Source organism: Apium graveolens, chromosome 6 (assembly GCF_009905375.1).
Source record: "Apium graveolens cultivar Ventura chromosome 6, ASM990537v1, whole genome shotgun sequence".
Taxonomy (NCBI): Eukaryota; Viridiplantae; Streptophyta; class Magnoliopsida; order Apiales; family Apiaceae; genus Apium; species Apium graveolens.
In genome coordinates this window covers 60,701,225-60,773,313 of record NC_133652.1, presented here as the reverse complement: position 1 = coordinate 60,773,313, position 72,089 = coordinate 60,701,225, and the positions used below count along the sequence as shown (strand labels likewise).

At 33.8% G+C, this 72,089-nt stretch overlaps 5 protein-coding genes across 5 annotated transcripts; 2 read left to right on the top strand and 3 right to left on the bottom strand.

Annotated features, from left to right (window-relative positions):
* Nucleotides 1-13,194: 13,194 nt before the first annotated feature.
* On the bottom strand, nt 13,195-14,232 carry LOC141665158 (uncharacterized). Its single transcript, XM_074471141.1, has one exon. It carries the CDS (start codon nt 14,230-14,232, stop codon nt 13,195-13,197), a length of 1,038 nt encoding a protein of 345 aa, XP_074327242.1.
* A 24,005-nt stretch (nt 14,233-38,237) lies between these two features.
* LOC141667839 (uncharacterized) lies at nt 38,238-41,895 on the top strand. Its single transcript, XM_074474472.1, has 3 exons — nt 38,238-38,390; nt 38,654-41,248; nt 41,322-41,895. Exons 2-3 carry the CDS (start codon nt 38,716-38,718, stop codon nt 41,672-41,674), a joined length of 2,886 nt encoding a protein of 961 aa, XP_074330573.1. The 5' UTR covers nt 38,238-38,390; nt 38,654-38,715; the 3' UTR covers nt 41,675-41,895.
* Nucleotides 41,896-51,111: 9,216 nt separating this feature from the next.
* Nucleotides 51,112-56,913, top strand: LOC141666708 (uncharacterized). The gene is made up of 7 exons (XM_074472862.1): nt 51,112-51,606; nt 54,284-54,322; nt 54,431-54,501; nt 54,897-54,961; nt 55,217-55,306; nt 55,396-55,488; nt 56,315-56,913. The coding sequence occupies exons 1-7, from the start codon at nt 51,194-51,196 to the stop codon at nt 56,750-56,752; spliced, it is 1,209 nt and encodes a 402-aa protein (XP_074328963.1). The 5' UTR covers nt 51,112-51,193; the 3' UTR covers nt 56,753-56,913.
* An 831-nt stretch (nt 56,914-57,744) lies between these two features.
* LOC141666975 (lachrymatory-factor synthase) lies at nt 57,745-58,485 on the bottom strand. Its single transcript, XM_074473243.1, has one exon. The coding sequence runs from the start codon at nt 58,399-58,401 to the stop codon at nt 57,892-57,894; it is 510 nt and encodes a 169-aa protein (XP_074329344.1). The 5' UTR covers nt 58,402-58,485; the 3' UTR covers nt 57,745-57,891.
* Nucleotides 58,486-65,825: 7,340 nt separating this feature from the next.
* On the bottom strand, nt 65,826-66,295 carry LOC141665157 (uncharacterized). Its single transcript, XM_074471140.1, has 2 exons — nt 66,014-66,295; nt 65,826-65,948 (listed from the first exon to the last, which is right to left on the bottom strand). Exons 1-2 carry the CDS (start codon nt 66,293-66,295, stop codon nt 65,826-65,828), a joined length of 405 nt encoding a protein of 134 aa, XP_074327241.1.
* Nucleotides 66,296-72,089: the final 5,794 nt, after the last annotated feature.

Genomic DNA, 72,089 nt, shown 5'->3' with positions numbered 1-72,089 from the left:
CTTGGTTGCTCCAGAATCAAATAGGACATTTGCATGTTCGGAATTTAACAAAAGGGTACCTGCTATCACGTCAGTATTTCGGACAGCATCCTGAACAGTCATGTTGAAGCTCCTAGCGGCTGGAGGTCGGTTAGATGCAGCTCTACTCATTCCTGAGGCTGGGGGCTTCAACTTTGGGCAATCCCGCTTCATGTGTCCTACCTTCCCATATTGGAAACACGTTACTTTGGGCCGGGTACAACTGTTGGCAAGGTGCCCGATCTGGTCACACAGGTAACATCTCAGAGGGGCTCTTGTCTGGTTACACACTCCAAGGTGCCTCTTCTTACAGGTTTGACATTCTGGTATTGGGGCACGTGGTTGGCTATGAAATGTTGCCCTAGATTGTCCGCCGCCCTGGCCAACGCTCTCACTTGGGGCCTTTCTGAATCCGGGGCCTCTTGCAGGTTGGGACACCGCTCCCCTGACAAACCTACTTGGAAGGCTCCTGTTTCCGGTTCCTATTCCTTGGCTTCCTATCTTCCTCTTCATATTCTCCTTTTCTTTCACAGTCTGCTCACTGCCAGCTTCAACAATCGAGGCTTTCTGTACTAAGGTGGCATAGTCTGTTAGCTCTAACACTGATACTCGGTTCTGTATCCATTATTTCAGACCAAGCTGAAACCTTCGCGCTTTCTTTTCTTCGGTATTCAGAAACTCAAGCATAAATCTAGACAACTCAGTAAATTTGGCCTCATATTCTGCCACAGTCATCTTATCATGTTTCAACTCCAGAAACATAATCTCCATTTGGGTTTCCATAAACCTAGGGAAGTACTTGTCTAAGAACAGTCGGGTAAATCTATCCCATGGGATCACAGCATCAGTTTCTAGGTTTCGTTTGGACTCCCACCAATAGTTAGCTTCTCCTTTCAGCATGTAAGAAGCGAAAATGGTCTTATATCGTTCCTCAACTCCTAGTATCTCGAAGGACTTTTCTATCTCTTTGAGCCAGGCCCGTGCTTCAACGGGGTCAGCAGATCCTAGAAACTCTGGGGGTTTGAGGGACTTGAAGGCTTTAAAGACAGTAGCTACAGTCTGTTGGGCAGCAGGGGGCTGTGGTGGAATAGGCTGTTGGTTCAGATTTGCTCTCAGCAGTTCCATAAATTCATTTACGGGGTTCCCTCCCTGATGGGTATCCTCAGCCTCTTCTTCTACATATTCTTCATCATCATATTCATTATAGTCTATGTCTTCTTCACTTTCCTCATTTACTACTGGGTCACCTCGTTGTTGGTTAACAGACTCTGCGGGCTGTGCCCTGGTTCCTCTTCTACGGGGTGGCATTATTCTGATAAGGAAAATTGGTCACATGATTATAACAGTTAGGCTATTTTATTCATATATAAGCATGTCATTTATTACTTAACAGGTTTTATAAAGTGCATTAATATAGACATCAATTCTTTAATAACTGCTTAGATATATATTCATAAGATCTCCCAGTTATATCCTGGGGATGAAACAACTAGCCGAGTTCATACATGCCTGGTTACAATCTATCACTGCTAGTTCTAAATACTGAAATGAAAATATATAAGCCATGTACCCTGAAAGGCTAGGAACGCTATCTACTACTAGCAATCCTATCAAAATTGGTGACAAGTCACTCAGCCTTCTTCAAGGTCTATATCTAGTCACTAATCTCTCAGTCACTATCACTGCGAGTGAGGTCACGCACCCTCCTCATCGCTCCTGCAATCATCATCTCTGCATCGACTACCGGGATGTATCCTCCCACTGATGTCATCCTCATCTGAACCCTGGTACGGAGCTCGATCCCATCGATCTCTCTACGGGCTATGGCTGGGGAAGCAGCTCTGAAATCTCCGGGGTATCCTAGTTGGGTGGCTCTCTCAGCTGTCAGTGCCTGACGTAACTCAGCAATATGGGCAGACGTCGCAGTGATCTCAGCATTAAGCTGACTCACTACCCAGTCGTGTACGGCTACATGCATGGTCGCCGGTGGTGGTAGAGGTGAGTCTGGGTCGCTAGAGGATATGTCATGGACCTCATGGAACTGTGCGCGTATCGCCTCCTCATCATCGTTATCAGTATAGGACATAGGGCTCTGGATCCCTGGGGGTAGTGTAGGAGAGCGAATAGCCTGCTGTGGGTACATCTCTACATCTCTCCATACTATGCCATTAGCTACGGGGACAGGAAGCTCAGTCTCCTCCTCTAGGACATCCTCAGTACGGTCATCGTCTGAATCATCAATGGGCGGGCTCTCTGGCTCGGGAATAGGGTTATGCTCAGGAATCATGACATCATCAACAGGGTCAACCTCCCTCCTAGGCTCCACTGGTACCTGACACAATAGGCAAGGTGTTACTAACTTAGAGTTGGAATTCCCTTGAGGGTAAAACAGTCAAGACTACCCGTGTAGCCCGACAACGAACTCGACTTGAGCTCTAATTGATTGTCTTATTATTCTTAGGTCTACATATTTTATATCATATCATTTCCAAGACTTGATAACCTAAGGCTCTAATACCATTTTTGTGGCGCCCCAAAACCCGGGGTCAGGAGTCTCGGAAGCCACGCTATCTAAACTTACACAACTCACACTACGATATGTAAATACTCACGCTTCACGACCCCACACTTAACACACACACACTACAGGTTATTATCTTGGAAACGAACCATCATTACTAGAGAAATTTTATTACAACCCAAATATAATTAGTCTTATCGGGGGTGACCTTTAAGTAAGGTTAATCCGCCGGCCGAATATACGTTTCTTATTTCTTATCTTACATAAACCATACTTATAAATAAGCCGAACTATAAACAACTGAAAACTAATCCAGCTTATTCCGACTACCTGAGTACTGCACCAAATAATCTACGGAACAGCTGGCCATTTCCTACCCATTTCCTGGCTGTGGTTCTCATGGCAGGCATCTTGATTCACTGTTGTGTTGTGTCAATTTAAGAAAACAAGTGCAAGCTAAGATGCTCAGCATAATAATGTACAGTATGAAAATGACTGTATAATAACATCATATATTATATATATGTTTTATTTAAAAGTAGATTTCTTGGTGTCCCACACCTTCTAATGAAAACAATTCTTTTAAGGGGGTTTTATAACCTGCGAATACCTTAATAGTAATCCCAGCACCTAGGCTTGGGTTACGGTATTGCATATCCATTCCAACTGGAAGATTTTGGACATCTCACAGGAGCCACCATATACGATGATCAGTCGTCCTACGGAAAGTAACCTTCTTTACTTGTAAAAGGACGAATACCGTCATCTCTCGGGTATCACCCTGACCGCATTCGGGCTACGTGTCCCATTTTCGGGTATACACATACTTCACAAGTTCCTGAGTACACAAAGTACCTTCGCCTGCGGTACCTTTGGTAGCCCATCCAGCACACGTAGTACCAGAGTCTACCCCTCCATTGTCCTTCAACAGAATTCTATCAATCTCGGGAACTTGAACCATATCGAAGTTCCCCAAGCGTTTTGCTTGTTGATAGAGATAGTTTATCTTTTTAAAATATAAGTGTATATATATGTATATACGTACTTCCGAGAATTTCGGAGGAAGTAATAGGGATGTGTGTTGACCGTTGTCAACAGATAATTAATAAGGGGGAAAGTTTCTTCTTGAAACTATATTCAATATAATAATAAGTCGGGATAATATTCACCGACGATCTGAAATTATTCGTATGATACTTCTAAATCAAAAGGTATATCAGGATCTATGATCTTTAAATCAATAACAATCCTTAAATAAATAATCATTAATTAAATAGTATTCTATAAATAATTAAATGATAATTGATATTAATCATACCTCGAATGAGTTATTCTTTTTTAAGATTTATTTAAATAGTATTCCTTAACTAGTTTGTGTTTACATAATTAATAATCTATAATGATTAATTGGGTTTGAAATAAATAAACGTTGAAGTATACTACTCCTATAATAAAGGAATACGTATATAATATTTAATATCCGAATCAATAAAATATAGTTGAGCGAATATGCTCATTGGGAAATCGTTTTAAAAGTTCGAGGTGTTTTAATGTTTCGTAAGTGGACGATGAGTCCCTTTAAAACGTACCACTATGGACGTATAACCGTCCTATAATATCTCCGGAATGATTCCCGGGTTTTATCTTAATCCCCGACCGACCCTCGGTCTTATACAATACAGCACGCTTAAAGTGAAATAATCATTTCACGATATATACTTATCGTACAACATCGCTATATTATGCGAAAATTCAACAACTACGTATCATGGCAAACATGGTATTTATGCGATGATAGTAAAACAATCCTTTCACAACACAACAGTAAAATGGAGTTGGGTTTGTAAACTTGCCTGGGTATCTCGAGGTGGAGGATGCTCTAGGTTCCGCTCGGAAATCTATAACCATAAACACATTTCATTTCGTTAGGTTCCGTCCTAATTCACGGTAACTCGCACTCATGCGCTACTCATTATACACCCTCTCAACTCATACTACCCTTAACGTTTCTTTTAAGTCATAAACACTTTATGGTCACTTCATTTTCCTAAGTATCTTGAGTTCATTCTCATTATCGTTGTCGGCTCCGCTTAAGGATTCTTACGGTTTCTACTCGCGCGGTCTCGGCTCCGACATTTTTATAAAATTGATAAATCATTATTTTCACTTAAAATTTTTATGACAGTTAGGGAACTCCACATGTTACTCTCTGTAAAAATTTCATGATTTATGAATACTTTTAAGTCTATCCTTTATATTTTCAAAGTTCGTGATTCGTAGCAGTTTTTGTCGCGTTAAACACTTTTACTAAAACGATCATAACTTTTGATCCGTAAATCGGAATTAAGCGATTCAAGCGCCTAAACGATCCTTATAACATTTTCTATCTTAAAAAAAGGTTATTTCTCAAGAATCTATAGTTTACAACTTAAAGACTTTCTGCAGAAACTTAAAGTTACGGTTTGTTGGTTTTAACGAAGTTACGTTTACGATCGGGGTTTCGTTTATGCCTTAACTATCAACACAACCACCAACAATCATAATATCATCATCAACACACAAACTCCTCTCAAGAACATCATGTTATTGAGGCAACAACAGCCAACCTTAAATCTACTCAACTTAATCATCAAGATTTCATCAACAACACTTAGTAAGCTAGGTTTACTAACACCCACTAAATGGATCTTAAACATGAACCTTAAATAAAGTTAGGCCAAAGATTTTTACCTTTCTTGAAAGCTTGAGATGTGTTCTTGAGGATGGTGGAGGCTTGGAAGTGCTTGGTATGATTTTTGGAACCTAAAACCACCATTAAAATCAAGAAACCAAAGAGAGGTTACTATTCACACTATTCACTAGTGAGTTTCTTGAATTTATTCCACCCATCAAACCTTGGTAAAAAGAGATAAAAGATTTTTCTTACCTTAGTTTAGTTGCTAAGAGGCTTGGGAAATAATTGTGTGATTTTACAAGAACTAGAGCTTGGAGTTTTGAATTGCAATTCCCCTTTTTTCTTCAAAATAGCCGAATGGACCTAAATGGGGGTGGGGGGTATTTATAGCACTTGGTTGCTTCTCTTGGATGATTTCTAGGTTGCTTCTTGGAAGGTGACTTGATATCTTTGCAAGTTGATCTTTATTCTTCCTAGGATAGCTTAGGTTTATTCCTTGTCTCCAAATCCATGGACAAATCTTTGTAGCTTGCTAGCTTACAAGCTAAACTACAAGGTTAGCTCCTTAGCACACTATTTGCTAGCTAGCTTGGTCATTCTAGGGTTAGCTCACTATTTGATGAAGTAACCATGGTTACTTCCTTACCATGGTTTAGTTAGTGTGTTACGTTTAATTAATCGCTTACGCGTTCGCGCGGTTACTTAAATGTTCTCCGCAATACTTATTCGTAAATGGTTCGCAATGTAATTCTTTTCGTTTCTAGTCCTTATATTTTTATTTATCCTAATTGAATATAAATCCGTAGGATTTTAATCTCGTAATTATATTGTGATTCCCGTAGTCCTTGATAAGTCGTAATTACGGTCATTTTTCAAAGTTCATTTTCTTCGAAAACTAATAGCGTTTACATACACTTATTTGGTACGTATAGTCATAATATCGATTCCGAAACTCATTTTTTTATGCACTATATAGTGTGGGCTCAAAAGTTTTTCCCGTCTGTCGTGGTTGCTATTTATTAAACGTTTTACAGGTTCTCAAAAATTCGAGTTATTACATCAACCCTCCCTCAAACATATCTCAAATCATATCTCACACCTTCACAGAAAGCTCAACCTTCATCCTCAGCACCTACTGTGAAGCCTTCATCTTCCAAGCCCAAGAGGACAAAGACTGTTCCTCAAGCACCACAGAAGAGAAGGAGGATTGTTCTGAGAGATGAGTCTGATAGTGAGGAACAGGTTTCTGCATCAGAACCTGTTGTTACAGAAGCTGAGAAGGTTCCTTCTCAGAAGGATTCTGAAATTGGGGGATCTAAGCTTCTCAAAAGGCTTAGAAGAATAACTTCTGCTGAACCTCCCAAGGAATCCCCACCTTTAAAGAGATACAAGAAACAGAGAGCTAAAAGGCCAGCTTCAGATGATGAGGAAGCAGCAGCTAAGGAGATCAGGAATCTCTTATCTCACAAGAACTAGAATTTGCTGAAGCTACTGCATCTCCTTCTTCATTGACCCCAACTCAGGAAGCAGCTACAGACAAGGCAAACACACCATCTGTGTCTCCTATACATGAAACTGTATCTCCTGTAGACCCAGGTACAAGTGCTGAAATTGATATTCACAACCTGGTTGTGCCTGAGGTTCTCTACTTAGAAGCTCCAACAGCAATTCATCCATCAACAACACATGTTAGTGATGCTACTCAAACTCCATAATTGTCTACCAAACCTTCTTTGCATCTAGATGTTGATGATCAGAATATAGGTGAGCATCAGGATATGGCTGTTGATCAGAACTTGGAACCAGATCAGCACTTAGAGGATGATGCTGAAGCCTCAATTGCTTCTCATACTGTTATTTTATCAGAAGATGCTGATTCTATTAGTTCTGATGCTTCAAATGATGATCCTACTGGTGATGCTGTTATTAATGCAGATGCTGATGCAGCTGGTCCTTCAGGACATGCACCCCGACAAACTGTTCATAAATCTGAACTAGTTAAGAAGTTTTTTACAAGAGAAGCACCAGTACCTTGGAGTGAAACTCCTAGAGGACAGGAGTGGACTAAGGAATGGAACTCAGTTACCTTCGTTCCATCTGAAAAGATTCTTGCTGAGCACTTGGCAAAAGCTGATGAAATGTTAATTACTGATGATTTCAAGACACAGCTTCGAGTCACTGCATTGAGTACTAGACATCTTCAAGGTCTCCATTCAAAAACTCATGTAGAGTTACATAAGATTCAGGAAGAATTGCTCAAGCAAGAAACAGTTAAGAAACTTGAAAAGAAAAGTTTCTTTAAACCTACCTTTGACAGAGTTGCTTACATTGAGAAGACCCAAGAGAAGCAACAGTCTCAGATTGATGATATTTTGAAAAATCAAGCTTCTCAGCAATCTCAACTCGATGAAATCCAAGCCTCAGTGGAATTGCTTATCTCTTTTCTCTTACCTGCTGATGCCAAAAAGGGGAGAAAGTAATTAAGTCCAAATGCAAAACTGATTAGACACTGAAGGAGAAGGATGATGAAAAAGATGACCAGGGAAACTCTGGAATGGGTGGAGGTCATGGTCAAGGTAGAAATTTCTCATCAAGAAGAGCTGAAATTACAAGTCACAGGACAAGTTCTGATGCTGGAAAAAGAATTACTTCTGCTACTGGTAAAAGGATAAGTTCTGATGAACTTTTGGATCTTGATGAAGAAATGTCAAGACAGTTATTTCTTAAGGAAAATCTGGTAATGGACTTGGAGAGTCTGATGGAAGAAGAAGCTAGACTTAAGTCAGAAAAAGTCAAATCTAAATCTGAAGCTTTTGTTGGTAAAAAGAAACTTCCAAAAGTCAAAGGCATTGTGATAAAAGAAAGAACAAATCATGAAGCAACCAAAGCTAAATCACAATTGCAGATAGATCCAAGGTTCAAGGGCAAAGAGAAAGTTGGTGAACCTATCAAGGTTTATGTGCCTCCTGTGGATGAAGAAATTACTGTTGAAGATGCTGATCTTGCTCTGACTTCAAGAAAAATTTCTAAGACAACCTCTGACATGGCTCAAGTTGTTCAGAGTCAAGAGATAGTTAGTTCTGATATCTCAAAGAAGCAAGTAACCTCTGGCATAGCTCAAGTTAACTTGATATCAGAAGATAAATCAAAGGAAACCTCTGACACTGCTCATATTAAACCTTCAAAGATACTCCTACCAGGATTCACCAAAGCCAAACAGACTCAACCTTTGAAGACTGCTGCAAGTGGTTTTGAAGCAAGAGTGGTTACTGGAAAGGAAGCAAGAGATAAAACTGGATTGGGAAGTGCTGATGAAAGAAGAATACAGAACACAACCAATGATCCAACTTCCTTAAGTGAACCAGGTATTGGAGCAACTCCTGAAAGATTGAATCAACTAGAATCTGTACAGATGGTTTACCATACCTACTTAAAATAACACATCTTGTTGTACTTCATGACAGATGGTAGGGTGTATCATATAAGGGAAAATGCCATTCCACTGAAGTATTTTGAAGAACTGGAACATGTATTATTCTTACTTCAAGTGAATGACAAAATAACAGAAAGTGCTGCAAACTTTTTGAAGAGTCAAATTCAGAAACAGAAAAGGCTTTATTCTGTTAAGTCTGACAGCACATATCTTCCAAAGTACAGAGATCACAAGGGTGATATTGTTGAGATGAAGCCCAACTCTGCTAAGATTATAACTACCTTTCTGGGTTACAAGGCTGTGGAATTCAATCTTGAGTCTGACAAGGCGTATTTGATCAGACTGGATCAGGACATAAAGAAAGCTAAAATTAATGATCTCAGGGCTGCAATCTTTCAAACTGGTGAAGATTCTGCAGAACTTAAAGATGTTAAAAGGAGGATGGTTGATGAACTCAGATATGCTGAGAGATGTTTGTTGAAGAACTATCTCAGAACAACTCCTGACACCAGAGAGATCAGAAGATGAAACCGAGTCAACATCTACAACTGCTCAAATTCATATATGAATACAGACTGAAGTTGTTATCAGAAGTTAAAGTTGGTAAAGCTTTAAGGACTGTAAGTTGTAGTTATCTAGTCAAATTTTCATGCATTTGTACTTAATGTTTTTGACATCATCAAATATCTGTTAACTTGTATATTATGCTAATTTACAAGTTGGGGGAGATTGTTAGATATATTTGATAATGTCATGACTAATGTGATTTATGTTTAGTTTACAGATCTTACTTAAACAGGACAAATCAGTACTTAACTGAAATCAGCACTTATACTGAAGTCAGAACTTAAGTCATCAGTACTTAAGGTTCAGAAGATATCTATCAGAAGATAATATCAGGACTTAAAGAAAACGTTCAGATAAGGAAAGCAGTTGATTTACAGGAAGAGAAGATCGAGATAAAACATACGAAGAGATATGCATGAAGAAGGAATTCTATGAAGAATAGAATACTTGGAAGAAAAGATATCTGATTGATATATTTTAGGAAGCAGAATTATATTCCATATCAATTAGCGATTATCTTGTAACTGTGTAGTATATAAACACAGACATAGGGTTTACACTACAAGTGTTATCATTATCGAGAAGATTATTCATTGTAACCCTAGCAGCTCTCGTGATATTTGTTCATCACTGAGAGAGGACAGTTCCATATTGTAACAGAGTTTATTGTTTTGAATAAAGTTTGTTTTCTGTTACTTGAGTTATTAATGTTGGATTTGATTGTGCTATACACTGTATTCACCCCCCCCCCCTCTACAGTGTGTGTGACCTAACACTACGTGATTGAGACATAAGCACCGCATCAATTAAATTTTGGTTTTTTGGATAAGCAGGACTAGTTCATCGTTTTAAACTCTAGCAGGCCAAACTCTAACATTGTCTAGAACAGGGCCACAAATATGACCGCAACTGTTAGTCTTTGTGTGATAATATGCACTAAAAAATGTGATCCTTGTTCTATCTGATATAGCCTGGAAGCGCAGACTAGCAGATTTAAATCCCCCATTTCCCAGTGATATAAAAAGGTTTGACAATCTTTTATGTCATGTAATTTATGTAAAAAAAAGTTAATATAGTATTTAAATAAAGGAATTATTTGTAGTATAATTGTGACACACTAGAAGGTGATACATTTTCTGGATTTAATTAACTCCATGAAGAAAGAATCGAGATTGCGAGTAGAGTGATGTTAAATGAATGCGAAACTAAATACTTGAAGCTAGCCGAGACACATTACTTGAGTGATGTTTAATAAATATTTAATTAACCCAGTCGGCAATCCCAAATCCCTAGCAGGAGTAGCAAACTCAACACACATTACTTGAAGCTAGCAAATCCAAATACTCAAAGGCTTCCCCTCCCAAATACACTTTCTACCAAAGCCTTGTCGTCATCTTTCACCCAAAACTTCTTCCCCATCTTACAACAGCTAAAAATTCCTTGCTTTCAATTTTTTAAAAAAATAGAGGACTATTTTTTTCAAACAACCTTTAAAAAAATCCCAATTTTCTCAACTACTTAGTGCACAATTCCCAGATATTACCTTAAAAACTTGACTTTACACGAAAGGTTTCACTAATACCAAAATCAAATTCAAGAAATATTACAAAAACTTGAAAATAATTGAATATTTGCCATTAGGGCTCGACTCTTATTAACAAAATCTTGCACTAAAAAAACCAAATTCAAGAACCATAAAAACACTTATAAAGATTGAAACTTTACATACCTGCCAGAAAGCATATTACTACCTAAAACCTATACATGATATTATTAGCTTATATCCTTAGCACCTATAAATGGATACTATTATTTGGGTAAGAAAACCAGCAGCTAATGCACTAATGTATATAACTGATTTGGATTATATAACATAAATGATATACCTGAAATTCAGCCCATACTGCATCTTTGTGGACAACAGGTGCGCTAGCCCAAGTAATTGCAAGTGTAGGCCAATTCTGAAGACACATCTGAGAGATGCAATTTAGAATTTTAGGATCTGCAAAATCACTATCATACACAACATTTTTTCATTAAAAATGGTAAAATTTTAACACTTAAATTGGAATAAAAATGCTTATAGTAATTGATACGTACGTGCTATTAAGACCTGGTCGAAGCTGAATAAGAGTTCGTTCATCTGGGTTATTAAAGGCCTTAGGGATATGGTTGGGCCCCCTTCCCATGCCCCGCTTTTTGGGGGGTGCTTCAGATACCATATATATATATATATAACTCATGAATACCTTTCTTAGTCATTATTAGAGTAATTTCCACGCTTTTCGTATTACATCTTTGATCATTTGATGGCAAAGATAATTTTTGCTTGGCCGAGTATATTTATATACACTAATGGATTGGTGCTTATATTATAGTTATTGTTAATTACCTACTTATATCCTAACTTAATTTAAATATAGTTTACTATTACTAGATAAGTTAAATACAATATATCAATACATAAACGAATTACATGTGTACCTCACATATTCATCAATCTCCTCGCAGTTGAGAAGAATATAAGTGTGTGCAAAATGTAAATCTTTCTCAGATAGGAATATGCGCTTCCCTTTTCTATAAGCGCGTCCTGGTAGACCAAATATAGCAAGGCGACCATTTAGTTCAACATTCCCCCATCATCATTTCTCGAGACTCGATTGACCTTTGTCAAGACTTCATCCGGAGAATAGTTAGAGACAAAAGTAGATATCTCGTTGAAACTATAGGCTTCATAAATTGACCCTTCCACACAAGCTCTATTCTTCACTGCCCATTTAAGCATTCCCATCGGCCTCTCAAAAGGGTACATCCATCTATATTGAACTGGACCCCCAACAAGAGCTTCATATGGAAGATGTATTGTCAAATGCTCGATAGAGTAAAAAAAAACAGGTGGGAAGATATTCAATTTGCACGTGATTTGTATGATATTCTTCTCAAGTGTAGACACAACCTTCTCATGTAAGGTTTTTGAACATAATTCATTAAAGAAACGACTAAGCTCTGTCACGGCATCACATATTGGTTTGTAAAGAACGTCCTGAAATGCTACAGGCAAAAGTCATTCCAAGAACACATGACAATCATGACTCTTCATTCCTTTTAATTTTTCATGCGGTTTCTTATCCGAAACATACCTTGCAATGTTTGATGCATATCCATCTGGTAATTTTAAAGATCTAATCCATTTGCACGCTTCTTCAACTTGTTTTTTGGATAACGTGTAACGTGCTTGTGGTTTGAGATTCTTATCATTAGAAGATTTATAAATTTCTAAACTAGGACGCTTACAAATATCTTTCATGTCTAAACGTGCTGCATCATTATCCTTCGTCTTCCCTGTATTCATTATGGTGTTAAATAAGTTGTCAAACACATTCTTCTCAACATGCATGACATCTAGATTATGATGAATTAAATTTGTAGACCAATAAGGCAATTCCCAGAATATACTTTTCCGAACCCAATTATGAGATTCGCCAAACCCAATAATTTTCTTATCATTCTTACCAAATGGGACATCCGGTAGTCTCATCACACAAGACCGCATATCTGTCCCCGACAATCATGGTGCGGACATATCATTTTTCACTTTCCCTTTTCTGAAGTTTTCTCTATTTCTGCGAAACGGATGATCTTCGGGTAAGAACCGTCGATGACAGTCAAACCAGCAAGAATTTCGACCTTTGGATAGAGTGAAAGACTTCGTGCGTTCCATACAATATGGACATGCCAACTTTCCATGTGTGCTCCATCCATATAACATACCATAAGCAGGGAAATTACTAATAGTCCACATAATTGCAGCCTTAAGGTTGAAATTAGTTTTCGTTTAACATCCCAAGTCTGTACTCCATCTTTCTATAATACCTTCAACTCATCTATAAGAGACCTCAAGTAAACATCCAAGTTCTTTCCGGGACTCTTAGGACCAAGAATCACGAGTGAAAGAAACAAGTATGGTTGTTTCATACACATCTAAGGAGGTAAGTTATCTGGAGTAACAATGACAGACCAACATGAATACGGAACAGATGAGTGGCCAAACGGGTTGAAACCATCGGTGGACAGTCCAAGTCTCACATTTCTTGGCTCTAATTCAAACTCAAGATGTGCTAAGTCAAAATATTTCCAAGCCTTCCCATCTGCAGGATGATTTAATTCTCCATCTTTAGTCGAAGATTTTGCATGCCAACTCATATGTTCAGCTGTTCTAGAAGACATGTACAATCTTTTCAGCAAATCAGTTAAAGGAAAATACCTTAGAATCTTGAACAGTATAGTTGATTTTTTTGTAGTCACCCTCTCCTTATTAGGTCTAAACTGATCATGACCGTAGACCGTGCACTTTGTCATATTTTCATTTTCCATATAGAATAACATGCAATCATTAGGACATGCATCGATCTTTTGGTATCCAATACCCAACTTCTTGACCATCTTCTTGCAATAGTAATAATTCTCTGGTAATTTATCACTATCCGGCAACATACTCTTAATGGCCTTCAAAAGAGACTCAAAACACTCATGGCTCATGTGATCAGCCTTGATGTTAAGTAAGGTAGCCACTGCAGACAATTTACTTTGTTTGGTACAACCATCCCACAATGGCTCACTGCCATCATCTAATAACTTAAAGAAGTTTTTGGCGTCAGAATTCATAGGTTGCTCTCTAGCTTGTTCCCAATCAAAATCTGGCCCTACAATGTCGTGAACCATTTCATTCATACGATGATTATTACTGCTGCTAGAATTGTGTACAGTAAAGCCACCATCTCTTCTCTGCCCATGTGCCCCCCAGCATTCTTCGTAATTTCTCATGAACCCATTAACAAGTAAATGGTAATTTACAATATTTATGTCTAAATAATTATTCTTCTTACATTTCCAACATGGACATCGTATCTTTTTATTCACACATTTCGGGTGACTATACGCAAAATCCAAAAACACTTGGCAACCGGCTCTAAATTCAGTTGTGGCACCTATTTCAGTATTTGACTTCCGTCGTGCCATCCAAGTACGGTCTCAAAAAAAGTCCATGATATCCAATACCTATATATACACAGGTGCATTTATTTTGCAAATAAAATTACTATGTAACAAGTTCCATATGTAGCATACAAATTCACTAAATATTTACCATATAATATCTATAAACTCTAACCATATATTTTATCTCAGCCAGGGACATTATACATTATAGGATTTATATTTCCCCCTAACTAACTCGTATACGAAGAGTGTGTGTATATATATATGTAACTTTACACGAGGGAAAATTAAAAAAAAATCTGATTAACTAAGATAATACATCTACAATGAAATTCTTCTTCTTTAATTTATCGATATTAATCCCTTGGTCATGGGTTCAAAACAAAATAACTTGCAAAAGCAAAATAAATAAGCAATTGGTATCAATTATATCTAATAATCACATCACCAAAAATATATACAAGCATTGTATAATTCACCCAAAAAAATCAGACCCATAGACTTAAGATCACCTCAAAAATATATATTCACCTAAAAAGATTGATTAACAGGATACAAGGATTAGTATTCAAAGTATAGAAGGATTAGTATTCAATTAACAGAAAAAATCAATTTATACACACAAAATCAATCACACACACAATATGATACATAATTCGCGTAAAATCATCCATATTCACACACATATATAACATATATGCATCATACAATATGTATATCTATACATAGGGCGATCGAAGCTCTGATTTGCTAAAAACTGTAATTGGGAGTGGTACAGGGTCAAAACACATTTTTACTCTCATCAGCTACCAGGATCTGTGACCGCCTTCGCTTGCTATTAACTCTAAATTTTTATTTTTTTAATTTAAAAAATCCACAAAATCTGATAAACAAATCAAAATAATTTGAAAAAAATCAAAATAAAAAGTCTAAAAAATCCAAAAAAAAAAAAAAAATACTCAATATCATACATTAAAAGATCAAGGACAATTGAAAAAATCTGAAAATTTCAAATTATTATGCCAAAATTCTATTAAGATTATAAATTATTACATACATTAATTTTAAGTAAAATTCTTATACTCTGGCACTTTCATCAATTTTAAAATTCTATTTAAATATTTAAATATTAAATAACCTTAAATAATCTATGATATTTAACAATGCTTTTAGTTTTTATTTTTTAAAAAAATTGAAATCTCTTTTCGTGTTTATTTTTTTATTTAACAATGCTTTAATTTTAATTTATTTTAATTTTTCTTTGAATAATTAAAGGGGCTTAGAAAGAATCACGTATTTATACGTTTTTAAATAGTTAGTTAGTCGTTTGAATATTTTGTAAAAAAACGTAGACTTTTTGAAAGTCATTAATCATTATACTAATTAATTAACAGTATAAAATTCTATGGTTTACCACAAGGCGCACACACACATATATAGAGATAAAAATATGGGCAATATTCATGTCTATTGATTGTTCGGTTACAACAACATATATAAAATATTATTAAATTGCAAAATTCATTACCGTACTCAAAACTTGATACATATCACGTTTCTCATTTTTTTGTAAAGCAACAAATATTATATAATATATTTGTAAAATAATTTCCAAATATTGTTATATGATTATTTTTAATTTTATACATTATCAAAAATATTAAAATTTAATTTATATTTATTTAAACTAGTATAAATTGAAAATATGTAATATCGAGTAATAAAAATTATTTTCTTAATACAAAAAAATTATTACATAAATATATAATCACATTCGTAGCAAAAATTCAATCCATGTTTATTTTTTAAATTAAAATAAAACGTAAAATATTATTTTTATAGAAAAATATTTTAAAAATAACATTTTTAAAATATTATTTTCAGCTATTATATGCGGTAGCAGATATTGTGTGGTCACTAAGGAGGAGCACCAAATATTACGTGGTAAATTGAATATTAAAAAAAAATGTAGCTGCGACGGCATATAGTCACAGATAAACCTTAGTCGTTGAAACCTTTTGGTCGCTAAATTGGCAACCAGGTGCAGTCGCAGATATAGTGGCTAATGTGGCACTATCTGCTACCGGTAGCGGTCGCAGATAAATTATGGTAGCTAATATTTTAGCGGCAATTTTCCCGCACAAGTTATCTCTAAAGCTTTCCATTTTTGGCTTAGTGAATCTTTGCAAATTCACAGGATCTATGACTATCCTTTGTCAGTTAATCTTGGCCTTTGATTTTGTACTCTTCAAACTGCTTTTGTAGACTTTTTAATCTAACTGATTAGATCGTTTATTGATTGATAATCTTGGATATTTAACTTGTCTGCATTCTATACTTGAGCTTCATATCGAGATCTCTAGTTTGATCTATAAAGAACTGACATCTCGATAAGTATAATGGCTTATCGAGATTTCTTAGTCCTCTATAAGTATTTTGACTTGTCAAGGTCTCTGAGTTCTCCACAAGTGAACTTGGCTTGTTGAGGTCTCCAAACTTCTGCATGTAGAAATGACTTGTCGATATCTCTGAGATCTTTATAAGCATTTTGACTTATCGATATCTCTGAGATCTCTAATGAGAATTTGACTTGTCGATATCTCCAATATTCACATCTTTATTTTGACTTGTCCATATCTCAGAGTTCTCTAATGTAGAAATGACGTGTCGATATCTCTGAGATTTTTATATATTTTTTGACTTATCGATATCTCTGAGATCTCTAATGATAATTTGACTTGCCGATATCTCTGAGACTTTTCTATAAGCTATTTTGGACTTCTCGATAAGTCATTCTGGAGTTCTTGAATGACTTCTCTATATGACTTGATATGTGACTTATAGATATCTTGACTTAGAATATTTTTCCCAAAACATATTTATTCAACTCCAAACTTCTTCACAATTTCTCTGAGACATGATCTTCTTCCAGAATTTATTCTTAGGCTTGAGACTGTTTACGGAAAAATACTCCAGTCTAATCTTTGACATTTTTACAGACTCAAGAAATACAATACAAAATACAAATTTAGATTATCATACAACTAATTCTTAGGGTTGTTAGTTTGACTTAGTCTTTTTATAGTACATGCATGTCTTGCACAATATTCTGTATTTAATTTATCTAATTATATTGATCAGACTTATGTCTGTACTAGTAGTGATTAATGCAAATTAGTAATTCTCCAAACTCTCCACAGGCCTTTGATTATTCTTCTAGTACTCCTAAAACCCCTGAACAATGTTCGAATGACTGCGGTTCTTCTCAGTAGAAAAATTCTCCTCAAAAGTAAATGAGACAGTCACGTTCAAATGTGGCAACCCCAATTCATTTCCAAGCAGATAATTATAATGAAGAAAAAATGAGCAATATTCACCTTCCTAAATCTTCCAGAACTATGAAGAATCATCTTCCAAATAATCTTATGTCCGAGTCAGCCCAAAAAATTACCACTCAAAGCAGGCTTCGGAATTTCTGTGCTTTCTATGCTTTTGTTGTTGAGTTCAAACCAAAGAATGCTCAAGAAACTATTGTAGATGAACACTGGTCAGTTGCTATGCAAGAAGAATTGAATTAGTTCAAAAGATGTCAAGTATGGGAACTTGTCTCACCGCCTAAAGATGCCAAAATAACCGGTACACGTTGGGTCTTTAAGAACAAAAAGGATGAAGATGGTAATATCATTTCAAATAAAACTCGTTTAGTAGCTCAAGACTACAATTAACAGAAAGAAATTGATTACTACGAGACTTATGCTTCAATAGCTTGTCTAAAAGCTATTCGAATTTTAATGGTATTTTTAGCTCACAAAAAGTATAAGTTTTATCAAATGAACATCAAAAGCGCCTTTCTCAATGGCTAAAATAAGGAAGAAGTCTACGTGAAGCAGCCTCCGGGGTTTGTCATTGAAAAATATCCACATTATGTTTACAAGCTTAAGAAGTCAGTTTACAGATTGAGACAGACCCCTCGATGCTGGTATGAACGTCTCGTCAATTCTTAGTAGATATTGGCTTCAGTCGCGGTACACTCGATCCAACTCTATTAATATTTTATAAACATGATCACTTTCTGTTAGTACGAGTTTATGTAGATGATATTGTATTTGGATCTATTAATAAATCTTTGTGTAAGTGGTTTTTCGACTGCATGCATAAAGAATTTGATATGAGTTTAATGGATGAACTTTAGTACTTTCTAGGTTTACAACTTAAACAAGTTGTTGCAGGTATTTTTATAGATCAAAGCAAGTACTCCTTCTATCCCATTATAACTGCTTTTTAAGGCTTGCACAAAGACTAATTTTTATATTTATTAAAAGGTTTAGTTAGATAATTTTACAAAGCTATCCCTATTAAATTTCATAGTTATAGTCTTGCATGGAAAATATAGGCCATATTCAATGAGGGCAAAATTGAAATTTACTTGCCAAAAAAGTATATAAAAATGAGAAAAAGTCACTTATTTTGGAACAACAATCCAATTCTAAAAAATACTTATAATGGGACATAAGGAGTATATAGATGATCTGCTCAAACGATTTGCACTTGAAAATGTTACTGCTAAAACTACACTTATGAGTATTTCAGTTAATCTCACTAAAGATGAACAAGGAACACCTGAAGATGTCACTAAATTTTGAGGTATGATCGGATCACTTTTATATTTAATGGCTCTTATCCAGACATCATGTATAGGGTATGCTTATGTGCTCATTCTCAGTCTCAACCTAAGGAATCTCATTTGAATGTCATTAAATGTATTTTTAAATATTTGAAGGGAACGAGTGACTTGGGATTATTTTATCCTACTACATCTTTCTTTGATTTAATTGGCTTTTAGATGCTGACTATGCAGGGTCACGGGTTGATAGAAAAAACACGAGTGGTGTTTGTAAATTATTAGGTGATTGTTTGGTTGCATGACATAATAAAAAGAAAACATTTGTAGCTCTATCTACTGGTGAAGGATAATATATAGCAGCTGGTAGTTGTTGTGCTCAGACTCTTTGGATACAACAAATATTCCAGGATTTCGGTATTTTATACTCACATATTTCTATTTATTGTGATAATACCTATGCTATTAATATTTTTAAAAATTCTATCATGCATTCTCGTGCTAAGCATATTGATGTTCGTCACTATTTTCTGCGAGATGATGTCTATAAAGATAATATTGAGCTTATTTATATTTTTACAGAGAAACAACGTGTTGATATTTTTACAAAACCTTTGGCTGATGATCGTTTTTGTTTGATGCGACGAGAACTTAGTATGTGTTCGTTATAATAACTATGTGATACTATTCCAAGAATCTATTTTATGTTAAGATGGTTCATATCTGTGCATTTTTTTAGTTATTTCATCGATTCCATGATTATCTTTATTATTTTATTTTTGTTCGAGTATTTTTTCTCCCGTATTTGCTTCATCGGTTCTTGCATGTGACTGTTGTGTGTATCTCTCTGTTGACATGACTTATCACTTGCACTCGGTTCTCGGAATTCATGCATATCCCTTGGTCTTCTGATACACTTCTTTTCAACTTCTATCTATTTTCCTTTCTCCTCTTTATACACCATTTCTCTTTCCCAGGTTTTTCTTTTCTCATTTTCTCCATCCCATTTTCTCTCTTTTTTCACTTTTTGTTATTATTTTCTCACTTTTATCCTCTAGTGACAAAACATAACATCCACAACACACTTTTGAAATATGTTCTCCACAAAAACTAAGATTTGGCTGCGGGTTTCGGGTCAAAACGTCATCGTGTATCTAAACTAGAATCTGAGGTGTCCAGTCATGCATCTCAGGAATCATCTCCAGTGAATGCAAAACCTAGTCATTCAAAGTCTTTCTCCAAACCCATTCTGATGAAATGACTGTGTGATCTTGATCTCTCAATCGTGTTGGCATGGTGGATTTATTCAAACACCAAGGATGTAAATCGTTGATGTCTCCATCCGATGTTGTTTATCCAGATTTGGTTCGGGAATTTTATGCCAATTTATCCATAATGCAAGAAGATATGGTGTTCTCTAAAGTCAAAGGGAGTCTGATTATTTTGAGCGGGTTGTTTAACTCGAGTTGGATCATTATCCGACAAGGGTGTGTGTCCGTTTACCACACATCAGGCGTTCATGGAGATTCCTGGACTTCAGTACGAGGAATAACTTAAAGTTGACAATTATTTTGTCCACTCACTCCACTTTTGTTGAAACTGTTTTATACAAATGTTTTGCCTCGTAAAAGTGGTCGTGATAGAGTCACATATCAAGATTATGTTTTGTTTTCTGCTTTTGTTAAGAAAGTTCCTTGTGATTTAGGTTCTCTCATTATTAAGAACATGAGTTATTCTTCATATCATAAATCCATGCATTTACTATACCCTGCTTTGTTGACCAAGGGGATTTAATAATTTTATGTTTTGTCTAAATCTATTAAGTTTGATAAATTAGTCACTATTTTTGACATGTCTACACTCACTGCCAATAATACCGAAGTTTCTAAATGTAATGAATTGTTGTTTAAGACTGATCATCGTTCTTTTGGTACTTTCCTGGGTCTCCCAATTATGTGTCTGACCCCAATGACCAAGATATAAACACTATTTTAAACTCTCTATTTGCCAAAGTCAATAAAAATTCTATTGCTCTTGAGTCCTTAAACAATCATTTTGCTACTATCGAGTATATTTATCAAAGGTTAGTATGATGAGGGCATTATACTAGATGTTTAATAAAATGTATCTCATTCTCTTGACTCAATAAATTCAAAGTTGGATATTTTCAAGATTCATGACTAGCGTGTGGCAAAATCTATTGACTTTAAGTTTGCTTCCCTTCAAGAAAGCATGGTCTATGCTTCTAAGTCGTAGGAAAAAGTATTTGCCAAGCTTTTCTTCCAACTTGGGTCAAGGACCAAGTTTCTTTATCAATAACTTTCTGGAATGCAAGACAAATATAAGATGTACTGGAACAAGAAGAAGGATTGGATGGGCGATTGCACACTCGAAAAATTAATTATTGCTCCCTTGCCTCTTCCAACAGTTCCTCCACCTTCGATGTTTGGCATGACACGTGCAGAGTACAAGTGGAAGCTATTTGATTGGCCCTCTGAAAAAGATGGAAAGGCTTCATACCTTGATTTCTTTGAGAAGACATTTTTTAAGTATGGATAAACCCCTATTTATCCAGCAAAAGACAAAAAAGGAAAAGGTCAGGCACATGTCGACCTTTCTGAAGATTCTGATTAGATGTCCCTTTTATGTTGATGAGGAGGGGAATAGGTTATTTTTTTTTAAGTTTTAAATGTATGATTGGTTTGAAAATTGGTGTGTTGGTTTGTGTTTAAAACTTGTTTTTGTTGGTATGATGTTGGTTTAAACTTTTGGATGACAGTATTGATTTAATGTACTGGTCATTTCTTTATTCACATCAATTTTATTCAGTCTTAAATTACATGTCTTACTTTATATTATCTCTTTCATGTATAAGTGTATCTCATTCATATTTATACTTATTACATTAAAATTATATGCATATATACTTGTTGCTTCTCTTATATCTTAAACAGGGATCAAATTTTTTTATAGGGGGTCATTTGTTCTCTATGTCATCGTTATAAAACGGGAAGAATGTTAATCTACAGGTTTTTGATGATGAAGTTTCATTACAATATCCCAAGAACAATGCATATTTTTCAAGACATTGATCGAGCATCGAGTGGTTAAGTTGGTAGGATTAAAATGTAATCGATTTTGACTGGGTGTTCATTTCCTAACTTCTCTCAAACAAATCTCATCTTATCAACTTGTTTGAACTATTCAAAACCTTATCTAAGAGGTTGTTTTAACATGAATTATTCTTATTATTTTCAAACAAACTCGTTAACAAGTTCTATGTTTAGAAGTTTGAAAATAATCAACTGCTAATTTTGTGTATAAATATAGATCCTATTTTTCAGATTGAAACTAATGCTTCAATAACTTTCTATCATATATCTCAAAAGCATTTTATTATTCTTCTCACTCTCTTGAATTTCCGTTCGAATAAAAAACATATTTTCTATCATTTCTGTTACTTTATTGTCGTGTTGTGACAAGTAGACTAGATTACAAATTGTTAAGGTAAAGGAGTGATAATATTCCTGAGATTATAAAAACTCATTTAAAAGACTAAATTACCACTATTTTTAATATTTATATAAAATATTTGGTTTTTTGGAATCGAACTCGAGATATTTCATTCACCTATACAACCTCATGCCAGTACAACATATTGTCATATATGCTTATTATCATAAACTATTAGATATATTTGAGATGTCATGTCTAATGTGATTCATGTTTAATTTTCAGATCTTAACAAACAGGACATATCAAGACTTACGGAAATCAGGACTTAATGGAAGTCAGAACTTAATATCAGAACTTAAGGTCATATCAGAACTTAAGTGCGGGAAGACTTTCATATAAGGAAGGAAGCTGATTTACAGTAGAAGATCGAGACTAAAACAAAAGAAGATATGCATGGAAAGAGTTAGAAGACTGGAAGACTTGTAGAAGATATCTGATTGATATATTTTAGGAGACAGAATTATATTCCATATCAATTAGAAGTTATCTTGTAACTGTGTACTATATAAACAGACTTATGGTTTACACTATATGTATTATCATTATCGAGAAGATTATACATTATAACCTAGCAGCTCTTAGAGATATTTGTTCATCACTGAGAGAGAACAACAGTTCTTATTGTAACATAGTTTATTCAATATACTTGATCTTTGTTACATACTTGTGTTAAATCGATTTGATTGTATAAACACTGTATTCAACCCCCTTCTTCAGTGTTGTGTGACCTAACAATTGGTATCAGAGCTTATCTGTTAACACACATACAGTAAAGATCCAAACAATCATGTCTGAAGAAGCACAAACTCCGACCAAGCCCACCAAATCTGAAGAAACTCAAAAGACTCAAACCCACAGTCGATATGAGACTATTAGGGTTCCCATACTGAGATCTTCTGAGTATCCCATATGGAAAGTGAAGATGGCTATGTTTCTGGAAGCTACAGATCCAGAATACCTTAATAGAATTAATGAAGGACCACATAAGCCTACCAAGCTCTTTGTTGTAGTTGCTGATCAACCAGCAAAGACCATACCAAAGGAGAAAGGTGAGTACACAGCTGAAGACATCTCATCTATTGCCAAGGATGCAAGGGTAAGGCATTTGTTGCATAGTGCCATTGATAATGTCATGTCAAACAGGGTAATTAATTACAAAACTGCAAAGGAGATATGGGATGCTTTGGAGACAAGATGCCAGGGAACTGATGCAATCAAGAAGAATAGGAGGACAATACTCACTCGAGAGTATGAGCACTTTGACTCAAAAGCTAATGAGTCATTAACTGACTTATATGACAGGTTTGTCAAACTCTTGAATGATCTGTCACTAGTGGACAAGGAATATGATCTTGAAGATTCAAAATCTAAAATTCCTTTTAGCTCTTCCTGAAAATTGGGATTTGAAGTCTACTACCATAAGAGACAACTATGACCTTATTGAAACTACTCTTGATGAAATTTATGGTATGATCAAGACTTATGAACTTGAGATTGATCAAAGGAGCAAGAGGAATGGAAGGAAGTCAAGGACGGTTGCTCTTAAAGATGAGGAGGAATCTCCTAAAGTTGTTGCCTCAAAAAGGGGCAAAGGAAAGGCTCTCATCATAAAGTCTGATTCAGAGTCATCATATTCTGATGATGATGATTCAGAAACTGAAAGTTTACCTTAAATAGATGTTGATGAAGAGATGATATAATTGTGTGCCCTTATGGTAAAGGGTATCATAAAGATAGCCTACAGGAAACTCAGAAAAGGCAAGAAGTTTTCCAGGAAAAGTGGAAGTTCTGATAAGAAAGGTTTCAGAAAGTCTGAAGGCAAAGGAGGAAAGTCTAACAGAGGAGACAACTCAAATGTCAAAAGCTACAACTGTGGTGAAAGAGGCCACATATTTCCTGACTTCAAGAAAGGAAAAAGTGAGAAAGGCAAGGCACTTATCACAAAGAAGAAAAGCTGGACAGACACTTCAGATTCTGAACATGAGGTGAACTATGCCCTGATGGCAAATGCTGACAGCAGTCCTGAAACTGCTAAATTGAAGGTACCTCAAACAACTTATGCCTTTCATACTGATGATATTACTGAGTTGAGATTATATCTTAAAACCATGTTCATTAGTTATAGAGATCAGACTTTAACATGTGAAAGATTAACATCTGAAAATCTTGCTTATAAAAAGAGAAATGATTATTTAGAAAAGGAGTTAGTTTTTCTTCATCAAACTAAGAAAGAAAAAGATGATGCTTTATATGTTAGAGATGAAGTGTTAGAATTGAATGAATCTCTAAAAGCTGACTTAGAAAAAAGAAAGAGAGATTATCAGAACTTGGACTAACTCTGGCAGAACAACTCAGAATTTATTAAGTAGTGGAAACTGGAAAGAGGGCTTAGGTTATGGAGATGATAAAAGTGAAAAAGGAACTAAACAAATTGAGCCAATTGTTGTTAAACAGACTGCTAAGCCAAAGGTAAATCCTGTTAAGTTTATAGCAAAAACTGTAAAGTCTGATTCTGAAAAGATGAAAGAGTCTATGACAGAAGTTAAGGAAAAGTCAACTTCTGACAAATTAGAACAGGATAAGCCAGCTGAAGTAAACACAGGCTTGATGACAAAGAAGCAGCTTAAGAATAATCTGAAAGAGATTAGGAATGACAACAAGGTAAAGGAAGCTGGGAAAAATAGGAATGGAAAGGAAGGTGTGAATAAAAGCAATAATTATATGCCTGTTCCTAATGCTCCTAGAAAGAAAAGTTATAACTGTGGAAACTCTAACCATCTTGCTTCTTTTTGCAGGAAAATAAAGATATAAACTCTTTACCTCCTAAATCAGGAGTTAAGAGTCAGTCTGTTAGGTTTAAACCATAGAATCCTTGTTTTTATTATGGTAGTTTATGGCATTCCATTTATACTTGTAAGGAATATCATAGTCTGTACTATGATTATTATCAAATAAAACCTTCTTTGAAGAAAGTTACTTTAATTCCTTCTAGTATAAAGTCTGATGGAAAGTCTGATATAAACTCTGATAAACAGAATGTTAGCATAAACTCTGAAATTAAATCCGCTGCAAATGCTAAGTCTGGGTCCTTAAAACTAACCATTAGTGGTCTTTGTGATTGCAGGGCAACAGGAAAAACATTCTAGTGCTGGACAGTGGATGTTCAGGACATATGACTGGAAATAAAGCCCCGCTATCAGACTTTGTGCAGAAAGCTGGCCCAGGAGTTTTTTATGGAGATGGAAACATAAGAAAAACTCTGGGATATGACAATATTAATCTTGGGAATGTCATCATTGCAGTAGCTCTTGTCTCAGGACTTAAACATAATCTGCTGAGTGTGAGTCAAATCTGTGACAGAGGTTATCATGTGGATTTCTTTGAAGAACACTGTGAAGTTATAAGCAATTCTATAGGAAAAGTGGTTCTGAAAGGTTACAGGTATAGTAACATTTATGAAGCCAGACTTTCAACAAGTACTGATGGTTATGCAATCTGTTTGTTGAGTAGAGCATCAATTGAAGAAAGCTGGAATTGGCACAAAAGCCTCTCTCATTTAAACTTCAACAACATAAATGAGCATGTAAATAAAGATCTTGTGAGAGGATTACCAAAATCAGTATTTGCTCCAGATGGCCTTTGTGATTCATGTCAAAAGGCAAAACAAAGAAAATCTTCTTTCAAGAAAAAAACTGAGTCATCAATTCTTGAGCCTTATCACCTACTGCATATTGATCTATTTGGTCCAGTCAATGCCATGTCTATTGCAAAGAAGAAATATGCTATGGTTATAGTTGATGAGTTCACAAGGTACACTTGGGTGTATTTCTTGCACAATAAGAATGAAACTGCATCTACTCTAACTGATCATGTCAGACAGCTGGATAAGTTGGTCAAAAATTCTGTCAAAATTATAAGAAGTGATAATGGCACTGAGTTCAAGAATTCAATCATGGAAGAGTTCTGCAAAGAGCATGGAATCAAATAGGAATTTTCTGCACCTGGAACTCCACAGCAAAATGGAGTTGTAGAAAAAAAGAACAGGACTCTCATTGAAGCTGCACGAACTATGCTTGATGAAGCAAAGTTACCAACCTACTTTTGGGCTGAAGCTGTACAGACTGCTTGTTTTACACAGAATGCTACACTCATAAACAAGCATGGAAAAACACCATATGAGATGGTGAAGAAAAAGAAGCCAAATCTGAAATACTTTCATGTATTTGGTTGTAAGTGTTTTGTTCTTAAGACTCATCCTGAATAGTTGTCAAAATTTGATCTAAAAGCTGATGAAGGAATTTTTGTTGGATATCCACTTTCCACAAAAGCCTTCAGAGTCTACAATTTAAGAACAAGGGTTGTCATGGAATCTATCAATGTATCTTTTGATGATAAGAAGATTACTGGACTTGAAGATTTCAATGATCATGATCAGCTGAGATTTGAAAATGAAGATTTATGTCCTGATTCTGCAAATTCTGATGGCTTAAATCCTGATCTTGTAAGTTCTGACGGGTTAAATTCTGATGTCATTGAAACTGTGGTAACTACTCCAAGGGAAAGTGCACCTGTCCAGGGGGAGCAAGCTGAAGATCCTACCACAACTCAAGACTCTCAAGAAGCATCAGAACCTGTCACTGGCTCTTTAAGTCCTGACTCATCAAGTTCTGATGAGCCAAATTCTGATAATTCTGGAAACTCTGATTCTTCAAATTCTAAAGGATCCAACTCAAATTCTGAAGTCTCAGAGAGCATAACTATAGGGGGAGCATCAGAAAATGTTGATGGAGACAGCATGGATCATGGGGGAGGATCCAGTTCTAGAGAACAACTTCAATCTGCAAGAAAGTGGACTAAAGCACATACACCTGACTTAATAATTGGAGATCCTGAAGCAGGTGTCAGAACTAGAACAGCAACATTAAATGAATGTCTCTATCACTCTTTTTTATCTCAGACTGAACCAAAGAAAGTGGAAGAAACTCTTCAAGATGCTGACTGGGTGCAAGCAATGCAGGAAGAGTTGAATGAATTTGAAAGAAATAAAGTCTGGACCCTAATGCCAAGACCAAAGAACAGATCAATTGTTGGCACAAAATGGGTGTTCAGAAACAAAACTGACAGTGCTGGCATAATTACAAGGAATAAAGCAAGGTTGGTTGCTAAAGGCTACTCTCAACATGAGGGTATTGATTATGATGAAACATTTGCACCAGTTGCAAGATTGGAAGTCATAAGAATCTTTTTGGATTATGCTGCTCACAAAAAGTTTAAAGTCTTTCAAATGGATGTGAAAAGTTCTTTTCTCAATGGAGAACTGGAAGAAGAGGTATATGTTGAACAACCTCCAGGATTTGAAGACTCAAAATTTCCAAATCATGTCTATAGATTAGACAAAGCACTTTATGGCCTTAAGCAAGCTCCAAGAGCATGGTATGAGACTTTAGATCAATTCCTTCTGGTGGATTTCACAGAGGTACAATTATTAAAACACTGTTCTACCTCAACCATGGAAAGGACTTACTATTCGTACAGATATATGTTGATGATATCATATTTGGTTCTACAAATGTCAAACTCTATGAAAGGTTTACAAAGGTAATGCAGTCAAGATATCAAATGAGTATGATGGGAGAACTTAGTTATTTTCTGGGACTTCAAGTCAAGCACAATGAAGAAGGTACTTTATCAATCAATCCAAGTACACCAGAAATTTATTGAAGAAATTTGGAATGCAAGGCTGTTCAACTGCATCCACTCCCATGGCCACTGCAACCAAGTTAGATAAAGATACAGGTTCATCAGTAGATATTACTAACTACAGAGGTATGATTGGCTCATTACTCTATTTAACTGCTAGTAGACCTGATATCATGTATGCTACCTGTCTTTGTGCAAGATTTCAGGTTAATCCAAGAGAACCTCATTTAATAGATGTGAAAAGAATTTTTAAGTACCTCAAGAGTACAGATGATCTAGGATTGTGGTATCCTAGAGAATTAGATTTTAAGCTAATAGGTTACTCAGATGCAGATTTTGCAAGATGCAAAATAGACAGGAAAAGCACTAGTGAAAGCTGCCAATTTCTTGGAGGCAGATTAGTTTCTTGGTTTAGCAAGAAACAGAAATCAATTTCCACATCAACTGCAGAAGCAGAATATATTGCTGCAGGAAGCTGTTGTGCACAGATTCTTTGGATGAAGAATCAGTTACTGGATTATGGGTTAGAATTTTCTAAAATACATATTTACTATGATAATCAAAGTGTTATTGCTATGACAGGTAATCCAGTTCAACACTCAATGATAAAGCACATCAGCATTAGGTACCATTTCATAAGGGAACATGTGATGGAAGGTACAGTGGAATTGCATTTTGTTCCAACAGATCAACAACTAGCAGATATCTTCACAAAACCATTATATGAAGCTACTTTTACAAGACTGGTAAATGAACTTGGAATGGTTTCAGGTTCTTTTTCTAAATCTGCTTAGTTTTTGTTCTCATGCATCAAACTTTATGATCAGTGTTTACAGATTGTCTTATCTCTATGTAATCTGTTCTTAAATTTTAAATATATTAAATACTGATTGTTATCTGATGTTGATCTTTATACTCTGATAGTGTTTTGAATGTTCTGTGACTATTCAATCCAATGAGGATTATTGTGCTAGATGCTGACGTAATAGTCTTTAACATACTAGAAATCCCATGTTTGAATTAGTTGTTTATGTGGAAATTCATTAACACAAGCAAATTCTGATATTGAGCTTAGTCAAATTTACTTTGGGTATCTTATTACTAAGTCACAAATTAGATTCTTGCTTCTTATCTGTCAAATTCTGATGTCAGTAAATCTTAAGGATGAACTAAATGCTGATAAGCCTCACTTATCTGAAGAAAAGAAAAGAAAAGAACATTAAAGGCAGGTACTCCTTTGAGATCTAGAGTAAATATGTGGAAGGGAAGACCCAAGTGCATTGACTTGTTTCTTCAGAGTTTAATCATCAGAACTACTCAGCTATTGCTGAATAGTAAATATGGTCGTCAGAACATGGCTTCTTAACTCAAAAAGTGAATATTTGTTCCTAACAACTACTCAACTATTCTCTCTAAGGATTAAGCTCCATCAGAACTTCACTTCATCCAAGACTTTTTGTCTCGAAGTGAAATAGGCTATGCACTGACCCAACCAGACATATTCTCAGGAACTCAAGTGCTGGAGTTCTGGAGGTCAGGAGTGTATGATGATGGTGGTTCCAATGGGTCCCCAAGTATTATCTTTACTACAGTGGATGATGAGCATGTGGTGACTTTGGCCACAGTTCGACAAGCACTTCATATGCCAGACAACTGCATTTTTTCCATAGTTGAGGAGCCGGCTCTTCAACAGCTAATGGCCAATCTGGGCTATGAGCAAACTTTGGCAAAGCTTGGATAACTAAAGAGACCCCACATCAGGAGGGAGTGGAGTTTCTTCTTTGATTGCATCACAAGAACCTTTGCAAACAAGTGTTCAAACTTTGATGCGATTCCTATCCTCAGTTAGCAAATTAGGTATGCTCTGATTACTCAATCTCATTTTAATTTTGCTACTGCTGTACTAGGATCCATAGGGGATAGGATGACAGAAGATAGAAATACTGTATATTTTGTTAGATTCTGTCAACTTATTTACAGCTTTTGTAACCTTAAAACACCTCAATTAGCAAGTGAGCTGATTTCACCATTTAAACTTGCTAAGAGAGCATTTACTGACTTATTATCTGCTGATAATTAGAAAACTATTTTGAGACCCCTCCAAATTCCTACATCTGTCAAACAGTTTTTGGTAAACTCTGACCCAGCCACATACACTACTAAATTTCCTGATGTCCAACCAACTCAACCTCCATCAGCACCTACAACAACTACACAACCAACCACCTCTCAACCTCAACCAACTCAGCCTATCATCAGAACTTACTTCCAACCATCAGCTCAATCCCAACAACAACAACAACAACAACCATCAGCACATACCATCAGACCTTTATCCTCAAGGCCAAAAAGGGCAAAGTCTGTTCCTCAACCTCCACAAAAGAGAAGGAAGATGATTCTCAGGGATGAAACTGATAGTGAGGAGGAAGCACAGGTTCATGCATCAGAACCTGTGACAGTTGAAGTTAAAACTGTGGTTTCTCTAAAAGATATAGAAGCTGAAGGGTCAACCCATCAGGTAAATGCTGAAGCTCAAAGTTTTGATACTTTGAAGAGGAAAAGAATAGTAAGTACTGATGATAAAGCAACTCCTTCTCTATCAAGGAGATTGAAGAAAATGAGGGCCAAAAGGCACATGACTAAGCCTCCATCTGAGGATACTAATGAAGCTGAGGAAGGGGATCAGGAATCTCTGATCTCATCAGAACCTGCGGTAATTGAAGCTCTGTCATCCCCTACTCAAGCTCAAGATACTGTGCTATGTATCTCCAATTAAAGCTACAGATAGTGCTGATGAACAAGCTGCAAATTCTGAAATAGATATTCACAATCTGAATATAACAAATGTTCTTTATCTGGAAGCTCCACCTACAGCAGCTCAGACATCTCCAACTCATTCTCCAATCTCAAATGCTTATGCTGAGATACCATCTACACCAATTCTGGATCAAGAACCTGGAGATCAGAATTTAGATGAAGTTGAATCAGAAACTCCTATAGCCTCACACACTATTATGTTATCAGGGGATAATGAGTCTTCTTCAAGCTCTGGAGACAGTGTTTCTGTACATACTCTAGCTCCTATACTTGGAAAGGAAGCATTGGTCAAGAAATTTGTTGAACAGGATGCTCCTGTACCTTGGGATGAAACTCATAGAGGAGTAGAGTGGACCAAGAAGTGGAATGATTCTGATTTCATTCCAAGATCTAAAGTTCTGACAGAGCACATTGCTAAAGCTGATGAGCTTGTGATAAATTATGATATCAAGACACAGCTCAAGATCACTGCTTAATCTACCAAGAACCTTCGAGGTCTACACTCACAAACTCAAGAAAAGTTGATAAGCTTCTTGAAAAAACTGAAAAGCTAGATATGGAGACCAAGCTTGACAAAAAGAGGTTTATCAGACCTATTTCTGAAAAGGTAGAAGCAATTGAAAAAGCTCAAGTGAAGCAACAAGCCCAAATCTCTGAGATCCTGAGTAATCAAGCTTCTCAACAAGCTCAATTGAATGATATTCAATCTTCAGTGGAACTTCTTCTCTCACTCTTACTATCAGATGATGCCAAAAAGGGGGAGAAGATAGTTAAGTCCAAATGCTCAACTGATCAAATACTGAAGAAGAAAGATGATGAAGCTGATGACCAGGGAAACCCTAGCAAGGGTAGAGGTCAAGTTCAAAGTAAAGGGCAGAGCAGCAAGGTTTCTTCAAGGAAACTAATTACTGATGCAAGCAAATCTTCTATTCAAAAAAAGACAAGTTCTGAAGCTGCTAAAACTCAAAATCTGATAGCAAGTACTAAAACTCAAAATCTGATATCAAGTTCTGATGAGCAAATTCTGATGATAAAGCCTGATGTTCTGATACAAGGTGGAAGTCAAGATTCTCAAAAGTTCATTCAAACTCTGAAGCTCAAGGGAAAACAGACTACTGTCTACTACAAGGATCCCAAGATTCAGACACTTGATAAGGAACTTGCTAGAAGATTATTTCTGAAGCATAATCCAGGAATGGATTTAGAAAATCTCAAGGAGGAAGAAGCTATATTTAAAGCTGAAAAGACAAATCTAAAGCCAAAAGCTTCTGTTGCAAAGAAATCTCCAAGGCCTAAGGTAAAAGGCATTGTGATCAAGGAGAAGTCACATACTGAGGCATCAAAGCCCAAGACAAGATCACAATCTGAGATTGATCCCCAGAAAAAGGAAAGGGAAAAATTGATGAACCAACCAAGCCACTGGAGATAAAAATTTCTCAAATTCTGATGAAACCAGTGTGTAAAATTGTTCAAGTTACTGATGATACTCTTGCTGAAGATGAAGATGTTCAAACTCTGTAAAGAAAGAAGATTACTGAAGAATTCAAGACAACCTATGACAAGGCTCAAGTTATTCAGAATGAAGAACAATAAGCTATAACAGAAATAGCAAGTTTTGATAAAGTCATCAAGACATCAACCTCTGACAGTGCTCAAGTTGATTTAGACAAGATGGAAGTAGCTAATAAAAAGAAACTTATGTGGAAAAATGTCAAACCATCAGATCCGAAGAAAAGCCAATTGTTGTCTACTTTCATGACTATTGGGTTAAATGCTAGAGAACCAAGAGACAGGGCTAGACTAGGTTCTGATGAAGCAAAGATCAAGACAGGAGTTGAAGTTGCTACTAGAGATCCATTTCTATTGACTGACAGACCTCTTGAAGATGTTACACAGAAACACCTTGATAAGGTTATCTCTGTTCAAGTGGTACTGGATGCTCATGACAAGCATAATGTCAAGGAAAATCTGATTCTATTTCTTGAAGATGGAAGGACATATCAGATGTCAGAATCAGATGTGCTGAACAAATCACTAAAAGAACTTCAATTCTTTCATTACCTTTTAGAGGTAAAGTCTGATATTACCAGGAGATGGTCAAACTTCATATTGAAGACCATCAGAGATAAAGCAAGAATTTTTGGTTCAAGAGTTATAGAATTCATTCCTAATATTGTTGAAGATGATGGAAGTGAAATTCCAATGAATAAGGATTCTGCTAAGTTTGAAGTGTTACTGAATGAGAAATGTATGTGCTACAATGAAGATTCTTCTCATCCTAGGGTAATAAGACTAAATTATGGTTTAAAAAGAAACCATATCTCTGCTTTAAGGACTGCAATCTACCAGATTGGGAGTCAAGATGAAGAGATGAAGCAAGTTAAAGCTACAATGTCTCAAGTCCTGAGGAGTAAAGAAGAAAAGCTGATATCAAGCTTTGTCAAGAATCATTATGGATTCAGATTGACTCAGTGAGATTGGTAAAAACTACAAGGACTGTAAGTTGTAGTTAGTTATCTAGTTAAACTCTTATTGCATTTGTACTTAAAATATTTTTGACATCATCAAATCTATTAACTTGTATATTTTGCATAATTTACAAGTTGGGGAAGATTGTTAGATATATTTGAGATGTCATGTCTAATGTGATTCATGTTTAGTTTTCAGATCTTAACAAACAGGACATATCAGGACTTACTGAAATCTGGAGTTAATGGAAGTCAGAACTTAAGGTCATATCAGAACTTAAGTGCGGGAAGACTTTCATATAAGGAAGGAAGCTGATTTACAGTAGAAGATCGAGACTAAAACAAAAGAATATATGCATGGAAAGAGTTAGAAGACTGGAAGACTTGTAGAAGATATCTGAATGATATATTTTAGGAGACAGAATTATATTCCATATCAACTAGAAGTTATCTTGTAACTGTGTACTATATAAACACAGACTTAGGGTTTACACTATATGTGTTATTATTATCGAGAATATTATACATTGTAACCTAGCAGCTCTTAGTGATATTTGTTCATCACTGAGAGAGAACAACAGTTCTTATTGTAACAGAGTTTATTCAATATACTTGATCTTTGTTACATACTTGTGTTAAATCGATTTGATTGTATAAACACTATATTCAACCCCCTTCTACAGTGTTGTGTGACCTAACATACACATAATATGTAAGTGTGCTAAAGTATTATTTTATTTAACTTTAAAGATAGTTACTTGATTTTCGCAAAAAAAGATAGTTACTTGAATTTTTGTACAGTTAATTTTAAAAAATTGAATTCCAGAAAGTTAGGCATAGTACATATATAGATTATTATCTTATTTATTAATTATTTTTTAGTTTGAAAATACATCTCATATATTTTAAACATATTTTTTATTATAAAAAGTAATTAAAATGTACATATATAATTTTTTAAAAAATATTAAAAATAAAATTACTTATATAAATAATCTATATTGGTATTACATATTTAGATAAGTTCGAATTACAATGAGTCAATGCATTTTAATTTATTTCGAATTCAAAATCAGAACTTGGCTCAGTGTTCAAAAAATACTTGAAATTTGACTACATACCCGGCCGAAAAATATTGTCACATTCTACGTTTAGTAAATTTAAATTACAAGCTTACTGAGAATATCTAACCAATAATGTGAAATTTTTTAATATCTTATGTTAATATAAATTAATGTGTTTGAGGTCTTTATAAGATTAAGTCAATTGATTATTTGTATTAAAATTACCAACTTCACTGGTAGCGCATTATTATTTTTGAGACTTGTCATAATTTTAAAAATATTCGAAATTTGATATGAGATCTCAAGAGATTTGTTAAATCTACGATGATATATTAAATCGATTTATTTTTTATTTTTTTACTTTAAAAAATTAGCTTTTTAAAAAGAATTCTTTTAGATAAGAAATATTCATTGATCAAGATAATATTGTGCAAATATTTTGAATTATTTTAATATTTTGAATTATTCAAATAAAAGTTATATCTATACTATATTGTAGCATTTGATTAAATGCATTTTATACTATTTAAAATATATATTTTTTTCAATAATTTGAAGGAATTAACCAGTTCAACTAATATATTTATAAAAGTTTATCGAATTGAAAAATATTTAATTTAGGAGAATAGTATACAATGTTATCAAATTATTATATGAAGAAATATTAGAGTCGTAATGAAAAAAACTTAAAAATGGTTTAAATAACGATATAATTACAGTTTTTCCTTCGAATTTTTGAAAAAAAATCATGAATATCAATTATAAGTCTTTACAATATATAATTTATTTTTATGTTACAACCATGATTGATACTCGATTACGTAAAAAATAGATATGAATTGTTTGTTAGTGATAATTTGAATACCATATATAAATTATTGCAATTTATTTATTACATAATTTTAATTTTTGAGTAATTATAAATGCATGTTATTTAAGTAATCAATTGTCTCACTAGATGTTAATAATAATTATATATGTACATAAATCATATATTTAGCATATAAAATGACGAAATGAATACTTATGACAAAATGGTTACTTATGACGAAATATGTACTTGTGACAAAATTGGAACTTGCGACATAATTGATACTTATGACGAAATGGTTACTTGTGACGAAAATCTGAACTTAAGACTTGAGCAAAAACATCGAATATTTTCCGTCGCAATTGGCAAGACTTGAGCAAAAACGTCGAATATTCTCCTTTGCAATTGGGCCAATTGTGACGAATTGTAGTGTAAAAATTCCCTCGCAATTGGGCAAATTTCTTATAGTGATATATGTTAATTTTTAGATTTTTCTTTATAAAAATACTAATGGCATTCTACAGATTAAGTTTAATCTTTTGGTTTTAAACGTACACTGGCTACCATGATTATATTCATTCATTAAATACAAATTATACAACACAGATAAGAATATACATATTTTGCTTAATGAGTTATATTAGAACGCTGTGTAATTTGGGAATGTCTTATATGAAAATAATACACATTGATAAACAATGAACTTGTATTTGATATAAATTAGACATTGTACAACATTTATAAATAAGAAAATAACTAAGAATATTATAATTGCATGATGCATAAAAAAGTTCTAAAAAATGACCGTACCTGACACGGGTTATTATGCTAGTTGTATTTGTAATAAAAAAAAACGTTTGTGAGTTGTTTATTATTTGATTATTATAGACTCTATGTAATAGTTGGCATGTGAACTTGTATGTAGGCTATATATAAAGTGTAGGGGATAAACAACTCTTAATGTTTATTTTGGGTCGCGCTCTAATGAGAAATTCTTAAAATGCGAATCGTGGGAACTAATAATTTTTGTAATATAAATTGATGATTTTTTGAAAAATTAAAATTTCAAAAATATTAAATTTTATAAAATCACCAATTTTGATTACAAAAATCAACGGTTAACAATATGCATGTTAGGGTTACACCTGATTCAGTGTGTATGAATAAATAACAAATATTATTAAGAAGCGGCGTTAGCTTGGTAAAAAAATTATTAATTATATATGTGCAGCATGTTGAAAAGCTGCTGCAGAAAAAACCGTGGAGAGAATAATCTGCTGATCCACCCACTAAGTTATTCTCTTTCTTTCGATATATCTTTAGTTTTGTTACTTCTTTTCGGTCTGTGTACTGTTGGGAGAGAATCTAAGATGATGATATAAAGCGTCCAAACAAAAGGAGTTGAAGAATATTTTACTTTTATCCATAGCATAAAGTTATCTTTTTCTCTGTCAAGTACTACCAAGTAATCACTACTATGAATTATTCAAAATCAAACCTAACTTTAGCTCTAAATTTAAACGAAGCGTATATATGTTCTGGTAAAGAATTATAGTTGCATGCATAAATGTCCTTTCATAATTGGGTCTGATAAATATGTATCCAGCAGACAGAAGACAACTGGGCATCACTTTTGTTTTGAAGATCAGCTTCAAGCTTTTTTCATTATTCAACAAAATTTTTATATGGTGGAATGAAGCACTAGAACAATATAAAGTAAAAAGAAGCCACATTAATGCTTGCGTGCCACATTATAAATGCCCAAACATTTTATTTATGTAGAGACCATAGTATATATGTGTCGATGCATCAACGTGATGTACTCAGGTCATTTGAATCCGAAACATGTGAATGCAAAGGTTATATATATTGTACATTCATCCTTCTCTCGACATCACTCACACTACCAAGGAAACAGGCTCAGAGAAGGCTCTTTCCTCGTTGTCTAATACTATTTTTCCGTTAACTTTTTGGGCGAGCGTCTATCAGACAACGCTAGGAAGTCATTGAATGAGTTCCTATAGACAATATGTCCAGGATCACCCATTACGTTGTATAACACCTAAAAATAACAACGTTTCTCACTGAAACCATTGTTAGATATTCTATAACTCAACTGTTCCCAAAGTTAAGAAATACTCGTCTGAGAACATGCAATACTTGTATCAAATTGATCATTGTCGCATATTTTAACACACGACACAAATTATTTGAAGAACTTCTTGTAATAATGATCTACACACAACAATTTTGTATTCCATAAGGATAGTACAACTTAAAACAATAAATTTTTTAGGGTGGAAAAAAAATCGTTGTATGAAAAGTTTATACAATGTTTTTAAGGTGAATTGTTATAGAATAAGTGTTGTCCGATTGCGAATTTCTCGTAGTGTCAATTACCGGGAGAAGGAATTATCAAATTTTATATTATGATTAATTATGTTCACTTCGTCCCTCGCTCGAAAACTCATATTGTGTTAAGTTATCAATTCTTGTAGAGAAGAACTTTTGATAATCTTATAGTACTCTTAAAATTCTGGCTAGCTATCAATATGTAAGTAAGTAATTAATGTACCCCAGAATTGAGCTTATGTTGCAGCTGACGACTTCAATAGATACTACAATGTAGCCAGTGCATCAGGCTTAAACCTAATCATAACACACACTACTTTAACCAAATGCAAATTATAAAAAGATAAACTTTTAGGTGTAGTGCATGCAACATTTATGCATGTAAAGAAGAGATAGCAATTAGCAAGGGAGAGCGAAGCCATTTCAACATATTCAACGGTTACAGGGGGTATCCTCTGTCACTATCCAAAGCCAGTCAAAAGAAGAAATTTTTTTGGGACAAAAGCATACACATTTGTCCCTGCCTTCAACTCTTCGTTTTCAGACCAGTAGAAAGTCAAGAAGACAAGAACTACATATATATATATATATATCTATTTTTAAAAATTAAATAAATAAAATAAAGCCATTTCCTGTTATACAGAGCTTGAAACCTTACTCTATTTATACATTCATATTTCTGAATCTCAACACTACATTACTCACTTCACTTGAAACATAATAAAACTTGAGTTTCTATCTATTCCACTTTTTTCTCTACCTTCTGAGCTAGTACGTAGTCTTAAAGCCCGACAAAGCTTCACATGCCCTGCTGATTTAACTAACTTTTGGTGAGTGACTTAACATTTTACAAATGCAACCTATAAGGATATATGTATTGAAGCTTAATGACTTTCTCCTTGTTTCTGATATACATTTATCAGCTAATTTCATATATAAATACTTTATATTTCTGCCATTTCTGTTAAATGATTATCATGAAATGTCATTATTATACCTAGTGATTGATTGTAAGGGATCATGGTATAAGCTCACTTTTAAAAGCACTTGATCCAATGTTTTTCTAGCTAACTCATAATCTTGCATGCTGCAGAAAGTCATTTCTCCTATTGGTTCAACTCAGTGCACTTCTCTAGTGTCTAGCAATTTATAAGTATGTTGAAACAAAGATCAATAAGAGATGAGGGATCATTGGTGCTGGTGTTCTACTTAACTGTATTAATATTTGCATGCAGTGGAACAGAGTTTCAAAATTTGTTATCCATTAAATCTTTCATTCGAGATCCTTTCGACTCCCTTTCCTCTTGGAATTCTTCCACTTCATTTTGCTATTGGGAAGGTATAACTTGCGACAATTCTTCCCATGTTACAAAACTTGAACTCTCGGGAAAAAATATATCTGGAATAATTTCCGAGTCTTTGTTTCAATTACCATTCATCCAAGTTATCGACCTCTCCAATAATCAACTTGAGGGTGGCATTCCAAGTAATATTACATCTTGTTTATATCTTAGATATCTCAATCTAAGTAGCAATAACATCACAGGTTCATTGCCAAAATTAATCTCAATTTCTGGGCTTGAAACACTAGACATTTCAAACAACCTTTTCTCGGGTGAAATTCCTGAAGAAATAGGATCATTCTCTAGTCTCAAAGTTCTTGATCTCGGTGGAAATGCTTTAGTGGGAAAAATACCAAAATCCATTGGAAATTTGACAGATCTTCAATACTTAACTTTGGCTTCTAATGAATTAGTTGGTGAAATTCCAAGTGAGATAGGCCTAATGAAGAATTTGAAGTTGATTTACTTGGGATACAACAATCTTTCGGGTCAGATTCCGGTGAGCCTTGGTGAGTTATCTTCATTAAATCATCTTAATCTTGTGTACAACAATCTTACTGGTGAAGTTCCATCCTCTCTTGGCAATCTAACCAATCTTGAATACTTCTTTTTGTACTTGAATAGTCTCAGTGGATCTATTCCTCACTCTGTTTTTAATCTGCAAAAACTAAAATCGCTTGATTTTAGCGATAATCTTTTATCTGGTGAAATTCCAGAATTGATTGGCCAATTAAACAAATTGCAGATCCTCCATTTGTTTTCCAACGATCTTACTGGAAAAATTCCAAAATCTGTAACCTTTTTACCTCATCTCCAAGTCCTTCAGTTGTGGTCTAATAAACTGTCAGGTGAGATCCCGGAAGATCTCGGAAAATATAATAATCTCACTGTAGTAGACCTTTCTACTAACAATCTCACCGGAAAAATACCTATAACTCTTTGCGAATCCGGCCATCTGGCTAAGCTCATCCTTTTCTCGAATTCGCTTGAAGGTGAATTACCTCAAAGTCTTGGTCACTGCACAAGTCTACAAAGAATCCGGCTCCAAAACAACCAATTTTCAGGCCAACTATCATCAGAATTTATCCAACTGCCACGTGTTTACTACCTTGATATTTCAGGTAATAACCTCTCAGGCAGGATTAGTAGGAGAACTTGGACTATGCCAGAACTCGAAATGCTAAATTTATCACGCAACAGATTTTTTGGCAATTTACCTGGTAGTTTTGGTAGTGAGAAACTGGAGAATGTGGATTTATCCGAAAATTATTTTTTCGGAGATATTCCACCTAGTTTTGGAAACTTTACAGAGCTGGTGCAGTTGAAGCTAAGTAAAAACAATCTCTCAGGAAGCATCCCAGAAGAATTATCCTTGTGCCGAATGCTTGTGAATCTTGACCTAAGCTATAATCAGCTTACTGGGAAGATTCCTAATAGTTTTTCGGAAATGCCAGTCCTTGGGCAGCTTGATTTGTCATGTAATCAACTATCTGGTGAAATCTCTCACAGTTTAGGAAAAGTGGAATCACTTGTTCAAGTAAATATTTCTCACAATCATTTCCATGGAAGTTTACCATCTACTGGAGCTTTCGTCGCTATCAATTCAAGTGCTGTGGTAGGTAACAACTTATGTGGTGGTTCTACAAGCGGTTTATGGCCATGCAAAGGTCTCAAGACTTCTGCATGGTGGTTTCTTGTTAGCTGTATCCTGGCGGCTTTAGCAGTTCTTGGAGTTTCAGCTTTCGTCATTCTTCTACTTGTCCGAAGAAAAAAGATTATGAATCTTCAGAGAGTGGAAACAAGTGAGGATGGAAGTTGGGAGCTACAGTTCATGCATTACAAGGCCTGTAAAAGCATAACAATCGATGACATTTTATCTTCGGTTAGAGATGAAAATATTATCGTAAGAGGGAAACTTGGAAACTCTTACATAGGCCAGTCCTCGTTAGCCAAGAACATGCAGTTCTTGATAAATGATATCAGCTCAATTTCTCCATCGCAAGTTTGTGAATTTTATAAGCTGCAGCATCCAAACATAGCAAATCTCATCGCAATTTGTATGTCAGCAAAGGGTGGATACCTGGTGTATGAATATGTTGAAGGGAAAATCCTGAGTGAAATTATTCCAAAATTAAGTTGGGAAAATCGTAAAAATATTGCAGTTGGAATCGGTAAAGCTCTCAAGCATGTTCATTCTCATTGTTCACCTAGTACTCTTGAATGTGAAATTTCGAGTGACAAAATTATTGTTTATGAGAAGAACGAGCCTTGCTTAAGATTGACCTTTTCGCAGAGAGCTTCATCAATGGATACCAAGTGTTTTCTCTCAGCTTACATTTCCGCAGGTAATTATCAATTGGTATTCACTTAAGCAATTACATAATTATATGTTAACTCATAATTTGATATATATTGCAGAAAGTAGAGAAACGAAAGGGACTACTACAGAAAAGAGTGACATGTATGGATTTGGGCTTGTACTAATAGAACTGTTAACTGGAAGAAGTTCAAGCAGTGTTGAATTAGCAGGTAGGCATGAAAACATAGTGGAGTGGGCACGTTATTGCTACTCAGATTGTCATCTAGAGACGTGGGTTGATCCAATAATTAAAGCTTGTGCACTTGATCATCATAACCAGATTGTGGAGACTATGAATCTAGCGCTTCAATGCACTGCTAGTGACCCAGTAGCCAGGCCGTGTGCTAAAGACCTAGTTAAAACCCTAAAATGTGTCATGATTTCAAGCTCGTGTGTGTTAGAAATAAATTAAGCTAGTTGTTTGCTTAATTTGCTACCTTTTTCTTGGTTTTTAATTGTTAGCTTTCAGGTTCTAGTACATGACATGTTTTGATAAGTGTGAGTGTTGCAGAATATCATGTATTTGATAAAAAAAAAACTACTATATATAACACATGCATGTGTAATATTATTAGATACAGAATCATGTGAAGTTTATAAATTTAATTGCAGTATCATCTGTTATACTATTAATCGAGGTCATTACTCTCCATAAGCTAACACTCTCGTAAAGAACAATACAAGAACACGATAACCCAAAACCAATTGTTGTAATTGTTGTAGGCTTGTGGCAGTATCACCAATTGCTAGACGTGAATGGTTAGTCACTCAGCTTGAGTGACTGCGAGTGTGTTTAATTAGCAAAATAAATATTTTAAATTTTATCTAAATTACAAATTTAACAATAATTAAGCTTTTTAAATTATTTTTATGTAAGATAATTATCATTTATGAACCATTGGATAGATCGAGAACATGTGACATCATACATGGAAATAAAAATTAGCAGTTTTTTTTAAACATTAATGTATATATAAATATGTATATTTATAAAGTGTCTCCACTTAACAAAGGTTAAGTATTCCTATTATATGCTAGTAAAATCTTTCATATTTGAGTAATATTTAGTTTTATTTATAGTTATATGGTCATAAGTTGGAGATTAAATATTTAAGATACTAATTTTTAACGCTTAAATATCACTAAATTTGAAAAGCCAAATGAAAATGATAAAAAGAAAAAATTGAATCTGGACCGGCCACCAGTAACCTACTCACTCAAATCCCAGATAAGTTAGAGTCTGAATGATCGACCATTTGAGAAATCTTAATATTGGGAGTTCTTAATTACAAGAAATGGAAAGAAATAAAAAGAAATGGATGCAATGGTGGAACTAGCTAGAGATATTGGTCGAAATGTATTCATAGGGTTATTTCCGATAACCACAACGGTGTGTCGTGGCCAAGTATGATTGGACCGTGTGCTATATATTGACGGTACAATTATGTGCATGAAATGAAACTTACGAATTTCACAGCTTTAAGTTTAACACTGTTTCTGGGTTATCGTATATGGGACAAACGGGCAGCGACGAGAGTGCAGGAATATTATTAATTTTTATTATATCAGCCAGACGCTACATATAAAGCTGCATACACCGTTTATTCTCATTGTTGGATAATTGGAGGGAGGGACCATTATTCTGCCTTGTTTATACTTATTCTTTTGTCCCATGGGAGGGCTGTCTCTGTTCATATTCATGCAAAGCCCAGGGACTAGAGGTGGCCACTCGTGCGGGTCGTGCGGTCCGGGCCGGGTTTGTAGCGGGTTGGGACCGGAAAAACTGAACACTGAACCGGCACTTGAAGCGAGCGAATCGGGCCGGGCTGTGCTTGAACTTGCAGAAGGTAACTCGGATTCGGCACTGAACTCGTGTGCGTGCCAGGCGGTTCACGGGTTCGCGGGTTGCAGGCACACGGGCTCGCGGGTTGGCGGGTTGGCACGGTAAGTTTTTGGTTAAAAAGAGTACGGAAATCAAAATATACAATTAGACTAAGATCTGAACCACCAAGAGAGCATTTGGGTTGAACTCAACAACAGGATTCTCAGGGACTGGTAAAGAGGGGATAGGAATATATTAGTCCAAGAGTTTGCAAAACTTGACATAAATGTTGTACTTTGCTTTTTCCTATATAGATACTGGTTAATGGTTTACCCTTTTAGGCAATCATGTTGATGACTTGGGTTGGGCGGGAGAGTTTCTTCCTAATATCCTGCTTGCTTGTAGTTACAGAGCCTTTTGAGCTCTCTTCCTCCTTTCACTTTTTCGTCATATATGGGTTATATGTTTAGTCAGGGAGTTTAAAACGGGCCTCTATGATCCGGTTCTTGTGTAGTTTAGCCAGTACATAAAAGATTTTGATTGAAATGGGTAAACTGGGTATAGTTGGTTGCTTCTTTTCCTCCCCTCTTATGTGGCACCTGGAAGCCTCATTGAGATGAGTTTTCGATTATGGTTGGCTGAAGTGTAGATGCCGTGCGGGCTGTGCGGGTTGCACAGTTCGTGCGGCTCACGCGGGCTTCGCCTGTGCGGGTCGTGCGGGTTAGTACCGGTTCCGGTTTTTTAAAATTAAATTCGTATTCGGTTCGCTTCTTTCGGCGGGTTGTGCGGGTTTGAACCGGCCCGAATCGGGCCGAATATTTTACGATTTCTGTACGAGCCGGTCCCGAATGTGCGGTTCGAACCCGCACGTTTGGCCACCTCTACCAGGGACTACATAACGTTATGAAACAGAACCAACAATTTGTATATGAGGTGTGTACTTCATTCCTCAACTTTTAACTTTCATGTCAAAATTAACTACAAATTACAAAATGCAATATAATTATACCCTCAATATATTCAGTTTTTGGCTCCATACATACAAGTAAATTGTTGTCAGGGCACTAGTTTTTGGCTCCATATAATTTTCAAGGTTCAGAAGGAAGTAAAACCAGAGCAACACCTTTGCCCCAGTCTCCCAAAATTTATCCGGTTCTTAATGCGTTTTTATGTGTTGTCAAACTTATGGGCGTGGTGTCCAGTAATTAGGTCAAAAAGAGCTGTGCCCATTAATCATATCAAGTCAGGCTCTTTGCCAACAAGAATCGGCCACAGACCTATGACCATATATTCAGTTCTGACCCTCGCTTGCTTTTCATTATGCAATGGAATGATGATGAATGGATGCTCTTCTATTCTTATAACCACATCATGAGTACAAGGAATATTCTTTAACCGGTCTGAACGAGGAAATATCTTAAGGATTTTATTGACTAAACAAACAATCAAAGCAAAGCTGATACCCTACCCAAGGGACATGTTCTTTTTTATATGCTGCTAGAGTCCGGCATATACAAGTAAAACTCTGGGTCACCTACTCGATCTCGACTCGTCATATAATTAAATTTGATTCGGTAATAATCGAGCTGAGTTCGAACTCGAACTATTCGAATATTTTACCACCTAGAATTTGAGTTTTAAATTACCCGGCTCGTAATATTCGTAATGTTCACGAGTTTTATTGAACCCTTATTGTATTCAATTTTTTTTAATATAAATAGATTAATATTTAATATCATATTTGTATTCTATATATTTAATCGAATCCAACGGGAGACAATCATATTTTGAATTTTTTTTCAATATTTGATTCCAGTTTTTAAGTCAAACTCGAGCTTATCAAACTTTTTATATGCTAAGTTTCGAGCTTGTAGTTTAAAGTTCGATCGAACTCATACTCGAGCTCAAGTCCGAACATATTAAATCAAACTCGAACCAAATCTGAGAATACATAACACGGCTAGGTTTGATTACACCCCTGCTAGACCACAATTCACTGTGGTAGTTGGAAATTAGCCTTAAAAACACAAATGGCCCATATGGTAAAATAAAGCCTGCATTACATGGTCGATATAATGACACGGAAGTAAAATAAAATAATGTATACCCGTTCAGACTAAAAATAATAATACTCCAACCGGACTAAAACAATAATGCTATTGTAATATTTAAGATGATAACAGTTTTTAAATTATTACATTACCGTATATTTAAGCAAAAGTTTTAAAAAGTTTTTCTTACCTTTTTCGTAAGTTTGACAGGGTTTCTTTTTTTCTCTTATTTTTTATCTGTATTTTCTTGAATATCTGAACAAAACAAATATCAATTTAACATCTGGACTACTTTACCAATAATACACCTATTTTCCATGTTACTATAATAGAACTAGGTATATATGCAATTTGGTCGGAGTAATGGGTCTCGAGTTAAAATAAAATAATGTAAATCAATAATCCGGGATAAATTAAATTATATTAGATTAAGCATAATTTGTATCATATTGATCTGAACTGAAAATTAACTTTTAATTAAAATAAAATTATTATTTTTAATACACACATAAAATCATTAATAAAATTATATCTTTCAATCAATAATATTGTCTTTTTCAAATAGCTCTAATACTTAATCATTTAAGTAATAATCTCGTTAACATAATTTTTTTGTTAAGGTTCAACATAATGAAGAAATTATAATTTTAATCAAAAAAATAAAGTCAATATAATAATATTCTTTTCCCGGTACTGAGGCTATTACTTTAAATAAGTTTAACTATTCAAAAAAACTATGAATATATATATATATATATATATGTGTGTGTGTTCGTATAATTATCATGAAGTATATCACTTAAAATCATAAAAATAAATAAATTAATAATTTAAAATATTTTTTAAAAAATTATATATTATTAAAAAAAATTATGTGATCTGTGTATCGCACGAATTTTAAGCTAGTTAAAGTATAACATCGCAATATGAAAAAATTATATTTTTATCCTTCACAAGATCTCAACATACTGTGATATTAATTTAAATTATTTGAAAAATTAATAAAATTTTCTCTCAAATAACTTAGTGATAGCATTTCTTTATTCAATATACCTATAGCATTTCTAGCTGCGGTGGCAGGGATGTTACCGAAATTAATGTGATAAGACATTTTTAATTGACTATCCATTAAAGTAGGTAAATTGTCATGAATTTGTCAATTTTTGTCGACTTCTCAAAATAAATATTTTTTCGTCTCGGATCAATAATATAATTATTTTGACATCATCAATAGTATTAGTAGTATCTATAATTCTAGTTTAGCCCGAACACCATCTATATTTACCCAAATACCGTCTCATACTTTATTTTAGTGGTTTTATAATTTTTAACGATAATATTATATAAGATATTATGTCAAAATAATAAATTAATTAAATGAGGGCAATGAAGTAATTTCAGCAATTACGGACTCACTATCAAACTTCTAATGTTAAGTCTAAACTCGTGCGATGCACGATTGTTTTAAATAATTGTTATTTTAATGTTAATATTTTATTAATTATATTTGTTAAAACTGAAAATATGTCTGAATAAATAAAACAGAATATATCTTTTATTATATTATAATACCTATTTTATTATAATTAGGTTTTAGAAAAATATAATTTAATAAACTCACTAAAAAATATAGGCTCAACACCCATCCGTAACAATTTCCTATCATTGTTGGAGAACTATCCCAAGGGAAAATATGTTTAGTTCAATTTTCGTTGGTGATTTGGTTTATCAATATTAGTTTTAAAATCGTGAACATGAACCTTATATGATTCACGATAAAACGCTTTTTTCCGTCCATTATTTTGTAATAGTACAGAAGATAATTATATTAAAATAATAAATTAGTTAAGTTGGGCAATTATGTAACTTTAGCGAGTACCGAATGACTACCAAATTTTTAATATTTCGTCTATTAAATATTGTATACATTGATAAATAGATAATCAGTATATATTAAAAAGAATTGTCCATAACAGTTTTAGAGAAAGATTTTTTTTATTTGGGAAAAATAAAAAAGGCAACATGTTTTATTTAAAAAAGATATAGATTAAAAGGAATTGTCTAAAATATTTTTAGAGAAATAGTTGTTTAGTTGGTGAAAATAAAAAAGGCAACGTATTTTACTAATTAAGGTAATTGGTTATATATTAATTAGGGGCAATTGAGTAAAATATTAAAAAAAATTAAGGAAAGAAAATTGTATAATTGAAGAAAAGACCATATCAATTGAATGTTACGTCGTCTTTTATATAATAATAATAAATTTTATCGTATAATTCTTTATTGACTACCACTTTTATTATACGAAGTATAATAATAATAATATAGTATAAAAGTATAGAGTTCTATTTTCTAATATTGACTCATCATATATATTAATTTTAATTTAGGCTGCTAGATATATTATACGTCAATAAATTATATTTAGTTTAGTTTTAATAAACAATAATCAAACTTTAATATTTATTTTTGTCCAAACCATAATATACATTAATTTTATTTTAGGCCACAAATTATCTTCCGTTTGATTTTAATATGTCTCAAAGTCTTGAACATAAAAATCACTTGTGAAAAAATCGATTTTTTAGCTTATGAACTCTATAAACCTCATTTTTTGTGAATAATGGAAAGGAGAATTTGATGAAACAAAGAACCCGATAGTTTAGATCATTGATCGAAATAAAATTGTTGATCTTTTGACTTCCCCAGCTCCCGTACCATTGTTGTGAATTGTGATTGATCATTTATAACCGAAATTCATGAACCTTTTAAACAGTTTGATATAACAACTGTAAATCGGGCCGGAAATGCATCATACTATGCCTGACTAATATTTAAATTTGTATATGTATTTTTTTATTATAATTCTATTAATAAGGTTAATAAAAGTTTATAATTAAGGGTAATTCGATAAAATCAGCGTTTACCAAAAAACAAGTATCGTACCAAATTTTTTAATATTTCATATTTTATATAATAGTAATATATATATATAATCTAATTTAAAGGATCACGGAAGCAACTTTCAGAAGTTGCTCGCTAACTATTGGGAGCGGAATGTTGCAAATTTGACATTGAATAGAGATAAAATAAAAAATTAATATAAGGTCTTTTTAATTTGTGTCTAAGGACACATAATAATTACTAACTTTAATGAGTTATAACATTTTTATTAATTAAATTATTGTACATGCAAGGGATGAAGTGGGTTCATCATCTATACTAAATTATAATAGACGAAACATTAAAAATTTGGTAGTTGGTCGGTCGATATTTACTGAAATTATTTAATTACCCTCACTTAATTATTCTAATTCTAATTATTGAGTCGATCAATTCTAATTCTAATTGATATTGAAGTCAACTTACTCTATTACTTTACCAATTTCAATTCTATTTTATACCGAACTCTATATCATTATAACTTATATTAAATTCAACTTCTTCTACCAATTTATATTTTTTGAACCCACGGAAGAAGAATTTATGATTATGTCTCATGAGACAGAGTCTGTCGCTTAATGCGGTTTACCTTGGTTCACGTGGTTTGCAGACTATTACGTGAGCCCGTAGGGTTTACACAGTGCACACTCGAAGGGTAGCGGCTGCGGGTTACCTACGATAAATTTTTTTATTAAGATTTTGTTGATATATCATGTGAATCGGGTTAAGATAAAATAATAATACTATCCATCCTCCTAAAAAAATTATACTTATGAACTTGATAAACAAAATAATATATTTTATTTATCCAGGATAAAAAATACATTATACAATTGATTCAGACTAATACAAAACTAAAATAAAAATACTATTCGGCCAACAAAAATAAAATCATATATAGTAATTATTCAGTCTAAAACAAAATTATCTTATTGATCCAGACTATTAGAAAAATAAAATTAAACTAAAAATAATTAGTTTGATTTGGTCGATATATTGAATATCAGGCTAAAATAAAATAATATAAACCACCAATCCGAAATTAATCAAATTAATATTAGACTAAGTATAATTCGTATCCTATTGATGTGAACTAATAAATCAAATTTTAATTAAAATATAATAATTTTTTTTTAAAATACACATAAAATTATCAATAAAACTATATCGTTCAATCAGTAATATTGTCTTTTTTAAATATCTTTTATAAAATTATAGTTAATCGATTAAGTAATCACCATGCTAAATTAATATTTTTTACGGTCCGAACATAATGGAGATATAATATTTCTACTCTCAATAAAATGATAATTTCGTTATAATAATATTCTCCCTTACCAATGCTATCACTTTAAATAAGTTTAAATGTTCTAAACACTTATAAACATATACGTCTACTAATATAATTATAATGAAGTCATATCATTTAAAGTTTTAAATGAACAAAATTAAGAATTGAATTCAATTTTTTTAAAAAAATAATATAATATTCAAAAAAATATGTGTGATCACGCACGAGTTTTAAGTTATTATTTATAATTAGAAGTTCAATAAAAATGCTCCAAACTCGTGTAATTTGGTGTTTAAATGTACACCCGAGCACATCTATATATATATATATTATAAATTGATGGATAACCGTTTCCTAAGATTTTGTATCCATATTTTGGTTTGAATATGATTTTTAACATTAATTTTACCCAACGGACTATCCATTTTAAGGTTTGGTATCCATACTAGATTTATAAAAGATCCATTTACTTATTATGATCCGTTTTAATTATAAAAACTTAGTAATACAACTTTAAATATGGATTGTGTTACTTATGGTAAGTTTTTATTACAAATTTGAGATAAACTTTATTTTTTGTCAGATTTATTTGTAAAAACGATCTCACAAAATATATAACATGTAAAATAACATAGGTAATTTTTTAAATAAATTTATCATAATATATAAATGTAACACACTTATTATATAAATAACTTAATCTTTCGGAATCACATTATTCAATTTTATTTAAAAAATTAATTTAAATATTTTTATTAAATAAATTTTGAAATACCTGTATGCAAAGCACGGGTTATAATCTAGTATTAGAAAAAATTGATTAATTAAATAATGATTTGTCAAAAATTAACAATTATTTTGACAATCCTTGTTGAAAACATTCTTACACATTACAATAATCAAATGGACGAATAATTTACGAGAGGACTGCGACAATATTAGAATATTAACAAAAAAAATTAAAAAATTATTCGCAAAAAAAGTTTAAGATGGTCTCCTACCTGGTAGCAGGTGCTGATGCCGATAATTGTGTTTTCGATCTTATTCACTAAAAAAATTCAAAACAATCAATTATACGACACTTTGGCGACAAAGACGAAGCAACCCAAAATTCAAATCAATGAAACAGACCTTATCTTCCAAGCCGCCCACAATATACCTGGAGCCTGCGAAGTCCACCGGTCAATCCTTTTTAGTCCACAAAACTCGTCAATCCCAATTAATCCGCAAGCAACCAAATCAGTCTAAACAAAATCAACACACCACAAAATCCCAAGTGTCCACTTCCACAATAACTCCATACACCGCGTCGCACACAACCAGACCTCTCTTTTTTGTTTTTAGTAATAATAACAATAACAATGTTATAAAAACTAAAAATACGTAATTGGAAAAGATCGGTGATGACGGTAACGGTTTGAAATCAATCTGAATCAAAGTTTGAATATTTTTTTATAATTTTAAATTATATTTAATTTTTAATATTTTTTTATTAATGATTATAAGTTAATACATAATTATGTTATATATATATTTACAGTTATTTAAATTTGATTAAAATTATATTGTATATCCAATAATTTATTTATAATATATACTAATTTCAAAAATAAAATTAATTATATATAAAAGATAATCAAATCAGGAATTAATCGATAAAATCGGACATTTCCAAATAAATAATATCGTTCCACAGTCCATACGCGTAATTGAATTATTATCCTTACTAATACAGATCACTTTTTCCTGTAATCTATACCGAAACAGACTACACGTATATTCTTTTGTATCTATACTTTTAGAACTTTCCATTCTATTGTAGCCATGGAAGCTGTACAAATCGAAGAACTAACCTCCGGCGCAAGCGGCCGTATAATTCCGGTGTTCAGGAATCTCCGGCGATCATTACCGCGCTACGAATCGCTCCGGCGATCGTTGATTTTCGTGCAATCGATTTTACTGTGGTTCATTTTGGTTCTACGGCGACACCGCCTCTCGTCGTCGGCGTCTCCGCCTTTGTCACCGACTTCTGCGGGATCGACGTCGTCGAAGAGGAAGCTTGCGGTTCGGAGAGAGGAGGAGGATATTCTGCGGCGGAGAGCGCTCGCTGAGGGTTTTAAAACGGTTAGAGGTGGCGATGAGAGTGAATTTTATGAGTCTACGACGTCGTTGTTTTATGGAAATAGAGGAAACGCTCTGTTTTGCCGCTCGTGGCTTCCGGTTTTCGGTGAAATGAAGTAAGGTCGCTTCTTTCATTTGTTTACAGTATAAATTAGTCCCATTTGTGTGTGTGTGTGTGTGTGAATTTGTAATTTATTATAATTGAGATGCCTAAATTGTTTGTGTTTAGCTAGACAATGATTTACGAAGAAAATGTATTAGTTGTGGAATGTTAGAGTGAAAGTTAGATGAGTTGTTTGTTTGTGCATTTATGTGCTAATGTTTTTAAGATCATGTAAATGCTTTCTATAAGGTAAATTTCTGTGTTCTATTTGATTAGGAGTCAGTTGAAATAAAAAACTGTTATTTTGGTGGTTATGAAGGAATTAGTGATGGAGATTTTGCTTATGGTTAGATTGTAGAGGGGATGATGATATTTTGGATGGGTACTAGAGTTACTAGAACGGAAGAGCTTACTTTTTGGTATATGGTTAAAGAAATTTACAATATTTCATTGTGTTTTTTTGGCTTTCTTCTGCAAGAACAAACTTAACTGGATATATGGTTATGCTTGTTGAATTTTTTGGGTTGTACAGATATGTTGTTATGTAGACTTGACTCTTGCCTTACAGTGTTTGGAAGAGTCATGTAGGGTTTTTCTTCTAGAATACAATTTATTTGAACAGGTTGCTATGCATGAATTACTTGATTGGAGCAAAGGCCTCAAATTGTACTTTGTGCTGATATCTTTTGTACTCTAACCCTGACTTCTTCCCTAGTATTTAAAAAAATAATGATAGAGATTCATCAACTTCGTCAAAAGATGAGAGAATCAACAATCCCATTAGCAATTCTTTTGTTTTAGGATGATTTATTAGGTATGAGAGTCTCAAGCAAATATTGTTTTAAAAATGTTTAGATGTTTATCATTTCTGAGCACGATTCTCATTTTTTGTCATGAATTTGGATGAAAATTAACATAACAGTTTGTCACTGATCGTCAATGATTTTAGTTAGCTTCCTAATTTCAGAGAACCAAGTGTTTTGTCGTTTGACACCAAGCTGGGTGTGTTTGTGGTTAAATATATGAGAAAACACTTGACTGAAAGAATAGTTTATCAGGAAGGTTTTAATTAGATGTTAGTATGGCTAAATACGAAGCTGAAATTTGAAAGTTGAAACCAATGGCAATAGTGGTAGAAACAAATTATGTGCCTTCCAAAGCTGCTGGTCAATATTATACCATGTGCTTAGTAATCCAAATAACAGTATCAAAATGTGTTCAGTCATCGTGGAAGTATATTCCATATTAGTCGTCATTTCATGGTGTATATAAATTTTGAAACACTACATCTGACATTGCAATGTTGCTGATATCATCCAGTAAGTAGCTATTGTCTTATTGGTATTTGCAACATTACTTTGTATTTTGCCAAGTGGCAACAAGTACACTCAGATGATATAGTACTGAAGCTAAAAGTTAAACTTATCTGCAGTTGTGAAGGGTTGATCATTTGACTGGTGTCAATAATTGGTTAATATGTTTAAATTGTATAATTCAGTATCAAGGCTGCTGGATTGCTTATATATTACTAGGCTACAAAATATTTGTTTAGCAAACAATATATGTATATCTTAACCATGAATAAGGTGTCATTCACTATTATTGAACTTGAAGTGCTAATTATACATTTTTAAAGATTCAAGTGGTTAATGGCTTATCTCTTGTCGTACCGGGTTTTGGGTTCGATTCTCGCTCACCCCCGAGATTTGTTAGAACAGATACCCAATTGTAAGGCATATAAGCCAAATTAGTCAAAAAAAGAAAAGAAAAAAGATTCTATTCAAGAATAAATACCTTAATGTTGAATGATTAGACTCTGGTTGTACTAATTACCCAAGTAATGACTTTGATACATGTTATGTATTTGCACAAGAATATTGTTTTTGCCAAATGGAGAATATGTAACATGTAAAGTCCTAGAGGGACTGAAATATTTTTCATTGTTTATGAAAAATTAAGGATGTACATGTCCTGAACTACATGCGCGTGTTTTAGTTGTATTGCTACGTCTGTTTTTTTAGAGCCATAAATTCTTAGTACTTTTTTGTGGAATACGTTTCTATGGGCACTGCTTACTAAAAAGATGAGTTCCATAAAGACTTACAACTCGCTCCCGAGTTTTTTAAAGGGAAGGAAGTAAGTGGTAAGGAGGTAAAGTACTTTCATCCATTTTTGGAATGAAAGTTTTGGAATGAAAGTTTGTTAAATTTATATTCATTATCACTTGCTTTCGCTCATTTTAAAAACTCGGGAGCACAAATATGAATGCAAGTGAAACTACTTTACTCACCCACCACTTGCTTTCCTTCCTAATTAAAACTCGGGAGCAAGGGGTTAACTAGATAGGCTAATTTATCAATTTTGCTTCTAGATTCATGATTGAGTTTCTCTGCTTGTACGCACCATGCTTTCCTCAATCATTCCTCTATAGGGTTTGGTGTCTCTGCTGGTTGTAAACCGTGCTCAGACGCTTTAAGTATGCTTCTGCAACATTTGGCTAGTGTAATATATGTTGATCCTGCTAATATATGAAGGAATTTCAGGTTTTTTAACTGAACGAGGGGTTTTTGTGCTGTAGTTTTAAAGAAAATTAAAATTTATATAATTTCTTTCATATAGCCATACATTTCTTGTTTTCTTTTCCTTTCAGCTCCATTTACTTCTCTTATGAGCCATTGTTTGTGTTTCAGGGCTATTCTGATTATCATACATGGTCTTAATGAGCACAGGTAATATCTTATAGGTCATATTTCAAGAGTTCGGTTTTGTTTTTACTTAATTTACCTTTATTATTATCTTAATGATTACCTTACAAATCCTGTGTTGTCTGCTTCCAGTGGAAGATATGCTGATTTTTCACGACAACTGAACTCATGCAATTTTGGGGTGTATGCAATGGACTGGATAGGTATTACTGGTTGCGCATGTTTTTGATATTGAACTGTGTATGCTTCCACCTATACGAGTAGTACAATAACTCTGGCAGTTAGATATGTACAGACTTCCACTGCGGGCCGCCTACCTTTCTTTCCATGAGATTGTCTCATATATTTATTGCTCAGTAACATTTGGAATTACTGTGTGCAGCCCCTCTGATTTCTGTTACTTTATGACCAAAAGTAATTAGTTTGTGTGAAGTTTTAAATTCCCAATCCCAGGAAGCCAAAATGTATTCAGGGAACCATAAAAACACCCAAAATCTTTCTTTTCTGTTGATTGCCATTGATAACTTGATTAAGAAATTTCCTCCCATTTGTATCTAATTAACTCGAGTGTTCGTAATTTTATTCAATGTTCTTATAGGTCATGGTGGGAGCGATGGATTGCATGGTTATGTACCTTCACTGGATCATGTTGTGTCAGATACTGTGAGTTCCTTCTGTTGTTTTCTTATCAACCCTGTATCGTTCTCAACAAATCTGATATTTAGATACATTAATTTTGGTATGTGAATCTCTTTTCCCCATACAGACTTACTTTAATCCAAGTGAACCTGATTCCTACCCCTCTTGGGTTTTAGTAGAACTTGTCCTTGGAACATCGATTAGATAGTTGCATTGTGTTTTAAAAGTAGCTTCTTTCCTGTCAATTGCAATGAATTTATTCAATCTTCCATTTAACAGGGGGCTTTCTTGGAAAAGATTAGATTTGAGTACCCTGGAGTACCGTGTTTCCTTTATGGTCACTCTACCGGAGGTTCTGTGGTTCTGAAGGTACTTTTAAATAAATATATATATATATATATATATATAGATAACTTTTTTTTTCTCAAGCTAATCTGAAAGTATCCTCCTTTAATCAGGCAGCTTCTTATCCACATATTGAAAAAATGGTGGAAGGAATTATTTTGACTTCACCAGCTCTGCGGGTTAAACCAGCACATCCTATTGTTGGAGTAAGTTCTTAGTTTGCTTAAATCTGTATTTATAATGTGAATTCATGTAATATAATTAGTTATCGATCTTATTGTGTTGTTGTACACTGGTTGTGTTCCTACTTCGTTCTAATGTCATTATATCTTTTGTTTTAAAGAAGTTTCCTCTCTAATTTAAAACACCTGGAGGCGGGCATAAATAAGAATGAATATTTCAAACATAGTTTTATTTGAAGAAGACTGGAAAATTTCTGTAAACACCTACTTTATATCTATGCAAGTCTTTTTGTTAGTCTTTTTTATTCAGAATTCATACTTAAAAAAAATCTTGATTAAGGCAGAGCAATTGAACGAGAGTTCTATTTGGTACAGTAGATGCTGTCTATAATCACCTGTCACCTAGTTTCCGCACAAGATTTGCAAGTGAAAACTAAGTAGCATTATTTTAGCTATTAATTTAAATAGAGCTAAAAATAGGTGTGGCACTTTACCCTCAGGTAACTATCTGAGATTGAGCTCAACACCCTTTTTCTCTAGACTAGAGGTAAAAGGAGGTAAAGAATAGAAGCATTATGAGCTGTGTAATACACCAAGTTCAATCCGTAGTAGTTAATCTCAGAGCGATTAAGTTTCAGTAATTTCCGTTACCTCTAAATTTGAAACCCTATGTGCCATCAAGTTTAGACATCGGAGAAGTAGGATGGTTTGAACATTATAAATGGATACATGTTTGTAGTGTTTAAATAATTCATATTGCCAGGTGATTTTTTTGTTTTACTTGGAACTAAAGAGAATCTATTTTCTTCTTGAATTATATAGTCATATCTTATAAATGTCTATAATGCAGGCTGTAGCTCCATTATTTTCATTGCTAGCTCCTAAGTACCAGTTCAAAGGTGCTAACAAACGAGGAATTCCAGTTTCCAGAGATCCTGCAGCACTTGTGGCCAAATATTCTGACCCATTGGTCTACACTGGACCCATGAGGATTCGAACAGGACATGAAATTCTCCGAATCTCCTCCTACCTTATGCGGAACTTCAAATATGTTACCGTCCCGTTCTTCGTCCTCCATGGAAGTGCTGACAAAGTTACCGATCCACTGGCTTCTCAGGATTTGTACAATGAAGCACCATCCAAGTTCAAGGACATAAAACTATATGAAGGATTTCTTCACGATCTTCTTTTCGAGCCTGAGCGTGAAGAAATTGCCCAGGATATCATCGATTGGATGGAAAAAAGGTTAAGCGTTAGCATTCTTACAGACATTGATAGTCTCTGGTGAAACTATAATTATAATGCAATATAGTCTGTATAGGTTTTTCATGCTGGGTTTATTTCTTATGGGATTTGATGCATCAAAATTCGGATGTATCAATATGGACTTGTATTGTAGTATGTAGTTTTATATATTTGAAAAAGAAAACGAGCTGGGTGTTGCTAGTACTCTTTAAGACAAAGACAATATGCAGGTAGATGTAGTAGTCCACTCTTCTGACTTCTTCCCTTTGAACCAAAGAATGTGGACCAAAATTGATGCTTTGAACTAAAGAATGTGGTCCAAATTGATGCCAAGATTGACAATGACGACGGATGGTCCAAATTGAAACTCACAAAATTAAATAAAAGTATGGACCAAAGAACATAGCAGAATAACGTGGTGGTAATATCACCCTCCAAGGGTGAGCTTTCAGTCCTTGCATGGGGGCGTACTGGCCTGTCAAAGTAATAAGAGTGTCCCCAACACACTTGGAATCCCTTTTGTCTGATTCTGATTCTGAAGTGTCCTAGTTCGTTGATGATAACTAGTTAACTACCGAACCATGTTTCTTTTTGTTACTTTACGCAACTTCTTCTCCCCCAATCAAGTTTACAGGTTTACCTTGGTTCAAAGGCATACACTGTATTTGATAGTTACAACTACCTCGTCTACTTTCTTAATGTTTCTTCCAAAACAAAATTTCCGATTAGATCGATTCGTGCTGATTTTCTTAATTGTATTTAGGTATAACACTGCTTGACAATAAAACACTACATGTAAAATTTAACACAAAATCTAATTTAGTAATCTGGCCATGGAACTTACAATATTTGTTTGTTTGGACTATCAAGCACTTGTATTTGAAGAAATTAAGTGGTAATTTGAGTTTAACTAGTGTGGATTTGAACCACTCGTTTCAGTTTCTAGTTTTGAATTTGAGGTTGAAAAGATACATTTACTCTAGTGCCAAAACAAAAACAAAATGATCATTATACAAGTTCAGATTAGGAACCAAGTTAAGCTGCAGTTTATGTATCCATCCATTATTACCTTGAAGCAGAAAATTGAAGATCTGAGAGTGACAGTTACAAGGCACTTATGAGTTATGTAATAATCAAGATTAGATGCACAATACATAATCATTATCTGAAAACACGAACTAATTAATTAGTAGATTGCAAAGCTTTCTCCATTCTTTGGCCCATGGCTTGAAGAGATGATTCAAGATACCAAACCAAATCCTTAAACTTCCAACCATCAACAGGTTCAGCAACAAACAACCACTTGATCTCACAACCCCTTTTATCACCATCCTCCAACGGCATCACCTGAAAAGTAGACTTATACATCTTAAACCCCATGTTATTTTCCATTATCTCATAGCTTAACCACCGTTGAATCTCATCAATCTCTGACAACTTCTCATGGCACCACAAGGTGATGGGCTCATCACTGCCATCAGATGAAGATGTCCTGGTTGTTCCGCAGTAACGGATGAGGCCTGGCTGCCCATAAACTCCCTCAACTTTGTAACATTCATCAATACTTGGAAGCCATTTGTGAACGCTACAAAAATCTTGGACAAGAAGTGACCATACATTTTCTGCTTTTGTGTCGATTAGTCTGGCACTCACTCTGCCTTCCCACAGCTCTGCCTTTGTTTCCTCTCCCATTCTTTCGAGAAATGTTGTGACTAAAATTGATAATATGAGGGTACATTAGCAACTCTCTATATAAAGAAGAAACTTGTTTTACAATATAAGCATGTAATAATGGTGGTCTCTACTAGAGTCCTTAGAAGTCAGTATAGAATATATTACGTGTGGTCATTTTGTGAGTTATGCCAAAGAGGCCAATATTCAAGTGACACATCAATGCTTTTTATGAAAATGAAATAAATTAGCAGATAAACGAAGAAAACGAATACTAATTCAAAAATGAAACGTGACGGTAAAAAAATGTGATCTAGAAACCTGGGGTCATACTTGTTGAAATTCTATTGCATAGAATCTTGTTCTTTTGTTTAAAGTCCAAAAATGTAGAAAGATTTGCTTAAAGATAGTAATAGAATTTTGAGGTTGCGAATCGTCAACGGCTATCAGTTGAGGCAGCAGAGCCATTAGTAGGAGGGGATTGTAGCACCCAAACAGTGCAGCAGGCTCGACGGAGTTGGTTCCATGAATCCCATAGCAAGCCTTGGAAACCATTGTGTTATTGCTTAGGTTAGATATGTGTTTGTACAGGGCACAGGGGGCCATATATAATGCTGCGCTCTTACTTCTCTAATCTGGCAAGTGTTGGCAGCATACCTTTCCTGCCCTCTTTTTAATTCAATGCTACAGAGAATGAAACCACCTTTGTTTGTGTATACCTACTTTTAAATGTTATTTCAAGTAAATTTAATTAGGTGCATCAAACAATTCCTTGCAATGGAGCCTCTTTCACAAAAAACAATCGCAGAATAATTAAATTAATGGAGAAAAACGTGCAAAAAGGTTTTAAAGATGGTCTCTAATGGAATAAATCCACAAGAATTGATACCATAATCTTGAAATGATAGGTTTAAATAAAATGCAGAAAAGAATTAGCATCTTATATTCCAACGAATTATGCGTAATATTACACTCACTACAAGAAAACAAGACTAAATAAAACTGCACAAATACAACCAACATCAAATTCATCCGTTTTTGGTTGAATATAAAGGACACGGCTAAATTCAACCGCATGCGGTCATATTTATGTACAATCGTATTTAGGCGGTCGAATTTAACAGCAAATTCGACCATATGCGGTTGAATTTAGCCGTACTTCTAAACTCCACCGTATCCGGTCGAATTTAGTCTTACCAAAAAAATGGGGGGAACTTTACCGCAAGCCAATTTTTTTGCCATTTATAAATTCAATCAGTTTGGGTCGAATTTGATATTTTGAAATGGTGGGAAATTTTTGGCTTTTAGAAAAATAGTTGCAAAATTGAGGGGTAGTTTCCCGCATTTCTGAAAATTATAAATTTTGTAAAAAAACAGTTGTATTAGTTTATTATAACTACATTCAGTTATATTTATTATTTTCAGAATTTATTTTTTTAAAAAATAATTAAGTAACTTGATAACTTTGTACTCCAACCGTTGGATCAAAATGAGTGCACAAAAATTTTATTAGAGTTGTTCGTAAACCGAGCTGTTTGGCAAACATATATTAAATCTATATATTTTAGTGATATGATAAAAAAATTAGAAAAAAATAAATAAATTTAGTTTGCTATTTTAATAGTTAATCAGTATTTTGACCAATACTTCTTACTAGTAAAAAGTCCTATATAAATGATTCACCCTTGCATATGTCAATATCTATATATTTAGTGATATGATAAAAAATTTAGAAAAAAATAAATGTAACTGGTTTACTATTTTAATAGTCAAATAGTACTTGTATTTCTTAGTAGTGTTAGTCCAATATCGATATTTTAGTTTTTTTAAAAAATATTTATGAATGATCCAACCTTACAGATGTTAATATTTATATATTTTAGTGATATAAAAAAAAATTTAGAAAAAAATAAATATATTTAATTTACTATTTTAACAGTCAAATTGTACTTTGACCATTACTTCTTACTAATGTTAGTCCAATATGGATGTTTCGATTTTTTAAAAAACGTTTATGAATGGTACAACCTTACAGATGTCAATATATATATATATTATAGTGATAAAATAAAAAATTTAGAAAAAATAAAATGTATTTGGTTTGCTATTTTAACAGTGAAATAGTATTTTGACTAGTACTTTTTACTAGTGTTAGTACAATATCGATGTTTCGATTTTTTTAAAAATATTTATGAATGATCTAACCTTACAGATGTTAATATTTATATATTTTAGTGATATAATAAAAATTTTAGAAAAAAAATTATGTATTTTGTTTGATATTTTAACAATCAACTAGTAGTTTAACCAATACTTCTTACTAGTGTTAGGTCAATATCGATGTTTCGATTTTTAAAAAAAATATTTATGAATGATCCAACCTTACAGATGTTTATATCTTAGTGATATAATAAAAAATTTAGAAAAAAATTAAATGTATTTAGTTACTATTTTAACAGTCAAATAATATCTTGATCAGTACTTCTTACTAGTATTGGTCCAATATCGATATTTCGATTTTTAAAAAAATGTTTATGAATGATCCAACCTTACGGATGTCAATATTTATATATTTTAGTGATAAAATAAAAAATTTAGAAAAAAATAAAATGTATTTGGTTTGCTATTTTAACGGTCAACTAGTAGTTTGACTAATACTTCTTATTAGTGTTAGTCCAATATCGATGTTTCGAATTTTTAAAAAATGTTTATGAATGATAAAAATTTTAGGAAAAATATATGTATTTTTATCATTAGATATCAATTATTTTAAAAAATAAAGTATAATTGAATATAATTCTAAATTTCACCGCACAATTTTGTTAATGAAATTTATCATAAAATCAATCAAAATTACAATTTCATTTTTTTTATCAAAATAATGAGTTGTTAAAATAAATTATAATATTATAATATTATAAGAAAAGTTCAAAAAATAACAATATTTTTTATAGAAATTTTCCGAATTTTATCATAACAAAAAATATGTAATATGTAAACTGACTTATAAATTGACACTCCTAAATTTAACTGACTGCGGTCGTATTTAACCTGACCACAACAACGATCCGGGTGATTTAGATCCAACATGTCAAATTTAAGCGCTAAAACATAATCCAAAAGTTGATTTTACTCTATATAAAAAAACTAAAAAACAATATATATTAACTTTAAAGCCCCTAACCCCGTCCCCCTCCCACCCTTGCCCCCTCCTCCCCTGCTCCCCTCTTCTCACTTCTCACTGCTCCCTCCCCCCTCTTCTTCTCTCTCTCCATAAAAACACACACATATGCATCTATAAATCTAACCAATATAAATAACAATTCAATAAAAATGTAATCTCGAATCGACGATGCTGAATGACTCGTCGCCGAATCGCCAACGCTGACCGACTTTATCAAACTCGATTCCGATGAGGAGTACTCAGTGGAGGTCGGAACAAAGAAGAAGCCGTTATACCGAAGCCGAACATGCCGCATTTCGCGCCGCCGACGGATGTTTCCGGTCATCCGACGCCGCTGAACTTCTCCGGGAGGCGGAGCTAACGAAATCAGTATGTAGGCACTGGCTTCGGAGTTTGTATATGAAAGGAATAGCTTTTGGGTTTCTGCAATAGTATGATAAGGCTTAAATGCCAATTTCTCGATTTTTTAAACTTTTCGGAGAGTGTTGAGAGCAGGATTGTGGGATTGTGTTTGTAAGCATACTAACGAGGATATTAAAGATTGTAATCTGGTTATTGGAATGGTTGCTATTTTTTACAGCTCACCAGAATCTACGATTTTTTCAGCCAGTTTTTTTTTTAAAATCATGTGCTCTTTAACTTGACCGCATTTGGTCAAATTTAGAACTATTTTTTAATCATATACGGTCGAATTTATAGTTTAGGCGGATTTTTTATTTTTTTTCAAAAATTCAAATTTTTTGGGCGGAATTTTCAGATTTAGGTGAAACACAAATTCAACCGCTTTCGGTCGAATTTAAGTGGTCGAATTTAGCTGCGCGTATGCTAAATACGACCGATTTACTAAATATAACTCGAGTGAATGCGACCGGTCCAAAAACCGGTCGTATTTAGTTAAATACGACCGAAAATGATCAAATTTAACTAAATTCAACCGATTTTTAACCTAAATACGACCGAAAATGATTAAATTTAACTAAATATAACCGATTTTTAACCGATCATATTTACCTGTTTTTTTTGTAGTGACTAAAATTATGAACTTTTTAAAAATTTCGCACAGCTTGTCAGCATAGATAATAATGCTTCATGATAATGACCATTTTTAGTTAAAAAAACAATAAATCAACTTTTTTTATACTACCTTAGTCCCTCCCAATTGTTATAGTTTTTAAAAAAATATCCGGCGCGCATGTTAAGGTAAATAAAAAGCATATTTCTATAACTTTTTTTTAAAAATATTTTTCTAAATAAAAAAGAGTGTTTAAACTTTTATTCAGAAAAAGAAATTTTTAAAAAAAGGTTATTGAACTATAATTTTTATTCATCTTAGAGTGCGTGCCGGACACTCTCTAAAAAACGATAAAAATTCTGAGGGTCGGAAGGAGTATATAACTAGCATATAACCAGTGCATCTAATTAATTGTTATATATATCAAAAATTGTTAAGGTCATATAACTTACAAAACTACCTTTTGGTTTTAATTTAGGTCGACTGAATAATAATATTTTGGCAATTTATCAAAAATACTGCCTTTTATAAAATTATTTATGGTTTTATCAATTTTCGAAAATATTTTTAATTTAAAAATATTGGCAAAATACATCTTTGCAATAAACGGTTGCAAATTTCAGAAAATATTTTTCGTTACTTTTTTTAAAATATCCGAGTTGTAAACATGGTTGAAAAAGTTGCAAAACATTTTTTTCTCAAATATTTTTAGAAAACGATACTATTTTCTCAAAAAAATAATTAAAATCACGAGATTTATGAAAAAACCCTTTTTAAGCATGGATAAATGATATAGATTTTTTTTGACCTGATTTAATAGTGTAATTTTTTATGGTGTCAATAGTATTTAATTTTTTGTCTTAGCATGAGACACATCGTACCAATTATATTCAATTAATTATATTTATTTTGATTTAAATTTAATATGATCCTGAATATTAACTTCTTTTTTAAAAATTAAATTAGAAAATTAGCTGACATCAATTTTGTTTTAGAATATTAGAGACCTCAATTTATATTAAAATTTAAATTGTTAGAAGACGTTTACTTCAATACCTATTAGAATAATAAAGAGTTTGATATGAATTTGGATCAAAATTACTAGAAGAGGTTGACTTTAATATTCAAGTAAAATTAAAATTGACCGTTCAACATACCCATCAACCAACAAATCGACCAACCAAAATTTTCATATTATCGTATATTATAATATAATAATAATATAAATAGATAATATTATTAATGACCTACTATTAATTAGGACGCGAATGTAAGATATTTAATATTACAAATGTAAATTAGGATGCAAGGATTTGTATATTTAAATTTTAGGCTTATTAAACTTTTGGCCCCCAAAGTATATGTGTTTGTACCCATAAACCCCTAACTCTCGAGCATATATTTTGACCCCTAAGGGAGCATATATTTTGACCCCTAACGTATGTATTTTCATACCCTTTAGCCTTTTTAGGTGACATTAAAATATCTGAGGGCAAAAAACACATTTTACCTTCGAGCTATAAGGTTATAAGGGTTAAAAGGTACATTTCTCGTATCATGAGGGTGAAAAGGTACACTATAACATACTTTAAGGGCTAACAGTTATTTACCGAAGTGACTTAGTTTCTTGTTAAGTGCTTCTCATACTGTACTTTCCTTGAGCTCTCTAAAGCTTGTAATCTTCATTACCTGAATCATTAACAACCCAAGTGTTGGGCTGATGTTCCTTGTGCTGACTGATTTCTTTTATGAGAATTGTTTTGAAATCCGCAGAAGCACTCTTATTGTTTTGCTCTTGCGTTGGCAGAATGATTGTGGGTGCATTAGAAATTACATTGTAGTACTTGTAATATTATTACCCATGCTGGCTGTTGATACCAGCTGGTTAAACCCAGATTTAGCTTGCTCATAAAGAAATGATACTACCGGCCACTACACTTCTAGTAGTCGTCCTTATTTTCTGTTTAAATATTGAGATATGATGTATTGTACTACACAAGATCATTAATCAGAAAACACACACCAATATTGGATAGTGTTTCTGCTTAAAAGTTTGCACAGTCCTTTGCTCCGATCGGCATGCCTGTGACATTGTTAATTGCAAATGTTATGGGGTTGATGCTACTGGATTTGGAACTCTGAAGTTGGTAGTGTATAGTGATACATTGCGATCTAAAGCACATGACCTTATACAGATGTTAGTGACCAACTTATCAAAATTTATTTTAATCAATTGATATAAAATTTGTTACATCATAGTTATATTAATCTACAAAATTTAGTCAGGTAAACACAATTAATATATGAAACTTACGCTAGAAATAAAATAATAACAGCCTTCGACGAATATAATTTCAGAACAAAAATCAGAAAGTTTGAGAAGAAATTGGAAAGAAGGTCAAACTTTAGAGCTAGTGATGATGATGAAAATGGACTTACTGGAAAGAAACTAGGAAGAGCTCGACATGATGATCAATTCCATACCTAGCAAATTTTTTAGTTATATTTTGAGGAAGAAAAAAGAGCTTTAAACTAGAAATTTGGGTTTGTGATGGTTCCGGTGAGTTAAAACATAACGGGCAACTTCATGTGTGTTTTTATAACAACATGATTCCACCTGTCTGAATTTGAGGAAAGGAAGAGTAGTCCATACAAGCTTCAATTTGTTTCAGGGGTTTATGGGGATGTTCTTCATAATAGTCATCATCTTGGTTACTTTCATAATACTCCATTCCAACTAGAATATAATCTATTGGGTTCTCCCGGGTCATGTCTTTGTATTACATTGTTGCATTTTCTACTATAATAGTTAGCCCTTAAAGTATAGTACGGTGTACCTTTTCACCCTCAAGTTATGAGAAATGTATCTTTTAGCCCTTATAACGGTACAACTCGGAGGTCAAATGTCTTTTTTCTTCTCCGATTTTTTACTGTCACGGTAAAAAGGGTTAAATGGTATGAAAATACATATCTTGGGGATCAGAAAGTACGCTGGCAGAGTTTAGGGGGTTTTTGGGTACAAATACATATCTTGGGGGTCAGAAAGTACGCTGGCAGAGTTTAGGGGGTTTTTGGGTACAAACCCATATACTTTAAGAGTTAAAAGGTTAATAAGCCTAAATTTTAATATTTTCTATTTATCGATCACTATACTTAGCAAAAATCATAGAATTAAAAACATAAATTTTTATTGAATTATCCATTAGTTAAAAACTCTTTATTTTATTTTTGACAAACAAGGAGATTTTATTAAATCAATAACTCAATTCTTAGTACATCATTAACCCCAATAGGAATAGAAATCCTATCGAAAATTCGATCTGGGAAAAAATAAGACAGCCGAGCTAACTCGTGAGCCACCTTATTGGTAGACTGTTAACAAAAAACAGAGACACTGTATTTAAACCTAGCAATATGTCACGGCAGCTTTGTATAACCTGCCCAAATGGTGACGTTAGTGTTGCCTTACTTCGAATAACTTGTATTGCCGTCAAACAATCCGATTCTACCACTACCTTGTTCCAGTCCTCACTCTTGATCCAACTGAGAACCTCCTTTATAGCCAAGGCCTCCGCCATGTTAACCGACACCATGCCCATGTTGCATTTTTTCCTTGCTGTAATTAACTCTCCCTTGTCATTCCTCACGACCAGACCCATTCCTGAAGCATTAAACTCTGTAAATATTGATGCGTCCACCGAGATCTTCATATAATCCATCTGTGGTGCTACTCAGTGCTCCTTCCATAAAATATGGAAACTGGTAGTGTGAAAAAAAACTCTTTATTCATAAGGTGATGAAAGGGACAAACTTTTAATTACAGGAAAAAAATTAAGAAAGTTTTGTTGATGTGAGATCGATGATCTCTTATAAGGCTCAAATCATACGTTGACCCAGAAAGATGCATACAAATCTTAAAATAAGCAAATGCATATGAAGTCTAATTTTAAAAAGACATATAATTAAATAAGATTAATCACCGTGCAATGACATATGTTTTTTTAATAATTTTATTAAAAAAATTATCGTTTAATTTAGATTTTAAATTTGTAAATAATATAGTTTCGTGATCAACATATTAATACTTGTATATATTCTTAATAAGTGTTTTTGAAACGGACAATATTAGTAATTGAATAACATAGTTTTATTAATATTTTTACAAAAAAAATCATGTTTTAATTAAAAATTAGAGTAAAAAGCACTTTGTGTACGTGTAATTTAGGTGTCAGACCACTTATGGTACTGCATTTCATAATCTAGCATATGCTATATTGCATTTAATAACTACTTAAATTCTGTGTACTACCGTGAGTTATCCCTTACTCCGTTAACTTCTTGAGGGGTAAATCAGTCTTTTCATTTTTTCTTTTTACAGTTTAATTATATATGAATAAAAAACACATCCCGTAACTTTACTCTCTTATCTTAAAACTCTTCCCTTTTCATTACCCCCTTCATCTTCCCGCCCAATATTGCCACAAGGACGGTCGGAATTCCGTCGGCATGGTCTGGTTTTGAAGAGCTGCAGATGACGTAGATGTGTACTTGCCTGACGATGGTCCTCGTTATGGAGGTAATTTATGGCCTTCACTTCTTGTGCGTGTGTATCGACTAAATTAGGGTTAATGCTTGTGGTGTTAAATAGTTATAGAGACTTTTAATTAAATTAAGTGTTTTTCTTTACTTGAATGTCTGTTATAAGAGATGCATCTAAAGTTATATTGTTTTGATTTTAGGGTTTCAATATTGATTTGGTTAATTGACTCCACTGTGGACCTTTTCTATTTTATGTTGTCTAGTAAAAGACAATTTTTTAGAGTAAATTTTGTATTATTATGATAGTGATGTGTCTGTTGTGTTTCATGTGCATAAAATTACATTTTAAGTTCCATTATTTTAAAGTCCCTATATTTTATGCAAAAGATTCAGGCTTTTGTAGTATAAAGTATCACCATGGTGGGGAATTTAGAGTGAACCCTACTGAATATGTGGGTGGGAGTGTAGATTATGTTAGATATATTTGATAATGTCATGGCTAATATGTCTTATGTTTAGCTTTCAGATCTTGTGTGAACAGGATAGATCAGTACTTAACTGTTGATCAGTGCTTATACTGGAAGTCAGGACTTAAGGATATCAGTACTTATATTATCAGGAGATAATCATCAGAAGATAGATATCAAAACTTAAGTGCTGAAGGACGATCAGATAAGGACAGTAGCTGATTAAAGGAAAGAAGATAGAGATAAAACATAAGAAGAGATATGCATGAAGAAGGAATTCCATGAAGAATGGAATACTTGGAATAGAAGATATCTGATTGATATATTTTAGGAAGCAGAATTATATTCCATATCAATTAGCGATTATCTTGTAACTGTGTAATATATAAACACATGCATAGGGTTTACACTATAAGTGTTATCATTATCGAAGTTATTAATATATATAACCCTAGCAGCTCTCGTGATATTTGTTCATCACTGAGAGGTAACAGTTCCATATTGTAACAGAGTTTATTGTTTCAATAAAGTTTGTTTTCTGTTACTCAAGTTCTTTAAGTTCGATTTGAGTGTACTATACACTGTATTCACCCCTTCTACAGTGTGTGTGTGTGACCTAACAATTGGTATCAGAGCCTATCTGTTAACTTACATACAGTTAAAGATCCAAACACAATCATGTCGGACACAGAAACTCTAACTAAGCCTACCACAACTGAGGAACCACCAAAGACACAAATTCATAGTCGGTATGAGACCATCAGAGTTCCCATACTGAGACCATCTGAATATCCCATATGGAAGATAAGGATGACCATGTTCCTGGAAGCAACAGATCCAGAATACCTGGATAGAATCAAGGAAGGTCCTCACAAACCAACCAAACTCGCTGTTGTAGTTGCAGGTGAAGCAGCAATGACCGTACCAAAGGAGAAGAGTGATTATACTGCTGAGGACATAGCATCAATTGCTAAGGATGCTAAGGTACGACACTTACTGCATAGTGTCATTGATAATGTAATGTCAAACAGGGTAATCAACTGCAAGACTGCTAAGGAGATATGGGATGCTCTGGAAACAAGATGTCAGGGAACTGACACAATTAAGAAGAACAGGAAGACAATACTCACTCAAGAGTATGAACACTTTGACTCAAAGACTAATGAGTCATTGAATGATTTATATGATAGATTTGTCAAACTTTTGAATGATTTGTCATTGGTTGATAAAGAGTATGATCTTGAAGATTCAAACCTTAAGTTCCTGTTAGCTCTTCCTGAATGCTGGGATTTGAAGGCAACGACAATAAGTGACAACTACAATCTTGATGAAACAACTCTTGACGAAATCTATGGAATGCTCAAGACACACGAGCTGGAGATGGAACAAAGAAGCAAGAGGAAAGGAGGAAAGTCAAGGACAGTTGCTCTTAAGGCTGAAGAAGAATTCCCCAAAGCAGCTTCCTCAAAGAAAGACAAGGGTAAAGCTCTTTTCATAAAGTCTGATACTGAGTCATCAAGTTCTGAGAGTGATGATGACTCAGATTCTGAAAGCTTGCCTGAGACTGATGCTGATGAGGAGATGATGAAGCTGTGTGCTCTTATGGTGAAAGGAATCACAAAGATTGCATACAGGAAGTTCAGGAAGGGAAAGAAGGTTTCCAGGAAAAGCATAAGTTCTGATAAGAAGAATTTCAGAAGATCTGAAGGCAGAGGAGGAAAGTCTGACAGAGGAGATTACACCAATGTTAAATGCTATAACTGTGGTGAGAAAGGCCACATATCTCCTGACTGCAAGAAGGTAAAGGGTGACAGAGGCAAGGCTCTTATCACAAAGCAGAAAAGCTGGACAGACACTTCAGACTCTGAAAGTGAGGAGAACTATGCATTGATGGCAAATGCTGATAAAGAAAGTGCTGAGAGCAGTTCTGAAGCTGCTGAAACAAAGGTACCTCAGACTACTTATGCTTTTCATACTGATGATATTAATGAGTTGAAAAGATATCTTAAAACCATGTTTGTTAGCTATAGAGATCAAACTTTAACATGTGAAAGATTAACTTCTGAAAATCTTGCATATAAGAAAAGAAATGATTTCTTAGAAAAAGAATTAGTCATATTCCATCAAACTCAGAAGGATAGAGATGATGTTTTTTATGTTAGGGATGAAGTGCTAAAAATGAATGAATCTCTAAAAACTGAGTTAGAAAAGGAAAGAGAAATAATCAGGATTTGGACTAACTCTGGATGAACAACTCAAAATTTGCTAAGTAGTGAAAATTGGAAAGAGGGCTTAGGTTATGGAGAAAATAAGAATGATAAAGGAACTGAAGAAATTAAGCCTGTTGTTAAGCAAAAGCCAAAGTTAAAACCTGTTAAGTTTGTAACTGTAAAGTCTGATAATGAGAAATCAGAAGTTAAAGAGGAATTAACTTCTGATAAACTAAAACAGGAAAAGACAGCTGAAGTAAACATAGGCTTAATGACAAAGAAGCAGCTTAAGCATAAGCTGAAAGATGTCAAGAATGCAAACAAGGTAAAATCACCTAGGAAAAATAGGAATGGAAAGGAAGGTGTGAATAAAAGCAATGATTATAAACCTGTTCCTGATGCACCTAGGAAAACATGTCATAACTGTGGAAGTTCTAACCATCTGGCTTCTTTTTGCAGGAAAAATAAGAATATTAACTCCTTACCTTCGAAATCAGGAGTTAAGAGTCAGTCAGTTAGATACAAACCACAAAATCCTTGTTTTCATTGTGGTAGTTTATGGCATTCCATTTATACTTGTAAGGAATATCATAGTATGTACTATGATTATTATCAAATAAAACCTTCTTTGAAGAAAGTTTCCATTATTCCTTCTAGTATAAATTCTGATTCAAAGTCTGATAATGTAAATTCTGATAAGAAAAATGTTAACATAAACTCTGATGCTAAATCCGCTGTAAATGTTAACAAACTTAATAAGACCAAAGGATCCAAGCAAGTCTGGGTCCTTAAAACTAATAATTAGTGGTCCTTATGATTGCAGGGCAACAGGAAGAATATTCTAGTTCTGGACAGTGGATGTTCAGGTCATATGACTGGAAATAAGGCCCTGCTATCAGACTTTGTGGAGAAAGCTGGCCCAAGTGTTTCTTATGGAGATGACAACATTGGAAAAATATTGGGATATGGCAATATCAATCTTGGGAATGTCATCATTAAAGAAGTAGCTCTGGTCTCAGGACTTAAATACAACCTTCTGAGTATAAGTCAAATCTGTGACAGAGGTTATAATGTTGATTTCTTTGAAGAACACTGTGAAATTGTGAGTAAATCTAAAGGCAAAGTTGTTCTGAAAGGATATAGACGTGGTAACATTAATGAAGCTAAGCTTTCAACAAGTGCTGATGGCTCTGCAATCTGTCTGTTAAGTAGAGCATCAATTGAAGAAAGCTGGAATTGGCATAAGAAACTCTCTCATTTAAATTTTAACAATATAAATGAACTGGTCAAGAAAGATCTTGTGAGAGGATTGCCAAACACAGTATTTGCTCCTGATGGTCTTTGTGATTCATGTCAGAAAGCCAAACAAAGAAAATCCTCATTCAAGAGCAAGACTGAATCATCAATTCTTGAGCCTTATCATCTTATACATGTTGATCTATTTGGTCCAGTAAATGTCATGTCTATTGCAAAGAAGAAGTATGCGTTGGTCATAGTGGATGAGTTCACCAGATACACATGGGTGTATTTCTTGCACACAAAAAGTGAAACTGCATCTATCTTGATTGATCATGTCAAACAGCTGGATAAAATGGTCAAAAATTCTGTGAAAATTCTAAGGAGTGATAATGGCACTGAGTTCAAGAATCTGATAATGGAAGAGTTCTGTAAAAGCCATGGAATAAAGCAGGAATTTTCTGCTCCTGGAACTCCACAGCAAAATGGAGTTGTTGAAAGGAAGAATAGAACTCTCATTGAAGCTGCACGTACAATGCTTGAAGAAGCAAAGCTTCCAACCTATTTCTGGGCTGAAGCTGTGCAGACTGCTTGTTTTACTCAAAATGCAACACTCATTAACAAGTATGGAAAAACACCATATGAGATGGTGAAGAAAAAGAAGCCAAATCTGAAATATTTTCATGTATTTGGATGTATTTTCAGTCTAAGTCCTGATACTACAAACTCTGACGGATTAAACTCTGATGTTATTGAAACTGTGGTGACTACGTTAAAGGAAGATGCACCTATGCAGGGGGAGCATACTCAAGATTCTACCACATCTCAAGAAACATTAGAACATGCATCTGGCTCTTCAAGTTCTGATTCGTCAAGTTCTGATAAGCCAAGTTCTAATAGTGCTGAAAATCTAAATACTGAAGAATCCAACACAGAGAGCATAGTTTCAGGGGGAGCATCAGAAAATGAAAATGAAGATAACATGGATCATGGGGGAGCATCCAGTTCTAGAGAAAACATTCCATCTGCAAGGAAGTGGACAAAATCACATACACCTGATT

What these genes read in the sequence shown, in the direction of transcription:
- LOC141666708 (XM_074472862.1), top strand. Translation starts at nt 51,194, where the DNA reads ATGGAAGCTGTACAAATCGAAGAACTAACCTCCGGCGCAAGCGGCCGT. An exon ending in GAGGTTCTGTGGTTCTGAAG is followed by an intron (nt 55,307 to 55,395) that starts GTACTTTTAAAT and finishes TCCTTTAATCAG; the next exon opens with GCAGCTTCTTATCCACATAT. An exon ending in CAGCACATCCTATTGTTGGA is followed by an intron (nt 55,489 to 56,314) that starts GTAAGTTCTTAG and finishes TCTATAATGCAG; the next exon opens with GCTGTAGCTCCATTATTTTC.
- LOC141665157 (XM_074471140.1), bottom strand. Translation starts at nt 66,295, where the DNA reads ATGGATTATATGAAGATCTCGGTGGACGCATCAATATTTACAGAGTTT. An exon ending in TAACGTCACCATTTGGGCAG is followed by an intron (nt 65,949 to 66,013) that starts GTTATACAAAGC and finishes TTTTGTTAACAG; the next exon opens with TCTACCAATAAGGTGGCTCA.
- LOC141666975 (XM_074473243.1), bottom strand. Translation starts at nt 58,401, where the DNA reads ATGGGAGAGGAAACAAAGGCAGAGCTGTGGGAAGGCAGAGTGAGTGCC.
- LOC141667839 (XM_074474472.1), top strand. Translation starts at nt 38,716, where the DNA reads ATGTTGAAACAAAGATCAATAAGAGATGAGGGATCATTGGTGCTGGTG. An exon ending in CTCAGCTTACATTTCCGCAG is followed by an intron (nt 41,249 to 41,321) that starts GTAATTATCAAT and finishes TATATATTGCAG; the next exon opens with AAAGTAGAGAAACGAAAGGG.
- LOC141665158 (XM_074471141.1), bottom strand. Translation starts at nt 14,232, where the DNA reads ATGGCACGACGGAAGTCAAATACTGAAATAGGTGCCACAACTGAATTT.